Raw genomic sequence first — 72,089 nt, forward strand, 5'->3', positions numbered from 1 at the left:
GGACGCGGGTCGCACAACTGGTGGGTGGGTCGGCACGACAGGCAGATGGGTCTGCACGACAGGCGGACGGGTCTGCACGATAGGCGGACGGGTTTGCACGACAGGCGGGCGGGTCTGCACGGCAGGCGGGTCTGCACGACGGGCGGGTGAGCGCACACGGGCGGGTGAGCACACACGGAGATGCGACGAAAGTATGCACGACAAATGCGACGATAAGGGAAAATGCTTAAAATGACTAAGTGTTGAACCCCCACTTATATGCGATGAATAATGGAGCAAGTCTGACTTGTAAAAGGTTTACTTATGGGTGTGTGGCAATGAACTATGGGGTCGGCCATGGGGCTGGACACCCCTCTAAACTCACGCAGAGTTATGTATAAATAAGGGGAGCCTTGAGCTCATTTGGAACCAACGAACTTGGCATCTCTTCTACGCATTGGACAAGAGGTAAAAAGGGCGCAGAAAAGGTTGGAGTGCGCATAGCTCATGTGCTCCAAGGTGTAAGTGCGCAGATTTACCGGAGGTCATTCGTAGGTCGTTCATAGTGCGGTTTGAGTGTGGAATCGTGCAGAATCTAAGGGGAGTTTTAGGTGTCTCGCGTGAGCACCCTCCTACCGTGTAGGTTGGCATTGATGTTGTAAAAGGCTGTTCTAGGCCTTGATTGTAAAATTATTCTAAGTATAGACTTGGAGTTTTGCCAAGTATACTTGATGATGTACTATTGAAGAAACTGTTATAATATATTGTTGGGAAAACTGTTCAGGAGTTGCCCCTCCCTTTATACTTGTTTGCAATTGTTGATGTTCTTGGTTAATTGCATATGAATAATGAATGAGTATGGGCTTCATTAAGTATAAAGGATAAATGCATTTTACTTGGTTGTGAAAAACAAACTAAGTAAGGACAAGTGAATTAGGCATAGCCCACGAAGGTGAGTATTGGTGAAAAGAAAGTGTTCGGTGGTGCCGCACCTCGCTATAAGCGGTTGGAAGATCACCGCAGGTGTAGGGGCGTGACACTTAGGATATTCATTAGATATTTGTGAAGTTCCTTTTTGTATTTGATTTGTTTCTCCATGAATTTCATTTTAGGTATTGGTTTCTTGATTATTCGGATGGTTGCCTCAACCTTTAGAATTTGTTGATGCTAAAATAGTCTAAATGATGTTTTATACGTGGAAAATTACATTGGGATTCAATTTATTGATTAGTTAAATGACAATTTCAAAAAATATGTGTCAAAAAACCAATTGAAAGTGGATATATGCACAATGAAATATATTTATTTTGATTAATAAGCTAATCGTAAATTTAATAAAATATTATAATATTTTTTTAGAAATATTTATATTTTAATTTATTTATAAGTAAAAATGAATATGTTTATCGTAAATAATATTAATTAATATTATAGATGGCTCAGAGGGAGCCTGGTTATACGTTTATTATGATATCATTTGTAAATATTCATACATGCTTTTAAATTATCAGATGTATATATGACACTCATACACTCTCTATGCTAGAGTAAATATGTTTTCATTTTGCTGAACTTCATGAGAGATCTGTGCCTCCCTACGTGGATATAAGGCACCAACTTTGATACACTAGTTTATCTTTTTTCAACAAGCACTTTGCCTCTTTTAGAGCATATTCATTATACATATACAACATGTAATTTTCTCACATAATGGAAACTAAGGATTTTCCAAGGGGAAAAAATTAATTAATATCATAGAATATTATGATTATAGATATATTTTATATAGTTAAATATCAAAATATTAATAAAACATGGGTATATATATATATATATATAAGTTCTGATATAGATGACTGGCTATGATAAAATATTTTTGTATAGATAACTTGTTATAATAAAATAATATAACTTGTTTGAGGGAAATTGTGTTGTGATAAAGGAATTGTAAAAAGGTTATTATATATATATATATATATATATATATATATATATATATAGTTGTTATGACAATTGAAGTGAACTAATAATGAACTGGTTAGTTCAATTATATAGACCAAAATCTTTAAATGAACAATCCTCATCCTGTAAGTGAATTATACCCAATTATTAGTGTAGGGTGGATGGCTAGACCAAAGACACACAAGGTCTTTCCTTCCCTAGAATACTGGTAATAAATTCATATAAATATATGGGTAAGTGGAACTCAAAGGATAAAAAATGCACAAGATTGTATAGAAAAGCTAAAGGTCACAACTGATAATTTATAAAAGTAATAACAGTGGTTACAGGCTAGGATTGTGTCTAGTTAACATATTTTTAAACTTTTGATGGATTCAGCTTAGTTCCAACATCAAGCGAGTTAGAACCGGAACCCTTGATCATTTCCAGAACCATGTTGAAATTTGATATAGGGTAGGGAAGGCCACTTTAAAATTTTAAATAAGCACCAGTAATACAACCCATTTTAACAAGTCTTGTGAACAAAATGAATACATAAGTGTACATCTCAACTGATAAGGAAGCTAAACAAAAGACCAAAATTGCATTGTTGTGAATACAAAATTTATAATTACATATATAAAGAAATTAGGCTAAATAATAATTTGAGTGCATGACACTAGACAAATGAAAGAACCATGAAAACCATTAACAAACAACTGAAAAGAATTAAAAACTGGTCATTTCTAATTTAATACCAAACAACTACCCGTACTTTAGACAATATCAATCCTCCATGATCAAAAAACAACATAGTATAAATGAATAGAAATTCTTAAAATACTGAATAAAAATGCCAAGGGGTTAAGGGAATCATGAAGCAATTCTTGACCTATCACCCAAATACAGTAATGAGAAGGAAGAGATTTTTTTTTAAGAAAACAAATTTACAATTCCAGATAGAAACTATCTAGAGGGGGGGTGTACATTTGGAATAAAACCTTAATTAGTCTTGTCGAAGAAAGAGAAAACACATGAAAAAATTTATAGTTTCGATCCGACTCCAGACGAATTATAACCTCAAATATTTGAGTCATAGTTCAAAAATATATTTCCAATTTAGGGAAATCCACACAAAAAACTGGAGGAGAAGTAACAGTAAAAAAATAAAAAATTGTTTGAATGAGTAAACCCTAGAGTGGTAATAGAGTAATTGTAATCCCAATATTTGTCAACAGAGGGTTTCTGTAACCTCACATGAAAGAAAAATAGTGGGTGTTTTCTCGTGTTTTGGCTTAATAATCATCTTTTATATATATATAAATATAAACACAATAAAACACCCACCTTAGGGTTCCTCGGTGATATGTAGTCTTCACATTGCAGGTTAAAAGGGATTATAGGTTTAGATACGATAAACTGATTGAAGCTAGAAAAAATTAAATAGTATCAAAAAACCATCTTTCAAAACGAATCTTCAAACATTTTTTTACCCTGGCATGAGAAACTTTTGAAACACAACCTCAGTGGCTGTCGATAAGAAGCCCAAGCTCAGTCATTATTCCTACACCCTGGAAATCGTAAAAGAGCCATTGGTTCGAGCTAAATCTATTTGGAAGGGTTACAAGTCACAATAGAAATATATAAACTACACTTCATCCTTTAGTACCGTAATGACGAAGCACCAGGGTTCTAATCTGAATTTTCTGTTCAAGAAAACATATGAGTAAACAAGGGTTGCCAGCTCTGCAAATCAAATAAATTCTTAGATTTCAGGCAAACCCTATACCAAAACAAAGTCAAAGAGTACATAAGAAACCAATCTTCGTTAGTGTTTGAAATACCAACATGCAGGGTTCGATGGAGCAAGCATGTGAAGCGCGAATGAGGCAACATTGCAATGGAGGGGAAGGGGGTAACTTCCCTCGACTGCCCACCCGAAATCTGAGTCATTTGATTTAACCTTTGGGCATCGATGACAATCACAATGATAAGTTTCTCACGTCTAATCAGGTCAGTATGACTATATCCTTGAGAGTTAAACTATCTTGAAACTTCCCGTTGTATACTCAAAGATTATCACAAGTTGAGATGAAACGTAAAAGTTAAGACCATCTTGAGAACAGTAGGCTTAGAAATCATGCATTATATAGTTTTTAAGGGGATGTAACCAATTATATTTACTCAGACAACATATATAGTATGCTTACTTGAGAAGTATTAGTTCACATGAGCTACGGTAAGAGTTTAATATAATCAAAAATTTATATTCCAGTGGGCATGATTCCAATCACGGTACAAAACAATACATAATGGTTTCAAGACAATGTGCAGCTAAGTCAAAAATAATCATACATAGTAAATTTTTTATGCTGTGTTGGGTGATGCTACATACTATTTACATCAGCACTCAATTTACCTCAGCATTTGATAGAAAAGAGTAGATAAAAATTCAACCTACGGACAAAGAAGATTATTGGAACTGATTCTTCATCATTGGTACAAGGGACAACCCACAACCACTAGCCAAACCCTCAAGATAACTGAATGAATCTACTTAGAGCTTAAGAGTTAATCCATGTTTTGTTGTTCAAATTAGTTACACTTGATAGTCCATGTAATGTTTTTTTATATAGTCTTTCCTTACTATTTTATGTTAACTAATTATTAGACAATAGAGCCAATATAAAAGTTTTGAGTTTATGCTACTAGTTGAGTTTATGCTACTAGTTTGGTTACCCTAGTACAGGTGGCTTCAGTGGGGAGAAATACCATACCACGTGGGTTCATATTGGGGGATATATATTGAGGAAAAAATAACATAATATATTAGGGGTTATATATGGGTTAAATGATTTTTATATTGATATGTATAAAAAATGGACCTCAAAATTAATCAAAAAAATATAAAAGGTTATAAAAAATGTTAATGAAAAAATGGATGCCTACAATATCGAGTGAAAGTAGGGGTTTTTTAAATTGGGAAGGTGTATTGGGTTCATATTGCTAAGAGGTTAAATAATGTGATTTTTAGAGGTATTTTCCAATATGTAGTCAAATTAAGGGTATTGTTTAATATGACACGAATGTACGCGATATGTTAGAGTTTCATTGAATGAAGCCCTCTTTCCTTAATGGGACCAGTAGAGAACATCTATATTGTACCTTGGTGTTTTTCTTTAGTACTTTTAGTATAGTTTTTTCCCTCTTCTACATTGTGGTATATGTAGTTGATATTTATCAAGTTTTCGTAGTGGCCAATATTGACATCTTGCATGGAGATAGTAGTATACATGATTAAGGGGAAGTCACAAAAAGAAGAGAAACATATTTTATTTTTTATGAGACTAAGTGTTGATGTGGATGATCACCAAGGTCATGTATGAGTGTTCCACATCTTAGAAGAGGTGCAAAACTTATTTGTCTAAACTTATTTCCTCTAAACGTTTAGTCATTAAATTATTGAAAATAATTGTTTTGACAATGAGGCCCGGCCTAAATCCAAACAAGACCCTCATTTCCAATCCCTCTCCTCTTGTCGTCGAGATGCCTTCATCATTTTTCCGTTATGAAGCAAACACATGCGCTTGACATGTTCGCATACTAGCTTAGAACACGCCTCTTAGTTTTCTAGGATCTATTAGGGTCCTATGATTCATAGGATCAAATAATGATTGGCTATTATATTTCAATTGATGCAATTGTAAATAACATTGTATTCTGCAAATTATTTCCAAGAAAAAAAATAGAAAAATAAAAAAGGGCTTGCAAATCAAAATGCGCCTTTAGAATAAATTAATCATGCTTAGGATAAATTAATTAGGTTTAAAATAATTAATCGTGTCATTTAATCACGATTAACCATTTGTAATAAGGCATCTAGCACTAATGTTTGGTTTTATGATAAAGCGAAAAAAAGGTTTGTCAGCATGTGATTACCAAAGGTGCAAGACTCAACGTTGAGATCTCCCTTGCCCAAATCAATGGTGGGGGAGTGCTTTCATGCTCTCCCAGTCTCCATCCCACTTTACACATGTTTGGGGGGGTGGGGATCCAGAAGGCCCTGCTACATGTCACCCTACAACGTTTTGCACCCCCCATTTCCTTTCACTCATCCCACCCATTCCCCCCCTGAAAATTCATTTGACGTTCACCACCAGCACCCATGACAACGATCACCCGCCACCTCAGCTAACTTTCCCTCCACTCATCATCTGCCACCTCACACCAGCGAACCCCACTTCGTTTCCACCAACCATGTGCCTCCACATCATATATTCATTCCATCCCACTCCTGCTAGATGAATAGTGAATGTTGGCAAATTAAAGTGAGCAACGAGTTGAAACAATAATCAGTTAAAACTAAGTTTTTTTCCTATACAATACCATTATTTTGAGCATGGTTTCCAAACAAATAAGAACACATTTCTCAAAAATTAAAGAGGTTTTTGCCCAGAATGGACCCATTTACAAAAGTTTGTCTCAAGTTTCTAAGATGTATAATGGTTTAGGAGATTTGCATGAATCTTTGAAGGTATATTTTTCATCTGAAAATGAGATCTTAGATTAATATTAGGGTATTACAGACTCATGTGCAGGGTTTTCCTATATTACTTAGAGCAATAGATCGAAAAGATTGCGAATAATATAGACAATGAGGAGTTAGAGAAACATAACAGACACACACACATAACACAACAAGTAATCAAGGAATTCACCCAAAAGTCTTGGGCTACGTCTCCTGGTCCGGCTTTCCATGGTGACCTCTTTATTATGTCTTCAAGAGCAGAGTTTTAACAAATGTGAGCTCAAATTGAGTCTCAACACAACAAGAACAAACAACAGGGTTTTGCTTGAATCCCTCAAGTATTTTTGAGTACACAGACTCTCCCTCTCGCTCTCTGTCTCTGTTTTCTCTTTCTCTCAGCACTGCATGTATTTGTTTCTGTAACTGAGTGGCTTTTAAACCTATCGGTGTTTGTCTGTTCGTTTTCCCTTTCAGGCTCTCTGGCTCCCAGCCTCTGTTTGATAAAATCCCCTCTGAGAATTAACCAATCATGGGGTAACATCTTCAAGTATGGGGGGCACCTGTTATGAAACGGAAAGGACCACTAGCACGTTGAAATCCCCAAAAATATCATTTCTCTGTTTACACAGAGAAATACAAAGAAACGCTGCAAAATCTGCAAAATTTTCATTTATCGGACTTCAAATATTATCAATTCCATCCTAGACTCCATTAAGTCCACCTTTGTATCGCTATCACAAGTCGCCGGTCATGGGTTCCTTTGTATTTGGGTTTATAATGAAAAACCCCAAATACACAAGAAAACTCGTCAAAACGTTGCATATCGGACTTCAAATATTATGTGTTTGCATCTATAAATCCCATCGGGTTCGGTTATATCGTGTATCGCATCTCGTTCTGGGTCTTCGATCACTGATTATGCCGATCGGCATTATCAACTATTGGCGCATCATTATCACATGATCACTTTCCTCTTCACATCACCCCTTATACCGTTGCAATGCAATACATCGCAATCGCATATTACCGAACCTTCGGGCCGCGGGTTAAGTCCTTCCCTATGTTATATTAGCGATGCGATATTGCGTGAGTAGATCTGGACCATTGATCTGCGCGCTTGATCGACGGTCCTCATTTAATCGCGCTTGATCGTCATCATGATTTCCATAAGACTGCTTCCAATTTACTTCGCCTACTACATCTGATTGCGATATGCCAATTAGATCTGGACTGTTGATCAGCCAGATCCGACGGCTCCTGTGCATTGTTGTTTTAGCCTTCGATACGCTTTGTTTTCTCCTTTTCTGTGTGTTTTTCCTATCCGATAGTGTTTTCCACCATTCTTGAAGGTTTATCCTTGGTGATAGTTCTTAGGTATTGAAGAATTAGAGGGTATTTAGGATCCATTTTGGATCATACCTTCCCACTTAAAAGCTTTTGGACCACCAAAAGTTGTTTTTTAAGCATCGATCAAGTGACAATATAGCTTCCTCACTTGTCCAATCTATATCCATCGTGCACTACTTGGTTTTGAACCTTTGAGTTTGATTCTCAGGTACTCAACATCCCCTCTGCGCGTAGTTCTCACCTTCCTATCCAAAACTGTGTCTTCCTACAACTCATTGAGATATTCAGGCAACAGATAATCAATAAAAGGAAACTGACTTTGCTCTTCGGGATCTTCAATCAATGAAGGTTCATACAGTCTCAAGTTCTTTACATTAATGACTAAATAGATATGCATCTAAGCTGGCAAATCAAGGCGAAAAGCGTTTTCACCAAGTTTCTCAAGTATATTGAATGGCCCATACCTTATTGGTTTTAGGTTCTTACCTTCACCTTACATTCTGTCTTTGTTGATGTACAACTAGACTTGATCACCAACTTGGAAGCTATGCTCAATTCGATGCTTGTCATGCCTTGCTTTGTACTTGGCATGGCTTCTTTCCAGCATTCCTATACTGCCCGGTGAATTTCTTGGATATGTTCAATGAACTTGGTTGCTTTTTCCACATTACTATGTCCATCAACTCATATGTCTTTACTAAAGACAAAATCCAAGGGAGGCATTGCTATAAAACCAAAACAAGTCTCAAAAGAAGATCTATGAGTAGAAGAGTGCCTGGCACGGTTGTAAGCATGTTCTGCACATAACACAAATGTTCATCCCAAAGCTTGGGATGCTTACTGCAATAGCCTCTGAGTAACTAGATCACTATCCTGTTGACCACCTTTGTTTGACCATCTATTTGTGGATGAAATTTTGTGCTCTTCTTCAATCCGGTGTCCATCAATTCCCACAGACTTCACCAAAACTTTCCAACAAATCGGGAATCTCGATCAGATACAATAAAAGTGGGTAACCCAAAATGAACCCATACATGCTGAAAGAACAACTTCGTTGTTTGTTCAGTTGTAACCTACTTGTTACAAGGTATCCAAAATACACATTTTGCTGAAGCTATCCACAATAACATATAAATAATCATGACATTTTCTAGATTTTGGAAATCCCCCAACAAAGTCCATGGAAAAGATTCCTCAAGGACGAGAAGGAACTAGAAGTGTAGTGTACAAGCCTATTTCTCTATTGTTGGGCTTGCTCTTAGCACAAATGGTACACCCTTTAATATATCTAGAATTTGTTTCATGCATTCTTGGCCAATGACAAAACCTTTGTAACTATGCAACTGTTTTACTTACACCAAAATGACCTGATAGAAGAGAAGTATGTGCTTCTCAGATTATGTTAACTCTTTCAGTTTGTGGAATGCATAACTTTCCAAAATGACACAAGATTTGGTCCTTAACATAATAATCCAATTCTTCTACTTGTTTGCCATGATTTAAATTTGCATATACATCTTGAGCATATTGTTCAATGTAGCTTTCATGCATTACTGAGTTATGCTTAAGTATAGTAGATGCATTTATGATTGGTCTTGATATCATATCTGCAACCTTATTGTGTATGCCTTCCTTATATCTGATGACAAGATGAAATTGCTATAGGAAACCCATCCACCTATAATGTCTTGATTGCTGCAATTTAGTTTGTGAGTGAAAATATTGAAGTGGTTGATGATCTGTATGTATAATTGTTTCTTTGCCCATTAGGTAATGTTTCCACCTTTTCACACTCTACACTAATGCATACAATTCTTTATCATATGTGGGATAGTTAACTACTGCATAATTAAATCTCTCAGAATGATAGCATATGGGTTTACCGTGTTGCATCAACACTGCTCCCATGGCATAGTCACTGGAATTTGTTTCAATCTCGAATTGATGTTGAAGATCTAGTAGTGCTAGTACTAGTGCTATACTAATTTTTTCTTTTAAGGTGTCGAAGGCTTTCTGCTGTTTTCCTCCCCACTGAAACACCTTGTTTAATCCTGTTAAAGCATGTAAGGGAGCTGCAGTCAAGGAAAAGTTAGCAATAAAGTTTCTCCAATATTGTGCTGCTCCTACGAAACTCCTAACTTCTTTAGTAGATTTCGTTTTAGCCCAGTTCACAATCACTTCAACCTTAGAGGGATCTATCTTCATTTCACCACCCCCTACAATATGACCAAAATAATTTAAAGATGTTTTTCCAAATTCACATTTTGATAACTTCACATAGATATTTTCTCTTTTCAAAACATCTAAAGTCTGCTTTACATGCTTCAAATGTTCTTCCCATGTTTTATTGAAAACAAGAATGTCATCTAAATATACAATTACAAAATCATCAATAAAAGGTCTAAGTACATCACTCATAACTCTCATGAAAGTGGCAGGAGCAATAGTTAAGCCAAAAGGCATAACCAACCATTCGTATAGCCCTTTCTTTGTTTTGAAAGCAGTCTTCCATGCATCTTGTTCTTCTACCCTGACCTGATGATAGCGACTACGCAGGTCTAACTTGGAGAAGTAAACTGCTCCTTTCAGCTAATCTAATAGATCATCAATATGAGGAAGAGGATAACGATTCTTGATCGTTATTTTATTCAGTGCTCTATAATCAATGCACATCCTCCATGAACCATCTTTATTTCTCACCAGTACGATTGGAGATCCACATGGTGATGTGCTTGGTCTTATGAACCCTTTATTAAGCAGCTCCTATACCTGCATCTTGATCTCTACATTCTCTAAAGTGGATAACCTATACATTCCGATGTTAGGTAATGGAGCATCTTGCTGCAAATGAATATCATGTACTATTTCCCTTTTGGGTGGTAGACCTTTAGGTTCTTGAAATATGATATCATATTCGGAAACAACTTTAACTAAATTAGCTTTCTAATTAGCATCACAGCCTTCAAATACATTGGTTTTATCAGGGTTCTTTTCCTTTACAACCATTAGTAAAATTGCTTGCATGAATTTACAATTCTTTTCATCTTCCCAAAGGTTATGAGAGAATAGTTATTTTTGAGTTTATGAGCTCTTACAATATATTCTATTCCATCTTTAGTGAGTTGATACTTATTTTCAGCTCTATAGAAAATGGCTTTTCTATCATACAAGTAAGGACTTCCTAAAACAATACCACATATATCCAAGGGAACTATATCTAACTCAACCTCATCTACAAACATTGACCCAATAGAAAACCTAAGTTTACATTGTCTAGTCACTTGTAGCTTTGCTTTATCACATACTCAACCTAATTGATATGGCTTCTTGTGAGGTGTTGTTAGTAAGCCCAACTTCTTTACAATTGTTTCAGAAATCAAGTTTACTTGTGATCCACTATCAAATAAAGTATCAATCTTTTGGTGCTTGGAAATAACTCTAATATGAAAAAGCTCATGTCTTTTCCTCTCATTATCTTCATTATCAATAGATTCTGTAGAATTACTTGTATATGCTTCAGAATTTTTACCTTTTATACCTGTGGTTGTGACTGTTGTTTCATCACCTGATTCTGACCCCAAGTTTTTTTGAATAGCAACAATAGTCTTCTTCTTCTTACCACCGAACTTCTTAAGTTTCAGCTCCGGATGCAAAGACTAGCAGTGTTCATCATTGTGTCCATCCTTCTTGCAGTGAGTGCATGAAGGTTTGTCCTTCTGTACATCATTTTTCTTCCTCTCCTCCCATTTCAGCTTCTTCTTTTCCTTGTTCCTACTTGCAAAGGGTTTTTATGATCCCCCAATCTCTGGGTTCACATTCTTGCCTCTAGCTTCTAGATGTGTAGCCTAAATTGATACATCATCTAGGCTAGTGGGATTAAACATGAGAATGGTGTGCTTCAAATAGCTATGCAGACCACCTATATACTTCAACAAAGTTTCAGGTGAGTCTAGAGATATGCCTAGAGTTAAAGCTCTTTTTCCAAATTCTTGGGCATAACTTTGTACACTTTGGCCCTTTAATTGGTGGAGAGTTTACCAACTCAACATTGCTTGCTGCATATAAGCTAGAGGATAGAATTTTTTTTTTATGGTAGAAACAAATTCATTCCAGGTAGAAATAATTTTACCATGTCTATTCAGATCAGCTTGTGTCTTGCCTTCCCACCACACTAGTGCAGTTCCTCCAAGGCGAAGGCTAGCTAGCTAAATATTTCTCACTTATGAATCAATGTTCTGCACCCTACAATATACATCAATCTATCTAATCTAGTTATATATATTTTCTGCATTTAATTCTCCATCATAAATTGGAAAATCAAACTTTACATCTAATTTAGTCAAAGAAGTTTTCTTCTTTTTCTTTTCGGGGCTAGGAGATGAGGGTGATGAAGGAGATGGGGGAGGAGATGATGGAGGAGGCTTTTCCCCTTTCCCTTTGCCCTCTGGAAGGGCATCTAGAGAAGGTTCCTATGCTTCTTTGTCTTGTTTGGGTGTTGAAGTGCTTTCACCTCGACCCTTCTTAAATTCCCGATACATTTCTTCCACTAGGGTTCGCATGGCCATAAAACTATCCATGAACTGAGATTCTGATTCCAATGGAGTTCCTTCTACCATTCTCCTCTGAGGATAGACTCTCCCAATTTCTTGATTGGCCTCAACAAGTTCTCATTCTCCTAGTTTGAGCTTTGACCTAGTTAGCATTCACAAATCCAGCACAAGCTTGTCTAACCTTAACAAAACCAAAACCTAAAGATTTGATACCACTTGATCTGAAAATGATATCTTAGATTAATATTAAGGTTTTACAGACTCATGTGCAGGGTTTTCATGTATTACTTAGTGCAACGGATCAGAAAGATTGTGAATAATATAGACAATGAGCAGTTAGAGAAACATAGCAGACACACACACATAACACAAAAAATAATCAATAAGTTCACCCAAAACTCTTGGGCTACGTCTCTTGGTCCAACTTTCAGTGGTGACCTCTCTATTATGTCTTCAAGAGTGGAGTTTTTACAAATGCGAGCTCAAATTGAGTCTCAGCACAACAGGAACAAACAACAGGGTTTTGCTTGAATCCCTCAAGTCTTTCTGAGTACACAAACTCTCCCTCTCGCTCTCTGTCTCTGTTTTCTCTCTCTCTCTCTCTCTCAGCACTACCTATCTCTGTTTCTGTCACTGAGTGGCTTTTAAGCCTATCGGCATTTGTCTATATGTTTTCCCTTTCAGGCTTTCAAGCTCTCTAGTTCTCGGCCTCTGGCCGCTCAAATCCCCTCTGAGCATTAACTAATCATGGTGTAACATATTCTGGTATGATGGCCACCTGTTATGAAATGGAAAGGACCACTGGCACGTTGAAATCCCCAAAATTATCGTTTCTCTGTTTACACAGAGAAATACACAAAAACGCTGTAAAATCTACCAAACCTTCATTTATCAGACTTCAAATATTATCAATTCCACCCTAGACTCCATCGGGTCCGCCTTTGTATCGCTATCGCAAGTCGCGGGTTCCTTTGTATTTGGGTTTATAATGAAAAACCCCAAATACACAGGAAAACTCATCAAATGGCTACATATCGGACTTCAAATATTATGTGTTTGCATCTATAAATCCCATCGGGTCTGGTTATATCATGTATCGCATCTCCTTCCGGGTCTCCGATCATCGATTGCACTGATCGACTTTATCAGATATCAGCACATCGCTATCGCATGATCGCTGGCATCTTGGTATCACCCCTTATACCATTGCGATGTGATATTGTGATGCGAAACATCATAATCGCATATTGTTGAACCTTCAGGCCACAGGTTAAGTCCTTCCCTGTGTTATATTAACGATGCGATATTGCGCGAGTAGATTTGGACCATTGGTCTGCGTGCTTAATCAACGGTCCTTGTTTAATTGCGCTTGATCACCATTACGATTTCCATAAGACCGCTTCCGATTTACTCTGTCTGCTGCGTCCGATTGCGATATGCTGATTAGATCTGGACCATTGATTGGCCAGATCCAAGAGCTCCTATGCATTGTTGTTTTAGCCTCCGATAGGCTCCGTTTTCAGCATTTCTGCGTGTTTGTCCTGTCCGATAATGTTTTTCGCCATTCTTGAAGGTTTATCCTTGGCACTAATTCTTAGGTATTGGAGACTTAGAGGGTTTTTAGGATCCATTTTTGATCAATTTTCCATAAATTTCACGTTTTAAGTCACTGTTTCCAAATGTGGTTTCCAAATAGATGGAAATTAATTTTTACAAACAGAAAATTTTTTGTTGATAACATCCTCATCCACATAAAACTCTCTCAGTTTTTGTACTACTCTCATGGGTTGATATATTCAAAGGGATCACTGGACCCTATTTTTCAGTCTTTCATGAGAAAAAGCTCATGGGCAGTTAGTGACTTGGATGTCACCTCATCAAAAAAGACTTGCTATCAAATTTGAATTGTTGTTCCTTATCACCAACAATCCTCAAAGATAGTGCCAAGAAGATTAATTAGTTTCAAATGTCCTATATTTTAGTCATATTTTTGTAACACAGTGTTCAAATATTTGTAATAAATATTGATATTTTTCTATCAAGATATTTTGTGGAGAATTTGTATCAATACTTCATCAATTGAAGTAATAGGTGTTGGGACTTGTTTGAAGAAAAATACTTGTATTGTAAAGCAGCTCACAGAGCCACCATTGATGAGATCTTTAGTAATACAGTGCAATCATTACAGGATTCTTGTGTCATTTTTATTGGTCAAGTGCATCTTTCTTTGTCAATTTGTTTTCCTTTTATTCTCATATATGATTCTAAAATCTGAATTGTTTTAAGAAGATAAAGAACATAATTTGTTTGAATGTAGACTCTGTCTCTAGCTTAAGAATAATTTTTATGTTTTCCCCTGAAGATTAAAATCAAAATTCTTAACTGCTTTGTTTTTAATTAGATCTCTAAATATTTTCCTCTCATTCACACCATATATCATAAAGGATCGAGTGAATTTGCCTAACCTACTGTCTAAGTTTAACCTGTAAACTCTGTATTTGATCACCACAAACCTATGACTCCATTTGCCCAATGGCCTTTCTTCCCAGTTTCAACCCAACAACACAAAAAACCCAAACCTTAACTTAATAGATAGCCTAATACCTTCATTCAAATAAATCTAAATCATAAATAAAGACCCCCTTCTGAAACTCGAAGGGCTAGATTCCCAGTTTCCAAAGTGGTTATGTGGTTACATGTGTGATTTTTTCTCCAACCTCAAATATTATGGAGTACTAATAGGATCCAGATTTTTTTCCTCCACCTGATTGGATCAAGAGGAAAGAACGTAAAAATTTATGTGCTACAAGAATGTACAATCCAAAATATTTTTTAACATTCATTCATATTTTAATTTGATATATGCAAGGCATAAGGGAAATCTTAAGAGAATAACTTTGAATATAGGATGTCCTACGGGAAAGTACAATCCAAAATATTTTTTAACATTCATTGATATTTTAATTTGATAAATGCAAGGCATAAGGGAGAGCATAAGAACATAACTTTGAATATAGGAGGAAGGAGTGGAGTGGTCACAGTGGCATTGACATTATTAAAGCAGTCAATTTGATTTCTAGCTAGTTTTAGTAATATGACATACTCTGCTTTTTAGAATTTAAAATGGTAACCTTTTATCAAGAAAGAAAGACACAATGAAAGTGTACCTTCTTGGAATTTGAAACGGTGACTTATAATTCTTAAGATAGAAACTGTGACCTATAATTAACATAGGTGTTGAATGTGAAATCACTTGGGAAAGTTGGGATTATCAATATTATTATTGCTTGTTAATGGCTGCAAGACCTTTTTGTTAATTTACATAAAATATCATACATAATTTATAAGATTGATATTCATAAGAACTATTTTCATAAAGATTTTTTCTAAAAGGGATTTAAAGGTACTACTAACATAAGTAACATTTAATTATAACATAGGTGTTGCATGTGAAATCACTTCTAAAATATGGGATCATCTATATGATTATTGCATGTTAATGGCTGCAAAATGTTTTTGTTAATTTACATAAATATCATTTTGATACATAATTTATAAGATTGATATTCACAAGAACTATATTCATAAAGACTTTTTTCTGAAAGGGAGTTAAAGGTACTACTAACATAAGTAACATTTAATTGTAACATAAGTTATATTGGGACAATACTTTTGAAATGGTATATATTTTATGTGTTATAGAGTAGGTTGATCTATTAATTTGAAATATATATTAAAAATAAAATTAAAAAACACATTTTGTTAACCATTAAACTTATTTAAATTATAATATAAAATTTATTTGTTAAATAAATAAGATGCCATTAATATTAATAAACTTTTAAAAATAATCTAAATATCTAAAATTTTAAATCCATGAAATGCGTGCATGAATGGGTTTTGAATCTTCATACATAGTCTACTCCAGGAGACTGTAAATGAGAACCATATGGATGATCAATGGGTTTTGAATATTCATACTCCAGGAGAGGAGAGTGTAAATCAGATTATCCATCAAGTCGGCATCAAGAGGTGGAAATCGAGGTAAGAGAGTGCCAATGTGCTTATTCTTAGTCTTTGAAACAAATTATTCCTGAGACGAGAGGGATTGGGTTGTGTTGGGTTGCTGGCTAGTGGTTTTGAATGCCATGTGTCAATATGAGGTGGTTTTCAACTATGACATCCTCCCTCCCCTCCTCTTGTCAAATTTGGAGGTTCTTGATAGTCAATATGTGGTGCTTTTCAACTATCACGTCCTCCCTCCCCTCCTCTTGTCAAATTTGGATTTTCTCGACAGAGATCACTTAAGATCTCCTGATCTAAGTTATTTACAATTTATTCAGAGTGTAAAAGGAATAAATATATTCAAACTTTGAATTTAATTAAAAAGTTATGCAGGTATGTTTAAAATATTTTTTTACATTCACTCATTTTTTTATTTATTTAGTCTAGTTATGAATTTTATTAATTAAAAATAAAAAATTTCACATAAAATTTATAACTATAGCAAATTGAAGACATAAAAAGTTAGGTTGGTGCGGATTAAAAATAATTTTTTACATTCACTTATCTTTTATTTTGGGTAGTTATGAATTTTATTAACTAAAAATTAAAAATTTCATTTAAAATTTGGAACTATAGAAAACCGAAGACCGTAAAAATTTATGATAGTACATTCAAAATAATTTTTTACATTCACTCATCTTTTATCTTGGGTACTTATGAATTTTATTAACTAAAAATCTAAAATTTCACTTAAAATTTGAAACCATAGAAAACAAAAGACTATAAAAAGTTATGCTGATACATTAGGACTTCAAATATGTTTAACTAAAAATTTTCACCTAAGAGTTGGAACCATAGCAAATGGAGGTATGTAAAAAAGTTATGTTCTACGAGAAAGTACATTGCAGAATATTTCAAACATTCAGTTGTCTCTGTATTTGAAGGAAGGACTCCAATAGGAGAGAATAAGAAACTATTTTTCAATAGGGGAGGAAGGAAGGAGCGATCATAGTGGCATTAGTATTTTATAGTCAATTTGATATGAAGCTAATAGCCGTTAATTTGATATTCAATTATTTTTGTTTATTTTTGGTTGATTGCTAAAATTTATAAAGATGTACCTTTCAGAATTTGAATTTGAAACTATATCTCTCGGAATTTGAATTTAAAACTGTAATCTTTTATTAAGAATGATACAGTGAAACTCATGCACCTCTTGGAATTTGAAACTACTATTAGAAACACTCTATCTTGGTCACATTTATTCTCTTGGAGTAAAGAGTAAAAATGGATAGTTGCAGAAACTACTCAAATTTATTTATTCTAAAGCTTAGATGTTACGATTGAAAGTTTAGTTGTTAAATTATTGAAGAGGAATTCTCTTGAGAATGACTATTTTGATGGTGAGGCTCAACCCAAATCCAAAAATAAGTCCCATTTCCAATCCCTCTCCACTGGTTGAACATCCATTTTGTAGAGACGCCTTCCTCGTCTCATCCAATATGAAGTGGACGCACACACTGGACATGTTTCCATACTTGCTCATAATGTTCCTGGTGGATATCAGTTTTTTGGGATCCAGATTGAGCTTGGCCTCCACGCGATCAAGGATGGCATGTCCTCTGGGATGAGAAACCCAGAACAACTTGTTCCAGTCGGATATTTTGAACTGACTGAACGGCTCCACCAGAGAGTCTTCAATGTTGGCAGAGATAGGATTTGGAACTGTGCCTTTGAGTTGGAAGGTAAATCCGACCTCTCTCACCTTCCCACCGATGGCTCTATCACTGTTGGGAATAATTGTCTACACTATCTAAACAATTTCAAAATAGGCCTTCTCCACTTGAGGGATGGGATCAGCTCCCACAATGAGGGCAGACGCACCGTCACTGAATAGAGCTTGCTCCACCAGGTTGTCCAAGTGAGTCTCGGAGGGTCCACGGAAGGTAACAACGGTGTTTTCATTGCAGATGACCAGCACCCAAGCTCCTCGATTATTTTCAGCAAGGTCTTTCGCTAGTCCAATATCTTATACACTTTAATATGAAATAAATATGATTATTATAGAATGCACCAATATAATATAATGCATCAATTAGTCCAATGCCATGGCTTCGATTTATTAATATCATAATCTAATATGATGACTTACCATAACAATGCTTGCATTGTTTGAATATCTTGAGTCAACACCAACTAACCATATAGCAATATCTTGGGTCAATACCATATCTTATTGTGGATGAATGGGTTATGAGTATTCATACATACTCCAGGAGAGTACACTGTAAATCAGAAATGTGTGGATGATTTTATCCATCAAGTCAGTGTCAAGAGGTCGAAATTAAGAGACACAACTCTGAAGTTGCCAATATATATGAGTGACTCAACTGTGAATCCAACAATGAGGAAAAGGAAGAAAATATAGTGAATGAGTGACGTATGGAACACAGTCACATATATAGCATCAAGATCATATACCCAAATGTTATTGGGAAAACTAGTGTCTATACAGAGCTGCTAGTCCCACTTAGGCTGGTAGCTACCTTGGAAACAAACACACTAAAAACTACTTTCGTTTTCTTTTATGAGAAATAGATAAGAGAAGAATAAGGAGACCATCCTCTGTCTTGTGCTTGGTTCCTTGCTCGATTCCTCTCTCTTCTGGTAGGTCTTTGCCACTCACTTCCTTGTCTACTCAGCTTCAAGGAGTACCTGTAGAATTAAAGCAGCATAACACTATCCAAGAAAATAGATCTATTATCATAAACAATATAGGATCAGATGTACATTGACCACACAAATGCATAAATCATCAATCATACAAAAATGTGGAGGAAAACTTGAATAGCTTTATTGATAATCAAGAAAGAGCAAAGAGGATTACAACCAATTGTTCTGACCCAGCATCATCCTCTCAACAAGAAAGCCCTTCTTCACCTCATGAAAAGCTTAGATCACCCAACACTATGATATTGCACCAAGAAATCAACAACACTTCCTTACAAGATACAAAATTCCAGCCTCCCCCCTCCAGATCTCTGGGATGAGAGATCTATATATAGATATTTGCAGAGGTGCGAGTCAGCTCTGGGTCTTTGATTAGTGTCTTCTCTTTGATAGTTCTTGATTCCACTTGGAGATATCATTGATCTCTTACTCATCCTTGGGCGATTCTGAGAGGCAAGTGTCCCAGGAGAAGTTTCTGGAAGATTCCAAGATCATCCACTTAGAAAACTGCTTCCGCCATTTGTCTACTCTTGTCCATCGCACCCCATAGAAGGGGTTCTCAACATGCATCCCACTTCCCATGTGTACAAGGTAAGATTCATTGCACCCTGGCCATGGAGCAAGTGAAATGATCCATTTTTTACCAGTTCTGAGTAGTTTTTCATGGAGAACTTCTGGGAGATGATGTAATCAGCTGACCTTGTTCCTTTAGGGTATGAAACAAAAATTTTAGGGACTTAGGAGCCCTTGGTTTATGGACATGTTTGATTGGGGTTGTAGTGCCCAAAAATGTCTATAATAGTTTCCCCCTAAAGCATGAGGTCGTTAACCTTTTGATGTCGGGTGAAATGCTTTATCATGAGGATCCGAAGTTTTTCCAAGATGGAAGGCGACCTATAATAAGATACAATACAATACATTATCTCCATAATATTTTCATGATCTAGCTGAGGCGGGCATTCACATGCTCAACTTTATAAATTCATTTTCATGTACATAGAACAGACAATCGTCTGAGTGTAGACTGATGATTCTGGTAGAGCTATCATCCCTTATATTGGATGATTATCTGTGCAGCAATGATGTACATTTGATGTCTTTATTTTCCTGAATATATATCATAGCTTAGGTGGATGAAACTAGATCTGGGGTCTTCAATCTCATTCGATCTTAACTCAAAGTACAAGTCGATCCACGTGAGAGATTTTTTGGAGTCGAACATGGAAAGACATCGCCTGATTACCAACCAATGTTGTAAGTTGTTAACAGACGCGAGAGGAATCACCGATAATGATAATGATCCTCAAGGTACTGTAGTACAATTCACGTAGTGTGAATAAGGGAATTGGCATCGAACACCACGAAAAATCTTTCGGTCGAAGGCCATTGATGTAAACCTGTCTACGGAAGTGAGAAACTTGGCATTGAGGCATGCAAGCTTCAAAGTACTGAAAGGGTTGTTCCTAGATCGACTTCTTGGATAATGAGCTGATGTTGACAAGAAGTGATCCATCATAGGAGGGCCTTAGTGAATCCCACATCAATGACACGGAATGGAGCAAATGATTTTAATGGAGGTGAAAACGATCTGGTGATATAAGGTTCAGGGTGGTGGTCATGAAAGAATGGAGCGTAAATGTATTGCAGTGGGTGAGACACAGGTGAATTCTCTAGGAAACTTCACTTGAACATATCGGCGACACTGACATGATGGATTGGTAGCACTAACCCCAAATGTGGATGGTGTGATGGAACCATGGTGATGTGACCAATGAATGGAACAACCCAACCTGACTCGGATGTGGAGTGAAAGTGTCATGTTCAAGAGCGACTTGCTACCAACAAAGTTTCTTCAAGTTTTCTTCCCAATTTTTCCCCAGTCATTGTTGACCAGTACCTCTTTATTTTTGTCAAGCTTGAGGAGAATAACATATGCTTGTTCTATAATTTTCCCTTCGGGCAAACCCATCGCTATGTTTTAACGAGCCTAGCGATAGTGAAACTCGTTCTTGTCTGTTATGGACAAGTTTGTCGCTATTAGGTTTTAACGAGTTTAACGACAAAGATAACTCGGTCCTTTCCAATTTTAGAGAGTCTGAAAAGGGATGTAAAGGAAACTCCAAAAATCCTTTTTCGTCATCTAACCCCTTAAGTCTGAAAAAGTATAAAATAATACAAAAGGGATGAATTTTCGGTAATTTTAACGAGCTGAACAAAACAAGCGTTCGATCTTTTTGTGTAATAATCCCTCAGGTCCAAAAAGATTAAAATCTAAAGGAGGGATGGCACTTCCGGTCACTTTAACGAGCTGGAGAGGCCAATGGCTCGACAATCTTTTCATATTTTACGAGTCAACTGAAAAGAGCTTAAAGGAGACTCGTTTTTGAGGAACGAATGATAGATTTGGGTAGCAGCTGATTCCAGGTAAGGTTTGGAATTTTCCAATCATGGCAGTGTCACAAGGATGGATAACAAGATCACTCTTCGCAGCTGTTCCTCAAAAGGGGTAAACAATCAAGTGGAGGTGAATGATCGGCCAATAAAGAGTGGAGGTGATGACAAGAACACGACCAAGGCTTCAAAGGCTGAAGTAATACATTCACGATGGTTATTTACATGAAATTGGTTCATTTTTTAATGACCTTAAACGCTGGGGGAAACACTTGCTCATTGCTCATGTTTATTTTTTAACGAGCTTGAATTACACGTTAAAACTACTCGATGGGGGTTTATTTTTAATGAGCTTGAACCCTACGGTAACACTGCTCATGATAAGTTTGCATGCCCCTATCATAATAACGCAAATCGAGGTGCATGCCCCCCAAGCTTCATTGCATTCATCTCGGTGGTTAGAATGAAGGTTTACCTTTGAGATCGTTGAAAGACTCGAATTTGATTTTATGAGATCGTAATCAAAGACTCGATTTGGAAAGGGAGTCATTTCATTTTTTAATGAGGTTGACACAGTAAAAGAACTATCCTCATGACTCCTTGTTTCATTTTTTAACGAGGTCGACACGAGATAAGAACCGTCCTTGGAATCTACCGTATTTATAGTATTTGATAGAAAATAAAAAATTGAAGGATGATTAAGGTCATTGGAATAATCTTCATTGTAATCCGGGAGATGGGAACGATGGTGGTAATCTTCCCATGGTGCCTCCCCTAACATCATTGACTGAATGATTCCTTTTCTTATAGAATGTACATGCGACCAAGGATCTAAAGAGCTACCATATTCCTTAGACCTATCTATCCAAACACTCGATGAGCATTGATTTGGGTTTGCCCCCTAGGCCAAGAAAATTGATTGCTACAATATTTCTAAAATGGTGATGATCCATGCTGACAAAATGTTTAGGAATCTTCCGAATCGATTAGATACAGAAGATTTCATATTGCATGTTTCCATTGTGGCCACTTCCGCCAGATTACTCGGAGGCTGTAGGGAAAAAGTACCCATTAAGGCATGGTCTTTTAGGAGACCTACTCCAATATTTTGAAGCGAATGATCGCTTTCATGGATCATTGGAAATCTTCCCGTAACTTGTGAACTCTTGGGGAGAAATGTTTGTTGGTCAATGATTGTAATTCCTCCTTGAAAGGGAAATGCAATCTTCCTGAAGTAGGTCGACACAACTGCGGCCATGGCATATATCCAGGGCCTTCTCAGTAGGATGTTGTAATCGAGGTTTCCGTCAATTACTTCAACATCAATTTCTACTATTTTGCCCCCTAGTTCAATTTGCAAGTTACTTAAAATCCCGTATGGAGTGTATGATCGTCCATCAAATGCTTTTAACATTGTTGATGATCGTGACAAGGGTGGTGAACCTAAATCTTTTCAGTAACTCATCGACATAATACATGTAGATGCTCCCTCACCAATAATTGTTCGATGAACAGTTTTGTTCAGGGCTTTCACTTGAATAAGGAAAGCTAGTTGAGCTGGTAACTGAGGGTCATATCCTTTGTGATTAAAGGATACAATATTGGAATCCGTTGGGTCAATCCCACCTATTACTGATAATAGATCCTACTTTTGGGAGAGTCAATTTTGCAGTACCTCAAGTGTTGACATAGCGGACGGTGATTGGGCCAGGTCCTCTACTATATTATAATTTTGTGCTACTTTTGCACGAGGATTAAATGTCGATTTGTGTACTACTCCCTTTGGCGACTTTATTATTGGTTCAGGAATGATGGGTGGCACAACTTTGGTCAAAGTTGTTGTCGAGCTACTAGGTTGTTCATTAGCCTTGTTATTCGACAGCTGTGGATTCCCGTAATCTTTATTCCTTGTCAAACCATCATTTTGCTGCTTTGAGATAGACAACATAAGCACTTGGGATCGGGAAGCATTTTGATTAGCAACCAGTTTGGTTCCCGGGTTTTGAAATGGATCAATCAATACTACTGATGTTTTTGAACTCTTAAAGAGTTTCTTAGCTTTAGCTTTATGTGGAAAATCTCTCGTCCGATGATCCTCATTGCATATCTGACACCCTGCAGGGGGTTTCCTTTGCCGAGAAGGGTTTGCAGAAGGTTTTTCAGGAGATGACTCATCCTGCTTCTTTTTTCTCCCTTTCTTTTTCTTCTTGCCCCCTGGTTGCTTCAGTTGCTTGCCCTTGTCAGTCGACACAGAATTTACCTCCGAGGCAAGAAGTTCTTCATTTGCATTTTGATTAGAAATCTTACGGGCTTTCTTAGATGTAGCCTTTGTCGATTTCGTGCTTGTCGTACCTATCACTCCATCACTGGCATGAGAGTCTTTGTTTGATTTAGGAGGGGGAGGAACGAAAAATTACGGTCTATGAGCATCAGGTATTTTATCGTAGAGCGTGACAGACTGAGTATAGATCAAGTCTATATATTGTGCACGAGCAATAACTTGCTCTTCAGTGACGACTCCTCCCTTTGCCACATATTTTGTGATAGAAGGTAATAATGACTTAATAAATCATTCAGCTAGCAGTTGATTAGGAACATATGTTTTTACCATTCTGCAACGACGTCGCCACTCATGAATATGATCAGATATGTGAGTGGTCATTGTCTATTTGAAATTGGTAAGAAGCTCTGTTCCTGTTTCGTACCTTATTGGTAACTAAAAATGGGTTAAAAAGGTTGTGGCTAGGGTGCTGAAGTTATTGAATGAAGCTCTAGGCAATTCGATATACCATTTTGCTGGTGGACCAGTTAACATTCGCTGAAAAAGGCAAAGCCTAATTGAATCATCGTTTAGAGTGTTAGATGAACACCATAGATGAAAGGTCATCACATGATTCGATGGGTCTTTACTCAGATTTCCATTAAATTTAGAAATATCCGACGAAAGTTTATGTGGAATCGCTGGCCACCAAGGGGCGTAAGAAATTGGATCGTTTGTTAACCTATTTAGATCCGGTAACTCCAAAGTTGCCACGAAGGGTAACTGTTGATTCAGGTTTGGTGAAGCATACCCATGATAAGATGGTATTTCTTGAGGAGTTGTTCTTTGCATACCAGCATAATGCATTTGATGCTGGTAACTTTGGTAAGGTTGATGGGCGTAACCATTGTAGAATGGTTGATTTTGACTGTTTTGAATGTACAACTGCCCACTATTTTCAAATATTTGTTGTTCATATCCTTGGTATACTTGTTGGAATTGTGGTTGTTGGTATTGCACCAGCCATGGTTGCAAAGCCATGTGTTTTTGTCCAATACAGGCCTTTTGACCAAGATGAGGGGTAATTTTACCTGTTTGGGCTTGTGTCATTCCACTAGTTGGTGATTGTGGTTGAGTCACAGGGACAAGAGGTTGTTACATTACAACCTAAGAAACCTGAGGTTGGTATACAACAGGCAGCGCTTGTACTTGTGACACTGCCACAATAGCTGGCGTAGTTGGTATATTTGACATAGGTAAACATTGTTGCATTGAATACAAAAATATTGGTTGTTGAGGTAGTATCGACACCCAACCACTAGATGTAATTCCAACATAACCTGAATTTTGTTGTGAACTCCCGTATGGTTGTCCTCCCGGAGGAGACAATGAAAGGGTATATTTCCCCCCATACGGTGGTAATCCGGTACTTAAAGGAATTGTTTGTGCTTGAGGACCAGATTGCCCAAATTAACACCCTGAAGGATCAATTTGCTGAGACTCAACATAAGTGTTTCCGGATACTATTCCGGATGAACTAACAGGAACGGACCATACTCTCGAAATAGCCCCTGAGTGGGCCCCGTCTAGCGATTGAGAGCTAGTTAGGACAAATAGTATGACAACGAACATTGTTGGAGTGACAACAGCCAGTTCTGCCATCGCTGTGTCGGATGACACAGTCCTAGATGTCAACGGTTGGTCAGACATTTCTAGTCTATCCAAAATATTTCCTAGTTATTCTACAGGAGCTTTCGATGGCAGTAGACTAATTTCTGAAAAAAGAAGGATATAGAGTGATCCCGACTCCAAATCGCAATGGAGTACTAGATGGAGGATCCTCCACAATATCTTCTATAGAAATCAGACCAGGTGGAAGAGGTAGACCATCAGATTCGTAAAATATTTCTGGTGCCGAAGAAGATATAGAATCTGCTGCGACAGATGTTTGGGGAATAACACCTTCCGAATCGGCTATAGATGGAGCTGGCTTGGTAACACAAGTGTTTACCTTCACACTAGGATCAATTATACTATCCTTTGGTGGCTGCTGAACTTCTTCATTAAAGGCAGGGATACCAGAAATGTTTGGAGTAACTGCAGTCTCCGATGGTGTCGGAACACTTGTTCCAACTTTACCAGTGGATTTGGAACTGGTTAAACGAGTTCACTTTGTCCGTAACAGTTCTGACTCTGGAGACAAAGACGGTTGACTCGTAAGCCTCCGCGAACGATGGAGTTTCAATTGAATTTTTTCCATGATTGCGGATTACTCGATTAACTAAAAATCAAGGGGAAGTATGTTTCTGAATTAGATTAATTTTAGACGCTTTGACACAACTTGTTTTTTCAATTTTTAAGAGTCGAAAAAAAGTAAAAGAGGACTCTAGTCGCCTTCAATTTTTAATGAGCTTGAAGTGACAAGTGCTCAGATGGACCTTTTCCGTTAAGGAGTCTGAAAAGGAACGAAAGGGACTGCTCTGGAAATCTAGACAGAGGGATTACCAAACCAATCACAAAACGGTAGATTACTTTTTACGGTACGGCAGTCAATATTCTCGAATGTTGTGTTCAGTGTATTGCAATCGATAGGGTGGCAGACATGGCTTCCTATGGATAAAGGATAAAGCATATTTTGGTCTCCCAAAATATACTTGACGGTATGTGGGAGCACAAGTCCGTACTGGCACTTATCGTCTCAAAGTGGAGGAATCACCCAAACAACAGTGAAAACAACAGTTACCAGGCTTTACGATGTCGGAATATGTCTCTAGCCTAGACTTCTAGATGTTGTGCGTTAGGTTCTAAAGTGTTTTTAGATTCATTAAATTTATTTTATGGTTTATCTTGCTTAAGAAATTTTCCTTTCAGGTTCACCATGTGATGTAGATGTACAATTCCTAAAATGCAATCTAAGATGATAAAAAATCGTTTAATCTTCTTTTTGCAATGAAAATCCTAGCTACTAAGGAAAGAGAGATGGCGTTCTTTCAACAAAGAGTAGAGAGCACACACTATATGCACTGTCCTAAATCAAACCAACAAATAGTCTAAATGCAAATGCATATGCATGTATTTATTTTTAGCCTTCTTAATGTGTGAATGATAAAAAGAAAGCTAAGCGCAAATCTGAATTTTTTTCCAAAGCGACAATTACTAACAAGTTTCTTTTCAAAAAAAAATGAGGACAATGACGACACTTTGTTATTTAGAATTTAAAACTTGCTTTCCACACTTGAAAAACTACTAACTCAAATCAAATACAAGAGTAACAGTGTAATCTACTATCAAGAACAATCAGATTCTCTTCTATGACTAAAAACGACACTTGCAACACTTTCAAATCAAGAAACGACAGTACAATTATGCTACTTCTTTGTAAAGGAGAACTTAAAATGACTCAAAAATACATAAAAATATTTACAGTTCTTTGCACAATGGAGGCGGAATAACAGCGAGGAAAGGGGTTTCAAACAGAGGTGTACTGACTACAGGCAGCAAAACTCCTGAATAGAGCTGAAAAGAGTGAACACAGAAACCAAAATTTAGGAACAGGGCCTTGTCTGATCAACGCACCTGTAACACAGTGAAACTAAAATGCAACGCACCTACTACACTCGGGAAGTGCGATGCATTTGAAGTTGCCAGGACAGATAGTGCGCTAGACCAGGGACGAGACTTTGATTGGGTTCCGGGCCACAGTTTGTAGTTCAGTTCACGGATTTAGGCCGTGCAAGTGGTAATCAGTAAATCAATCACAGGGGTAGATCTAAGGAGGTTACTAGAGCCACCACGAGGGCAATTAGAGAGCTTGTAAATCAATTGTTTAATTCATAAACAAAACCCGGAGATAGACTGAAGCAGTGTTGGTCTACTTTGCACTTTCATAGCAAATGCAGTTCGAAGGCTAGCTGGCTTGACTTCAGGCTCTGTCTATAAGTTTATAAAGTAAACAAATGTAGATGAACAAACAATCTACTCGCTCCCCAGCAGAGTCTCCATATTGTTATCGGGAAAACTAGTGTCTATACAGAGCTACTAGGCCCACTAAGGCTGGTAGCTACCTTAGAAACAAACACACTAAAAACTACTTTCGTTTTCCTTTATGAGAAATAGATAAGAGAAGAATAAGGAGACCAAACTCTGTCTTGCGCTTGGTTCCTTGCTCAATTCCTCTCTCTTCTGGTAGGTCTTTGCCACTCGCTTCCTTGTCTACCCAGCTTCAAGGAGTACTTGTAGAATTAAAGCAGCATAACACTATCCAAGAACATAGATCTATTATCATAAACAATAAAGGATCATATTTACATTGACCACACAAATGCATAAATCATCAATCATACAAAAATGTGGAGGAAAACTTGAATAGCTTTATTGATAATCAAGAAAGAGAAAAGAGGATTACAACCAATTGTTCTGACCCAGCATCATCCTCTCAGCAAGAAAGACCTTCTTCACTTCATGAGAGGCTTATATCACCCAACACTATGATATTGCACCAAGAAACCAACAAGACTTCCTTACAAGACACAAAATTCCAGCCTCCCCCCTCCGGATCTCTCGGATGAGAGATCTATATATAGATATTTGCAGAGGTGTGAGTCAACTCTGGGTTTTTTATTAGTTTCTTCTCTCTGATAGTTCTTGATTCCACTTGGAGATCTCATTGATCTTTTACTCATCCTTGGGCGATTCTGAGAGGCAACTGTCCGAGGAGAAGTTTCTAGAAGATTCCAAGACCATGCACTTAGCAAACTGCTTCGGCCATTTGTCTACTATCATCCATCGCACCCCATAGAAGGGGTTTTCAACATGCATCACACTTCCCATGTGTACAAGGTGAGATGCATCACACCCTGGCCATGGAGCAAGTGAAATGATCCAGTTTTGACTAGTTCTGAGTAGTTTTTCATGGAGAACTTCTGGGAGATGATGTAATCAGCTGACCTTGTTCCTTTAGGGTATGAAACAACACCTTTAGTGACTTAGGAGCCCTTGGTTTATGGACATGTTTGATTGGGGTTGCAGTGCCCAAAAATGTCTATAACACCAATGGTTTATGATCTTGGTTATGATCACAGTAGCACCCATAGTAGCTTTATTGGGAGCCAGTTCGATTGCTAGAACCAAAGCCAATCCTAAAAGAAGCAGATGTAGGAAAGCCAGTAGCTAGCCATATATATCGAGTTTAGGGAACCAATTAACCATGGAATATATAATTATAGTGATTCCTTACATTAATCTAACCTCACCAACCTTCCTTCTGGTGCACTGCGAACTAATTACAACAAATCCTCCCTCCTCTTGTCAAATTTCAAGGATTGCTTAAGATCTCCTGATCTAAGCTATCGAATATTTAGTCAGAGTGAAAAATGAGTAAATATATTCAAACTTTGAAATTTTATGAACTAAAAACAAAAAAAATCACCTTAAATTTGGAACTATGGCAAACCGTTGATGACCGTACATTTTTTCTCTTATACATTGTGGTGTATGTAGTTGATATTTATCAAGTTCTAACAGTGCCAAATATTAGCATCCAGCATGGACATGGTCTCGTACATGATTTAGGACAGGTATCAAAAAGAAGAGTCTTCCACAAAGAAGAAAAGGTGCAAAATCCATTTAACTAAACTAAGATATATATATATATATATATATATATATATATATATATATATATATATATATATATATATATATATATATATATATATATATATATATATATATACATATGCATATACATATGCATATACATATACATATGAATTTTCCTTCTATGTTTTATAAGAGAAACAATAACCATATCACTTAAAATGGATCTCTCTCATGTTTTCTCATATTTTCACTTGAGACACTTCACTTATTCCTTTATCTTATAAATTATATCACAATAGAATTGTTGTAAATCAAAATGGTCGATTTCAAAAGAACAGAAACTAATTTAATTTTTTGAAATAAAAATAATTTTGGCAAGAGCTAAATCCTACCCCTTTATGGAGTACTAATAAGTTATTCTAAGTGGCATTGTTTTACTTGAATTAATTTACATAAATGTTATATTGTAAGTATGAAATTATAATTATATATATTAAAAATAATAAAAACTCATTTGGGTAACTATCAAATCTATTTAAATTATAATATATAACATATTTGTTAAATAAATAAGATATTATTAATATTATTTAATTTTTAAAATTAATGTAAATATCTGAATGAAACGTTTTAGAAAAATACCAATCAATGGGTTTTGAATATTTATACCTCAAGGGACTATAAATAAGATTTTCCATCAAGTTGGGCTCAAGAGGTTGTGTAACATGTTCTCACATACACCATAAAATAAAATCTATACACAACAATTACATGGCAACATAGCAGTGATATTTTATAGTTTATTTTATGTTGCCAAAGGCTTTTAATAGCTTAGAGTCTATTACAATCTGTCATTTCTCCCATTCATACTGTTAAGATATAATTGGGAAGTATGAAAACATTGTTAATCTTTAGTGGTAGATGTTTGTATCATTAATATTTCTCTGATCCTAAGGTTAAGATAGTGGTTTTCCCCACACCCTAGGTCATATGTTACGATGTTTCTCCATGGCATGCGACATTCCTTCGATGTGACTTGATACCTCCACTCTGGATGACACTTGGGTTACGGAAGACTATGGATCTGTCACCGCCTCATCCAATGGTGGAGATAGATGGTTCAACTTCTTGGGTAACTACCTGCCTCGCACCCTCTTGTCTTGTTTGGTAATTTCGTCGCTCAGTGGTAAGGGTTTTGTTGGTGTGAAACTTGATTCTGGCATCTAGGGTTTCTTCCTTTGGGCGATTTGCAAGTAAAGTCCACCACCCCTTATTCAATTACCCTTGGATCTGCTACAAGCTTACACATTTGTTTATTGCAATATTATAATGATAGATCTTCTTTGTTAGATGTATGCTACGGTCAGTCACGGTTTATTCAAGGCCATGGAATGGGATCTACTCGGTTGCCAGGCCAGTTAGAGACTTCCCCCTGGATTCTCTTGATTAATATCTCTCCTTTGTTGTTGGCTAATAGGGTGACTTGTTCTATCTCAAGCTTGAAATGAGTAGAGGCCTGGTTCTTCCCTCTTCTACGGTAAGGAACCTTTGGCCTTCCTAAGAGTATATCTTGTCAAGAGAATTTGCGTATCACTAGAAGTGATGAAGATGGAATACTCCCAAGACCCGTGGAATATTCCATGGAGACAAAATGGGTTTAAATATTTGTGGTGGCTCAGCCTAGCCCCTCTCGTTTTTGTAACAAGAATAAAAAAAAAATTCTTCACATGATTGATTCATGAATCGCGTGCCATGCCTGAATGAAGAAGAAACTCAAACTTACATATTCGATTGAACTTATCCTTGAGCTCTGTGTTATGCTCGTTATCGATGATTTGGAAGTAGTAATCTAGATATGTGCTCTAATCCACAGCATTGGGTTGATTGGCATTGCTAATAGCAAGGATTGAAGCGAAGCCCTCTGCCCTCTGCAACTTCCTGAAACCTTCCAAATCAGTGCCCCCCATCTCTTCTATGCTATGCTATGAGGAGGTTAAGCGTAGTACTAAACCTTGGACAACAAATCTCAAAATTTACTTTACTTTGTTGGTCAAATAGCTATAAGAATCTCTAAATCTATAGCTATTTTATACACTTCGATATGAAATGAATATGATTATAAATCATTATTATATTGTTATAATATAATGCGTCAATAATACAATAGACAAATTAGTCCAATACCATGGCTTCTATAGTCTAATATGATGGCTTATCATAACAATGCTTTGTTTGAATATCTTGGGTCAACACCAACCATACCATTTAAAATGGATGTCTCTCATGTTTTCTCTTCTTTTCACTTGAGACACTTCACTTATTCCTTTATCTTATAAAATATTTCACAATAGAATTGTTATAAATCAAAATGTTTAAAGGATATAAATTACCTTTTATTTTTTGAAATAAAAATCATTTTTGCAAGAGCTAAATCCTACCCCTTTATGGAGTACTAATAATTTATTCTAAGTGGCATTGTTTTACTTGAATAATGGTGATGACTTGATATACATTTACTTATAGTAGCCCATAATAATTGTCCTGGCTATTGATTCGACAAGTAAATTATGATAAAACTTTTCATTGTTGTATGAAATACAATAAAACAATTATCTTATTATCTATTTTAATTAATTTATCTTTATTGTTTTTAAATTATTTTAGCATTTCTTAAATTTAATTATTTTTTAAATCAATTAAATAAAATAGATAATACATTTAAATTTATAAAAATAATGATATATGACAATAAAATTATATAATTAAATCTACTTATTTCTTTTAATATTCTATTAATGGTTTTCAAGCATGGGTGGGAGAACATGAAATAGGTGAAAAAGCCTTTAGGATATTCATTATACCTCTATGAAGTTCTTTTCTTTTCTGTATTTAGTTTGTTTATCCATGAAGTTCATTTTGGGCATTGGTCTCTTGAGTATTGGAATGATTGTCTCTACTTTTAGAAATTGTTGATGTTAAAATAGTTTAAATGATGTTTATATGTGAAAAATTACAATGCTATTCAATTACTGATTAGTTGAGTGACAATTTTAAAAAACAAGTATGTCAAACTACTCATTGAAAGTGGAAATATGCACCATGAAATATATTTATTTTGAATAATAAACTAATCTTAAATTTTATAAAAAATTATAATATTATTGAACAATATTTATATTTTAATTTATTGATAAGTAAAAATGAATATGTTTATCATAAAGCGTATTTATTAATATTATAAAATATCATGATTATATATATGTTTTATATAGTCAAAATATTAATAAAAAGTTGGTATTTTTATTATTGTTATTTTCTAAGGTTTATAAAAATATTCTAAATATCATGTTTTATGGTTGTTTATATTTCCGAATCATTTTCTATTCATACATTTTATTTTTAAATATATAAACTAAATAAAAGTATTTTTAATATTATATGTTATGGTATTTATATATACATATTTTCAAAATGGATAAAATTATATATTTAATTATAATAATAGAATTGAAGAATTTAATAAAAAAATATTAATTTACCATGCATCCATAAAGGCTAGGAGGACCTATTTTATTTGGTGAGCTTCTCACACAAAAAAGCTTGATATCATCTACGAATTGTTGGTGGGTGATAGGGAGTTCATGGCCCCATAGTCTCAGGCCAATGAGCTGAAAGGTTCAGGCTTCCGTCTTTAGATAATGGCCTAAACCTTCCGCAATAGCGATGAAGAGGAACAGAGAGATTGAATAACTTTGGCGGAGGCCATGTGATCGGTTAAAGGTTCAGGTGGGGGAGAAATTAAGGAGAATGGAGTACACAGGGAAGGACACCATAATACATATCCAATTAATTCATCTCTGATCAAACCTAAAGGACTTGAGAACATTGTTGAGATAATCCCAATTTAATTGGTCATAGGCTTTAGAGAGGTCCAATTTTGTCATCATGCCTTTGGAGTTTGTGATGCTTCAAGGAATGCACAATCTCCTGAGAGGTGACAAATCTATATAGGATCTGTCGACTTTCCCCAAAACCATAAGAAGTAGGCCACCTTCGGCCAACTTTTCTCCTTTCCAAATCTTTTTCCAAATGAGATTGTGATGCCCCTATTCGCGACATGTCCTATGATCATATGCCTCCTTAATAATACAAGTGCCTTTCATAGTATATCCCCACCTTAGGATGTCTAGTCCATTTAGGATAGAGACCTTCCTGGATTCTATTTCCCAATCTAGTTGGTTCCATTGTTCCGGCTCAGGGACCTGGCCCAATCCATGCATTCCTTCCATTTCCTCCATTCTTTGCTAGATGATTATTCTTCCCAATACTAATCTATCGTATGGAAGTTCCTTCTATTTGTGTATAGAAATAGATCACTTAAGTCCTATCTCCCAAGAAATTTATCTCATTGCTGCCATGAGTCTTGCCAAAACAAGGCCTTTTTCCCATTTCTGATCTCCTAGAAGACATGTTGTTGTATGAAATATTTGTTTTGGACTTACATATTCCAAATTTCTAAGGCTTTAGATGGGTCACAATATTTGATGATATGTTCTTTTCAAGTTGGCATGTTGTGTTTTCGTGTCTAGAATTGTTTCCACAGGTCGGGTCTTCCGTATATCCAACACCACCATAGTTTGGCTCCCATTACTTGATTCAGAGTATAAGGGTCCCAGAGACCCAGACCTCCTTCCATCTTGGTCTTAGTTAGGTTGGGCCATGATACCAAATCCCACTTCTTTACTTGTTGGGCTCCTCCCAATAATATTTTTTTAAAATTTTCCACCATCTTTGTGCAAGAGGTTTTTGGGGCTGCCATCTGTTAGAGATGGTAGATCAGTATATGATTATAAATCATTATTATATAATGCATCAATATAATACAATTGACCAATTAGTCCAATATCATGGCTTCTATAGTCTAATACCATGGTTTATTAATATCATAGTCTAATATGATTGCTTATCATAACAATGCTTTGTTTGAATATCTTGGGTCAACACCAACCATACCACTTAAAATGGATCTCTCTCATGTTTTCTCCTCTTTTCACTAGACACACTTCACTTATTCCTTTATTTTATAAATGATTTCACAATAGATTTTTTATAAATTGAAATGTTCAATTTCAAGAGGATATAAATTACTTTTATTTTTTGAAATAAAAATCATTTCTGCAAGAGCTAAATCCTACCCATTTATGGAGTACTAATAAGTTAATCTATCTCACATTTTTTCACTTGAATAATAGTGGTGATGTTATATACATTTTCTTATAGTAGCCAATGATAATTTTCCTCGTTATGATAAAACTTTTCATTGTTTTAAGAAAAACAATAAAACAATAATCTTATTATCTATTTTAATTAATTTATATTTATTTTTTAAAATTATTTTAGCACTTCTTAAATTTAATTATCTTTTTAAATCAATTAAATAAATAATACATTTAAATTTATAAAATTAATGATATATGACAATAAAATTATATAATTAAATCTACTTATTTCTTTTAACATTCTATTAATGGTTTTCAAGCATGGGTGGGAGAAAATGAAACAGGGGAAAAAGTCTTTAGGATATTCATTATATCTCTATGAAGTTCCTTTCTTTTGGGCATTGTTCTCTTGAGTATTGCAATGATTGTCTCTACTTTTAGAAATTGTTGATATTAAAATAGTTTAAATGATGTTTATATGTGAAAAATTACAATGAGATTGAATAATTGATTAGAGTTATTGATTAGTTGAGTGACAATTTTAAAAAACAAGTATGTCAGACTACTCATTGAAGTGGAGATATGCACCATGAAATATATTTATTTTGAATAATAAACTAATCTTAGGTTTTGTAAAAAATAATAATATTATTGAAGAATATTTATATTTTAATTTATCGACGAGTAAAAATGAATATGTTTATCATAAAGCATATTTATTAATATTATAAAAATTTATGATTATAAATATGTTTTATATAGTCAAAATATTAATAAAAAATGTGTATTTTTATTATATATATTTTCTAAGGTTTATAAAAATATTCTAAATTTCATGTTTTATGGTTTTTTATATTTTAGAATCATTTTCCATTGTTACATTTTATTTTTAAATAGATAAACTAAATAAAAGTAGTTTAAATATTATATGTTATGGTATTTATATTTTGCAACCATTTATTATTGATACATATATATATATATATATATATATATATATATATATATATCTATATATATATATTTTGTAAGCTAGCATGGGGCCATTCATATTCTATTAGTTTGAGTTGAAACATGTACATGTACATGGTTGCCTCAACCCGCCCTGAAGGGAAACTGGGTCTGTTGGCCACCTTAAGTTTTTAACAGCCATCCAAAAACAAAAAATGCTAAGTCTTCTTGTCCAAGCTAAGTATACTAAACATTCAAAGAGATTACTACTAATTCTTATATGCATCATGTACTTATAACAAAAATTAGAGCTAGCTCTTTGCATCCTAACTATGAAAATTTATACATATCTCCAAGTATCAGTCTGCCATGGCTTCCGGCTGGTTTCCTTCTTCCTTTATTCCAGAGTTGATTTTCCTTATCTATTGCTGTATCTCTTCCAATTTTCTATCCTGCATAAGAAGGGTTACCTGAATGTTCTGCATCTCTTTTTTCAAGTTAGGAATTCCCTGGGCCAATTCAGCCATGTCCCTTTTGCCAGTAGCCTCTTCATTACCCAGTACACATGTAGAGCCTATTTGTACAGGGACATGCACCCTCTGGTATTCCCTGGATCCAACAACAAGTATTCCCAGTCATCCATTTCAGATCCTGACTGTCTCTGTGTAGCTTCTTCCTCCATTTTCTGGATTATTTTCCAGATGTCCTCGTCGGTGTTTTCGTTGTAAGCCCTCTCTGCATATTGGACCCTCCGCTTCAGCATTTTCCTGTCCCTTCTTTTACTCACCGATGATGGTTCGCTTCTCTCCTGATTTCTAGTCGGCCTTCCTCTCCCTCTACCTCTTCAGCTCCGTCCCCGTCCTATGCTCTCTTTGTTATCATCCTTTACCCTGCTACCCTGATCCGTTATGCTGGAAGGGCCACCAAGGTCACCTTCCTCTCTTCGCCCTCTACCTCTCTTCTCTCTATTCTTAGTTTCTTCCTAATGCCTATCCTTAAGGGCCTTCCCTTTCCCCATTACCGTCCTCCTTGGTTGCTCTTGACCGTCCTGATCCGAGTTATACATCTCCTCTTCTTCTTCCATCCCGTCCATACCTGTCTGGTACTGTTCCATTGCTTCCCAAGCATCAACCATATTTCCCTCCTTGCCCGTCCCTGATCCGAATGGAAAATGGCATCAACCCATGGTACTCATCCACCCATATTATTCATCAACCCATGGAATTTACCCATGGTATTGTAATTGGCATCCGCCTGTGGTATTGTAAAATCCACCCATGGTATTCACCCATGGAATTTACCCATGGTATTGTAAATGGCATCTGCCCGTGGTATTGTAAAATCCACCCATGGTATTCATTCACCCATGGAATTGACCCGTGGTATTGTAACTGAAAAATACTATAAGTAACAAGTCACATTTTGTAAAAGGACAGATTGTCCGCCACAATGTAGCCTTTACAGTTCAGAGGCATGTAGCCACAAATATCTTCTCAGAGATAAGCTATCATTGCCCTAGCTAGTTTATTTCCACTTGGGTTTTAATAAAAAGTCTCTTTGTGGTTTTTGTTTATTGGGCATTCTCCTATTTTTCTTTTGGCAATTTCAATTTTTCAGATCTTGGGGGTCTCTCCCCAAGATCCGGATCAGTGGTATCAGAGCAGGTTATGATTCCATGGGAATGAGGGTTTGATGCATATTTCAGTTTCAAATTTTGCAGCAATATTCAACAAACTTCAGGCATGTGCTACAACCTCCACAGAGCACTTTCTTGGGTCTAGCAGGAAGAATTTTTCTCTTCTCAATTTTTTGCAGGAATTTTTTTCGGTGGCACGTTTTCAGATCAGTTCTGAAACATTTGGTACAAAATTTACAAAAACAAATACCAGATCTGGATTCCTCTCGAAAAATCACCCAATTTCAAAAAACAAATGGGTCGAATCGGAGTTCGGATGTGGAAGATATCGCTGATTTAAAATCAGCTATTTTATCAGAATTTTTGTGACGGCGGAACTGTTGCAGCGCGAATCTGAGATCTTAGAGTGTCCAGATAAGGATTTCCAACTCATGGGAAGATGCAAAATGATCCTTCTGCTTCTAAAAACAGGTTATAATAAATATAATGAGTTATATTGGCCGAGTTATGTCCATTTTAATTCCGGAGCAGCATTCGGAGTGGGTTCCCATTGGAGACGTGCCCTCCCACCCCACTTTAGTAGGCACCTGCTTCACATTCATCACTTTCAACATAGCAGCAATCGGCTTGGGTTATTTGGAGATGTGCCCTCCCACCCCAGGCTATGTAGGCACCTGCTACTTCATCAGGAACCAACATCATGGTTGTGGGTCATCCACAAACCCACACTTCATCGAAGTCCATTTTCTAGGCCACACACTGTCAGAATCACAGTTGGTCACAAGCATTACAGGGTATCTCTATCCTCGGATCTTCGTTTATCAGGGTTTTGGGTTAACCGCGTAAAACCCTTATCTTCAGTGGCTCTTCATATTCAACAAAGGCTTTGCAGGAGGGAACTTTACGCAATGGGGACCATTGCTTCTTAAGGAGGGAGGAATGATCCGAATGGAAAATGGCATCAACCCATGGTACTCATCCACCCATATTATTCATCGACCCATGGAATTTACCCATGGTATTGTAAATGGCATCCGCTCGTGGTATTGTGAAATCCACCCATGGTATTCACCCATGGAATTGACCCGTGGTATTGTAACTGAAAAATACTATAAGTAAGAAGTCACATTTTGTAAAAGGACATATTGTCCGCCACAATGTAGCCTTTACAGTTCAGAGGCATGTAGCCACACATCTCTTCTCAGAGATAAGCTATCATTGCCCTAGCTAGTTTATTTCCACTTGGGTTTCAATAAAAAGTCTCTTTGTGGTTTTTGTTTATTGGGCATTCTCCTATTTTTCTTTTGGCAATTTCAATTTTTCAGATCTTGGGGGTCTCTCCCCAAGATCCGGATCAGTCCCCTTTCCACCCCTGCTCGCCTCAGTCACTTCCTTCCTCATTCTTCTCAATGTTGCCTTTCGTCCAATCCTGTTGGGGATGGGTGGTCTGTCTGTCTACCTTCTCCGTCCTGCTTTAATCCTTGCTTTGGCCTCCACCACCCTACTTCTTTGCACTCTCCCTCCGGTTGCATTTACCAAATTCCTTCCCTCGTACCTCCTCCCTTCTTCATATTCTTTTCCTTGCCGCCCATCCTCGTTCCTCTTCCCCACTTCCCTCTGCCACCTGCATTTTCCATAATCGCCCACTCCTCCTCGTCTTACTTCTCTTCCATCATACCCACATCCCATCCCTAAATCATTTCTACCACCACCTCTGACTTTCATTACTCCGTCTCTGCTCCTCCTTGGGATTATATCCCCTCTGTGGATCTTCCTGTTGGCCGACATCATTACCCATATACCATATGGCTTATCATGGCCTTTCACCAACATCATATTAATCACCCTCATCGCCGTCATTTTCACCCCGATTGGGGGCATTATTGATACATATTTTCAAAATGGGCAGCCGTAGTTACAGTGACTATCACGGCTTCTCCCACAAAGGCGGATAAAGAAAGTAGAGGCGGTGGAACTTAACACCATCTCCCAAGGATAAAATTATATATTTAATAATAATAGAATTGAAGAATTTAATAAAAAAATATTAATTTACATAAATGTTATATGGTAGGTGGATCTATTAATTTTCAATTATAATTATATATATTAAAAATAAGAAAAATACATATTTTTAACCATTAAATGTATTTAAATTATAATATATAACTTATTCATTAAACAGATAAGATACGATTAATATTATATAATTTTTAAAATTAATGTAAATGTTTAAAATTAAAAATCTATGAAACATTTTAGAAAAATAAGGATGAATGGGTTTCAAATATTCATACTTCAGGAGAGATTCTCCATCGAGTCGGTCTCACATGTAACATGTTCTCACATACACCATAAATAAATAAAAAATTATACACAACAATTACATGGTAACACAAGAGTGATATTTTATAGTTTATTTTATGCGGCCAAAGGATTTTAATAGTTTAGAGTCTATTATAATCTACCGTCACTTTCATTCATATTGTTAAGATATAATTGGGTTGTATGAAAACATTGTTGATCTTTAGTGGTACATGTTTGTATGGCTAATATTTCTCTGGTCCTAAGGTTAAGATATGGGTTCTCCCCACACTCTAGGTCATATGTTACGAATCTTCTCGATGGTCCGTGGAATTCATTCGATGTGACTTGATACCTCCACTCTGGATGACACCTCGGTTACAAGAGACCATGGATTTACCAGCGCCTCATCCAACTATAGATATAATATTGTAGATGATATTGCAGAGTGAAATGAGCTAAAACCCTAGGGATCTTCAGATTTGGAAGATTTAGGAATTAAAGCAATGAATGTGGCATTTAAGCTTCGACATACCTTTTGGTGGCGGCGTGATTCTTCAACCACTTCCAGGATATCATTCCCTATAACACTGCATGTGGCCTAAAAAATTTCCATCGTAAAGTCGTCTAGTCCCAGGGCCTTGTTTTTTGCCATTCCTTTGACCACCTCCTCAACTCCTTCAAATGTTACTGCTCTCATGAGGGCTAGGTTTAGGTCCCTTAAGATAAGATGAGGAATGTTTCTTGTAATCCTTTGGATGGCCTCTATTTGGTCGTGGGATGGTTCAAAAAGGAGGGTTTTGAAGCGATTCACAACTAGGTACTCCACTTCCTCATGTTGGACCACTCAATTCCCAACTTCGTTCTTTAAAGAGTAGATCCGGTTATGTCGTCGATGTTGAATCATGGCTTTATGGAAGAACTGAGTGTTTCGTTCTCCTTCACACAGCCATTTGACCCTTGATTTTTGCTTCCATAATATATCTTCCTTCTTTCTTCGTTCTTCTAATAGATTGATTAATCGCCCCTCCTCTTCCACAAGATTGTCAGATCTGCCCTGCTGGATGATTTGTTGTTGGAGATCTTTCATTTTATTGGTTAGCTAGTGTTGGTCTTTCATGATGTGGCCAAACTCTTCCTAGTTCAATTTCTCAATATTTTGTTTGAGCTCCTTTAACTTCAGCTAACAGGTATGCATGTGGTTCCTTCCTTGCTCTTCACTGTTATTCCACCACCCTTCTATTTTCTTCATGAAGTTGGGGTTCCTTAGATAGAAGGCTTCAAATCTGAAGGGGCATTTCTTAGGACCTATTTTTAAAGTGATCTCCATGTGGATTGGCCAGTGATCATATCCCATGAAAGGTAGGATCGAGGCATCAAAGAAGATATACCTAGTGATGACATGCTCCGAGGTCAAGAACCAGTTCATACATCATGTGATTTGGTGGACTCCTCTGCTTCTATTGTTCCAGGTGTAGACTCCATTATTCATCGACATATCCACAAGGTGCAGATCTGTAATGAGATCCCCAAATGCTTCCATGTCTGCCTTTGTTTGACAGATTCCTCCCTTCTTCTCTTCCAATGATTATATTATGTTGAAGTCACCCCTACTATCTAGAGATCATCTGGATACACTTGTCATAGTTTTGTGAGTTTCTAGAGGAAAACCCCTTTTTCTCCTAAAATTTGAGGCCCATAAACTCCTGTCAATAGGACCCAATCTCTCGATCCAATATGGAAAAATTTTCCTGTGAGTATTCTCAGGAGGCTAAACCAATCCTCGAATAATATTTCAGCAGGGCTCCATTAGATAACTAGGCCTCCAGCACTACCTCTGGCATCTTGAGCCATTGCTTCATAATGGGGTTTGTAACTCTTCAATATTTCCTTTAGATTTTTTTATGCAACCTTGGTTTCTTGAATCATCATAATACTTAGCTTATCCATTTTGATCATGTCCTTCAAATACATTTGTTTTCCCCTGTTGTGAGGCCTATTATAATCTAGGATGTAATTATCATTTCAGGGGTTTTCTAAGTTGGTGGAAGACTGGCGACAATGGCACCACCCTTCCAGAGTTCACTAGCATTTCTCCTACCATTTGTATGGATTCATTTAGATTTTTCCTTCCTCACCTATTCCCTTCGTTCCATTGAGATCCTTGTTCCAGAGCTTGGCTTACTTGGGATCCAAAATGCTTTGGTTGGTATATAGTTGTCATTCTCTACTTGGCCTTGTATTGTTGAAAGGTGTATTTGTAGAGTTGTTTCTGGTCCTCTGGGATGAATCTCTCATCTAGATGCTCCCACTCATTCAATAACCTTCTCATTACTTCATCTTCTATGCTGAGATCCTCCTTGTGGTTGTCGATCGCCATGTTGGCCTGATCAAATGTTTGTGTGCTAGCTTCTTTGTCTTGGGGTTCATCTTGTGCTTTTCTATTTGTAGCGTTCCCTCCCTTTTGTGGGCTTGGTTGGTTTTAGAGGCCCGTATTTTCATTTAGGACTTTTATACTCTCCTCCTCCTCCCATGGGATGTCATATCGATTGTTATTTCACAAGCCTTTACTACTTAGAGGTTGGTTGGGAGTTTGTTGATTCCTCTAGTTCAGTTTCTTCCTTTGACCTTCCTAAAAACCCTCCACATCCTATTCTATTTTGGCCTAGCTATTTGTGTTGGGTGCTTCTTGAGGTTCAAACTAGTTGAGAGGGCATTCACGAAACAGGTGTGCATACTCATGGCATCTAAGACATGTGAAGGGTATATGCTTGTAGTCCAGGGGTTGTTGCCAAACATCATCATGGTATTCAAGCTCAATGAATTAAGGGAGGCTCAATTATATTCATGTAGATGTAGATCTGGGCATAATAGGTATATCTTCCCCGCCACGTGGAATCTGCAACCTTAACAAAGTTTCAAATGGAGTTTCCAATTCGTGTTAAGATATCTGGATCCTAAAAGTCTAACGGTAAGGAAAATAATCTGACCCAGACTAGTGTTGCTATGAGATTTTCCTCATGAGGATTATAGCATTCTTTCTAATACCTCATAAAGAGACCTCCATTGTTAAAAAAGTATGGTCCATTTTCGAAAACCCTTTTTTTGTCCTCCATATTGGTGAAAATCATGGTAAAGAAGCCTTTAGCCCCCACCTTGAGCTCAATATGACCTTTTGGATGCGATTTTTGTTGGACCATTTCACCAAGTACCTTTCCGTTGGCCAAGCCCTGATAAATTTACATATAAGTGCATGGTCTTTCATGTACTTCCTGTATGTGTCTAGCTTGTTGTTGGGTATGACAAATTGCAGTTTTTTGGCAACCCATGGAAGACACTGGCCACACAAGCATGTTTGCCACTGGACACTAAGGATAGGAGGGCCTTTTTCATTTCCACCATGATTTCTTGCCACCACTTCTCCTTGATTTTTTTTTTTCTCCAGCTGCTATGTTTTGGTAGGATGGTATCTCTACCCCCTGCCCAAGCAGGTGTACTCATGACTCTGTGAGAAGTCCAAAGTGAGGTAGGTGCAGGTGAATGGATTGCCACAACCGTAGGTCTGTTGCAGGGGAGTCAGGGTTTTCATACTGAAACTCTAGCTGAGATCACATGTCCAAGGATATCCAAAACAATTTGAAATATATTTATTTTGAATAATAAACTAGTTTTAAATTTTATAAAATATTATAATTTATGGGGGGAAATATTTATATTTTAATCTATTTATAGATAAAAATGAATATGTTTATCATAAAACATATTTATTAATATTAGAGAATGATTATGAATATTATGATTATAATATGTTTTATATAGTTAAACATCAAAATATTAATAAAAATTGGATATTCATATCATATTTATGAAAATTGTGTATGTATGGGGATCAATTCTAAGCTCTATAAAATATTTGAATATCATGTTTTATGGTATTTATAATTTTGAATCATTCAATATTAATGCATTTTCTTAAACTATTGGATAAATTTTAGATTAAATAAAAATATTTTAAATATTTTATTTTATGGTATTTATTATTCATACATATTTTCCAAATAGTTAAATTTATGTATTTAATTAGGAGCTGTGTACTTTGTCTCTCTCCACAAACTTTAATTTTTAGTTAACATCGGCCAAAATAAATATCTAAATAACCATACAAAACATATAAATAATGTCTCAAATACAATTAACTCATGTTTTTTTATATCTATGTTGAATATGGATAGATCATAAATTTACCTTCAACAAAAAAATTAACCACATTAAAATTATAAATTAGGTAAAACTTTAAACATCTTTACTCTTTACTAAATTCAATATGATTTCTTAAATCAAAGTAAAAAGGTAAATCCAAGACAAAGAATATAAAATCTTTCTCCAAAATCTTTTAATATTTCTTTTAATGAAATGTTTGTAAAATGAATCTTTAAAACGAAAGCCATATCGTATTTATATATTAAAATATTTAAATCCATAAATATTTTCACGTCATAGTTGTAATCTTTGAAACCATTAATTTGATGTAGTTTATTATAAATTTTGTTATCATGCCATGTAAAAAAATATCATTAAATCTAATATTAATATTGAAATATTAATATTCATATCAATATTATTACTAAATCTAATATTAGTATTAATATATTATAATATTAATATTATTAAATTTAATATAATTTAAAAATTGTTATATTACAATATATATTAATATATCATGATATATATTAACTCTAGATAGATATGGGAGGGAAGAACAAAGACATAGAGAAATAGAGGTGGAGAGATAGAGGGAGTGAGAGAAAGGGAGAGAGAGGGAGGTAGGAGAGAAAGGGATAGAGAGTACTTGAGAGGGAGGGAGAGGAAGAAGCAGAGAGGGAGGGACAGAGAGATTGAGTTTGAAGGGGAGAGTGGGAGGAGAGAAAGAATACATAGAGAGAGAAAGTAGAGAGAGGGTGTGTATGTTTTTGGTTTATATAGAGATACAAAGAAGTATAGATGGAGATAATGGGGGTAGAATGAGAGATAAGAAGAGAGGCATGGAGATATATAGAATTGGAGGGCAAAGAGAGAGAGAGAGAGAGAGAGAGAGAGAGAGGTGGGAGAGAAAGGGAGATAGAGGAAGGAAGAGAGTGAGGATGTGAGAGAGAGAAGGAGAGAGGGAGGAAGAGAGAGAGGGAGGTAAGAATAAAGACACAAAGAGCGAAAGGTGGAGAGAGAGAGAGAGAGGGAGTGATAAGGGAGATGGCAAGAGAGGGAGGGAAGAGAGATAGAAGGGGGGAGAGAGGGGGAGAAGGGGAAGAGAGAGGGAGATGGAGAGGGAGGGAGAGATAGATAGATAAGGAGAAAGAGTGTGTATGTTTTTGGGGTGATATAGAGATAAAAAAGAGAGAAAAATGGATATAGAGATATAGATGGAAGGTGAAGAGAGGGAAGAAGAGAGAGATAGATAGATATGGAGGGAGAGAACATGTGTGTTTGGGGGGAGGTGAGATAGAGAGACAAAGAAGTAGAGATAGAGGGAGATATAGATATAGATGGAGGGGGGAGAGAAGGAATAAGACTTCTTGCACTAGATGCATTGATTTCAGTGTAGATGGTGATTTCTAATCCTATTTGATTTCTTGCGTTGAAGGAGTTAAACTAAAGGAGAGGGGAGGGGAATGAATAAAGAAAGGAGGAGATGAGTGAGAGTGGGAGAGAAAGGTAATATATAAAAGGTGAGACACAAATATGGAGGGGTGAGAAAGGGGGAGAGAGAAAATTAGAGAGGGAGGGAGATAGTGACATGGTTGGAGGGTAGAGCGAGAGAGAGAGAGAGAGAGAGAGAGAGAGAGAGAGAGAGAAGATGGGGGTCGAGAAAGGGAGAGAGAGGAAGGACAAGAGAAAGGACTTTAGAGAGAGGAGGAGAGAGGGGGGAGAGAGGGGGCAGAGAGAGGAGGACAGAGTGAGGGACATAGAGTTTGAGTTGCAAGGGGAGTGGGCAAGAGAAGAAGAATGACATAGAGAGAGAAAAGTAGAGAGAGAGAGATGGAGTGACTTGGGAGAGATGGAGAGAATGTGTATATGTTTGGATTTGATATAGAGAGATAAAGCATGAGAGATAGAAGGAGAAATAAATATTGATGGAGGGGGAGAGAGGGAAGAACATTTCTTGCACTATATGCATTGATTTTAGTGTAGATGGTGATTTCTAATCCTATAATATTGCTTGCACTAGGTGACTTGATTTCAGTGTAGATGTTGATTTCTAATGATATATGATTTCTTGCACTCGATGCATTAATTTCAGTGTAGATGTTGATTTATAGTCATATTTGATTGCTTGTACTAGATGCATTGATTTCAATCTAGATGCTTTCTAATTCTATATGATTGCTCGCACTAGATGCATTGATTTTAGTGTAGATGTTGATTTATAATTCTATTTGATTGCTTGCACTAGATGCATTGATTTCAGTGTAGATGTGTATTTCTAATTATATTTGATTTCTTTCACTAGATGCATTTATTTTAGAGTAGATGTTGATTTATAGTGCTATTTTATTGCTTGCATTAGATGCATTTCTTTTCAGTGTAGATGTTGTTTGCTAATCCTATTTGATATCTTGTATTAGATTCATTGATTTCATTGTAGAATTTTTCTTCTAATCATATCTGATTGCTTGCATTGAATGCATTGATTTCAGTGTATATGCTTATTTTTAATTTGATGTAATTGGATGTATGATGGTACATTAAGTTTAAAGTGATTGGATTAACAATGTGCATTGATTTTAGTGTAAGTATAAAAAAATTCTTGACTTGAATGTGCATTGATTTGTGTGTTATAGTAATTCAACCTATTAATATTGGAGAGAAAGAGAGAGAAGATATGATGTTTACTACAATATCTTGAATTAAATATTTGAATGGTTTACGATTTCAACTACCCCTTTCATATAATCGATATGGAAAGATGATGCAGGAGCATTCAACTCAACATCATTATTGTATTCTAGTAGACATAGGGGGTCTTGTGTTTCAAGGAAGTTGGTTTCCTAAGTATTGAATTAATGTAATTATTTAATGTTTTGAGTGATTTTAATGAGAATAGGAATTAATTTAATATTGTGAGGCATAATTGTAAATATTCTCGAATGTAGGATAACATGAGAGATTTAGGATAGTTGAGTGATAAGAGAATATATGTGGTATTACCATGGTAAACTTCATTCAGCGATTGCGATAAACGTAATTCTTGGGAAATGTGCAAAGGCTGAGGAAAGGCAGAAAAAGGTATGTTATGCATGTTTTTACATGTATTCTCTCATAGGAGAATATTAATGGATTAAAGCGCCGATAGAAGGGTTTTAATGGTTTTCCAATTATAACCCAAAGTTATAAAGTGGGGTTTGGATATATGTGTAGCCATAAAAATTAATAAAGGTTTATGAGGATGTATTAAGTCCTGATGTAAAGGATTGGAAGGGCTAAACTATGTGGTTAATAAATAAATAATTCCACATGAATTCTAATTAATGGGGCCTTAACCCATTGTTCAGTTATAATGTCCTGATGTAAAGGATTGGAAGGGCTAAACTATGTGGTTAATAAATAAATAATTCTACATGAATTCTAATTAATGGGGCCTTAACCCATTGTTCAGTTATAACGAATCTTTGACCGGATGGTCATATAAATTCCTAGGGAAAATGGTTCATGCATAGGTCTATATGCATACTGTGGCTAAAGCAGGGGTAACCCTGTGTCATTTGGTATCAGAGCAGAACAAAGAAATTATGTGTGAAAGTTTCTTTGAAAGACTTTAGAACACTGATATGTGGAAAGAAGCGTATGCAAGCAAGGGAGATCAAATTCTAATCTGACAGTTAAGCGACCAAGGTAAGCTGGGAGATTGGTAAGAGGAATACTAATCTTGATATTCCTGCATTTTGATAGAACATTCAGATTTTGAGAAAAGTAGGGCAAGTGATTTATGGCCAATGAATCTGTATAATTGGAATTATGAAATGTTTGAAATTGAAATTGGAGAAGAACAGTTAAGTTCTTAGAGGCAGGTGAGTAAGATTAAGAAGAGATTGTAGGAACATAAAGAATCCACAATGATGTTTTGGAGAATGGAGATTCATTCGAATCTGAATAGTGGATGGAGACTTCTTGTAGAAACCATGCAGGTATTGTTTTATTTAACTCTAATTTTGGTTTTGCTAGATAGAGATAAAGAGTGAAGATTGATAGTTGCAGCTAATGAAGTATCTTAGCAAAAGAATATCAAGTCTTAAGAAGCAATAACGGAAGAAACTGGTAAGGATTCTGAGTGGAAGAAAACTCAGCAAAGGAGAAATTGTTGTTGATATTTAAGCTTTACCAAGATAAATCTGGAAGATTAGAAGAAAGAATTAGATTCTAAATCTGATTGGCAGTAGCTGAATATTGAGAATTTGTGCAGTGGGAGCATGAAGATCTGCTAAAACCGATTTGCGGAAATGGCAAGATCCTGAAGGTCGCTGAAGGTATGAAAAATTGTCTAATGATTAGAAGATATTGAATGAATGATATTTAGAGGAGGATTACAGTAGTTAAACTATAGGAAGGACTTTGTAAGATGTTGAAGTAACAGATTTTGAAGATACAGCTGAAGGCTAGTGGAAAGAACAGTCCATTCAAAAGTGCAGGTGAATGGGAGGACAAGATCAGTTAGAGATATTGAAGGCAATTCCACATAGGATGTGGGTAGAATTGCTAAGAGATAAAGTAAGCTGGTAAGAGCTTCTAAGTGAAACCAAAAATGTAGCAGAACCTTGAGGAATTCCAACAGAGATTGGATAAAGAGGATAGTTGTGTTCTTGGAAAGTACAGATGACTTAAAGCCTAGAAGGAGCAAATAGAATTGCTTAAAGGAGGGTCAGAGATAGAGAACCGATTTCTCACCAAAAGATCGAGTACAGAGGAGAGCTTGGTGAAGTAGGTGGTTGTAGGGTAGAATTTCTGTTGTAGAGGCTTTAGTTCAGCTCATAGTGAGTGAGTGAGGATCTCATAGAGATGGAGAGGATGATGACTAGTGACAGTCATAACAGAAGTTTTGAAAGAAACCTCAACCAAGGACAGAAGAAAGGAGATGCCAAGGAAAATGGCATACAAAGACAGTTAAGTAAAGAATAATATGAGAGGGAGAAGCCTAAGATAGCAATTCAGCTTGACGTATTAATGAAAATGTTGCAGAGGAAAGATACGAACCAGAAATATGGTTATGTCATGACAAAGAAAAAGAAGTGGCAAAGGCTACAAGAGAAGAGGAATCAGCAGGTGAATATGCAGTTAATAAAGGAGCTAAGGGAAATTGAATAGATTATAGATGCCAAATTCAAGACAGAGAAGCTCGAAAGAGTTTAGCTATAACAAAAGGAAAATGCTAAAGAAGATGTTGAAGTTTCGATATGTGAACCAGAACGTGGACCATTACTTTTTGAAAACGATGAAGAGATAGAGGAGTTGAATCATATGGATGATTCAAAGCAGCTAGAAGACTTGATGACTGAAGCATCAAATGAGACCGAAAGGTCTTGTATTTTTAAAATTAATGATTTGTGTATGATTGCAGGTTTGGAAGAGGATATGCAATCTTTTAAAGCTTTCAAAAGCATGAAGAATACCTTCCAGAAAATGAAAGTTTTGAAGCATAATATGACAAGGAGACTGGAAAATAATCAGTTCGCTACAGTGGACAAGTGTTGAAAGACATCATTGAAACGGATGATGAGAAGGAGAGACTAGCTAACAGTCTCAAGAGTTCTTTTAGTTTGAATCAGCATATTGATATGCTGAAAGAAGAAGAGAGATCCGAGTAGCATACTAAAGTGTTTCCAAAGGAAGGAGGTATAGAAGCCTTATATTTTTTATTATAATGATTGTCTTATAATTGAAGATTTTGTTGTAGAAACTGGAACATATTTGGCATAGGTGGACAGTCAAATGAAAGAATAAGAGGAAGAACATCTACTGAAGGATGTTAATAAAGATTTAGCAGAGGAAGAAGGACCATGTGATGATGGGTCAATAGCAAATGAAGAAATAGAAGATTGTGTAAAATTTCCAAAGTTTACTCCAAGTAAAATCATTGAGTTATATAGGGAACTAGACTTTCAAAGGAGGAAGTTACAAGAGAAGAGGATAAATGTTCAGGATAAATTGTTGAAGAAGGATGAAAAAGAAGTTGTCATAAATAATAATCGAGCAGAAGTTGACAGGTACAGAAAATAGAAGCAGGAAATTGTTCTAAAAGCCAATATAGCAGCAGCTAAAAAGGTGCAAAATAAAGAAGGTAAGGATGAAAAGAAGGCGATCAAGATAAGTGAATAACAAGAAAAAAGGAGAGTTCATCAATCAAGAGATGAAAGCAATCAACAAACTAAGGATATACTGGACAGAGAAATTGAATTGATAAGAAGGTTAATGATGAAAGTTTCTTAGAAGAAGACGACAACAAGAAAGGAGAGGAGTAACAACAAGAGGAAGACAGTAGCAGAATATGAAAGCAGGGCAAGTGGAGTATTGCAGCATATGGTATGGAGACCTGGAGAATAGCAGCAGACAACAGCAGTAACAGAACAATGGACAAGCAAGGACAGGTTACAAAATAAAGTCTGGGATCCAGGAGGAATCAATTATCTAGAATTATGACTAGGAGGTCATAAATTTTCTTACTTGGGGAGTCTGATGCAGGAGGATTCAGCTCAACATCATTATTGTATTCTAGTAGACATAGGGGGTCTTGTGTTTCAAGGAAGTTGGTTTCCTACGTATTTAATTAATTTAATTATTTAATGTTTTGAGTGATTTTAATGAGAATAGGAATTAATTGAATATTGTGAGGCATAGTTGTAAATGTTCTCGAATGTTGTAGAACATGAAATATTTAGGATAGTTGAGTGATAAGAGCATATATGTGTTATGACCATGATAAACTGCGATGAGCGATTGCAATAAAGACAATTCTTGGGAAATGTGCAAAAGCTGAGGAAAGGCGGAAAAAGGTATGTTACGCATGTTTTTACGTGTAATCTCTTATAGGAGAATTATAATGGATTAAAGCGTCGATAGAATGGTTTTAATGGTTTTCCAATTATAACCCAAAGTTATAAAGTGGGGTTTGGATATATGTGCAGCCATAGGAATTAATAAAGGTTTATGAGGATGTATTAAGTCTCGATAGAAAGGATTGGAAGGGCTAGATTCTATGGTTAATAAATAAATCATTCCACATGAATTCTAATTAAGGGGGCCTTAACCCATTGTTCAGTTATAATGAATCTTTGACCGGATGGTCATATAAATTCCTCGGGAAAGTGGTTCACGCATAGGTCTATATGCATACTGTGGGTAAAGTAGGGGTAACCTTGTGTCAAAAGATGGCTAAACTAATAGTAGTGACAATAATAATAGTAGAAGAAAATAGTTTGATATTGACCAAAATGAAGACTATTGAACACAATGAAGATTATTGATCACACTGAAGATTATAATTATAAAAAACGGATAATTTTACTTCATAAGACAAAGTCTATTCTGGACATCGAGCTCATTGTTTATAACGTTTTCTTGATCCACGTAATATTTACAGTAAATTTCCCCAAATAAAACAGGCAACGCGCATAAGGAGCATTATATGGATGACCCTCTACTTTCAAGAGTGGTTCTTGTGTTGGGCCACTTTTCTTGAATGAAAGTTGGGGATGGAGGATCAAATGCAAGGTGAGCCCAATTTAGAAAGGAAAAGTGAGGAACCCTTACATGGTTTTCTTCTTCTTTTCTTTAAAATTGATAGAGATTAAAAATAATTTAGTGAAAAATGAATCCCACTGTGGGATGAATTATTTCCCAAAATTTCTAACCAATGACAATTTCAATTGATCATCTATCTCTATCTTTATCAGTTTGGTAAATGGTTGAGAAATGATTTTTAATAGAATCCATTAATTAAAATATCATTTCCATTTTTAGAAGCTCGAGGTTTCAAAGTTAGAGAATCCGGGGATTTCAATATTCCTATCTAAAATTTACTTGAGAATACCTAAAGAAATAAGTGTGTAGAGTTTCAATCTTGATTCGCCCAAAAATTAGGAGGCTAGTTTCTACTTCTTGCAGTGGAGTTCATAGATCCAACATAGAACCATCTAAATCTTGGCTTGATATGTGCTTGAGAAAGGGTTTTTAAAGATACATTTCCATGTTTAAAAGCTCAAGGTATCAAGGTTGAAAATCTAGGGATTTGAATATTTGAATATTCTATGAAATTGTACATACCCAGACTCACCTTTTAGCCTTTAAGATCATATGGTTGTGTTACTATCCACATTCAATGCACCCAATGCACAAACAAAAACATGTGAATCACCGAAACTTCTAAATTGTATCAATGCGGAATTTTCATGTGTTAACATACAATGAATTTTATTTCTAGGTAGTTACCAGCTTGGAGACCCAATCTAGGATTAAAGTCTTGGAGACAAACAATCCACTACTTTTTCCAATGATAGATGCAAGGACCCCTTCAAAAATGATCTTGTTCTCTGTCACTATTGTGTCCTTATCAGGAATCGAAAAATCTTTAGAGAATGAAATCTACCAACACAAACTAGTTAATCAACATTCTTCCATAAATAGACTAAAAAAAGAAATTATGAATTTTGTAGAATGAGATATTGATCATACATACTTCTATCCTGGTAGGAGAAATATTAAACAGAATGGAGGAATCGCGGGGGGAATTATGGTCCTTAAAAAGCTCCTTAAACTACTTTATTTCCTAGGCTTCAGCTTCACCATATATGCTTGTAGTTTCCCAAGCTTCCTTGCCACCTCCACACACTTTTTTAGAGTACTAAGCAATTGAGAGCATTAAGATGACTGTTACTCTCATAAATTTCTCATATTGACCTGCAAGTTACTGATTCCCACAACCACCTCATTTCATACTTTTAAGAGAAGCAATATGCTTTCATAGTTCTAAGAGAAGAAAAAATTAGGACTTCACAGGATGTAGACAATATTAATGCAGCATAATATGGCACAAAATCAAATCAAACTCCACATTCGGGAAAATAAACTGTAGAAATTAAGGAAGGGGCCTTTTGAGACAGAGCTTATAGATATTATGATATCTGTAATAGATATCGAACATCTCTTTACCATTATTAAACCAAAGTTTGAAACTACAGGGTCACACATATCCATTTTCAGATGAAATTATGGTGGTAGCAGGGTTGAGGAGAAACTGATGCGCACAGATGTCAAGCAGAGAGGAGAAGAATGCAACAACTAGAAACGACATGTGTATTGGTGATTTCACTTTTTGATTGGGTTATGTGTGTTTTTCACTTATTTATTTGGTTATGGTTTAGATCATGTGCTTGATGTTTTATCTACTCATTAACTCTCGATTTTCCCTTTCTGGTCAAGTAATAAAAAATAGCAATTTTAACTAGAATTATCTTTTTTATGAAAATACAAAAACCTAAAATAATCAGACTTCCCTATTTTAAAGGTGGCTAGGTTAAAATGTCTACCAACGTTTTTCATACAATTGAATATGAAAAAGCTTTTGTATATTACTTCTATATAGCATCATTTCAAAATGATGCTTCCATGAAGAAAATTAAACATATTGAATAACAAATATTGGAAAATAATGTTACCTATCTTCTTGCGTCATAGAGGAACTTGTTGTCTCCATTGCATATTCAATAACAAGGCCATTCCATTCACAAGTTTGATGGAAAAGTTGAAATAAGGATGTATTCCGACAACATGGTCATCTTGACAAGATGGGAGGATGAGAAAATATTGAAGTTGAAAGTGACATCTAGATAGGTACATATTCCTACGTATTTTTCACACCTTGTTGAAGGTACAATGTCCTCTAATCTCTTGTGGTATACTATATTTGTACACATCAATTATGACAATCTTCATGTGGTGAATAAAAACAGTGCTTTTGGCTTTCCCACCATTGGACCAAGGAACATGAAGCAATGTGAGGCTTCTATCCTTAGAAAACATGACAAGCAAGCCTTTTATAATTCCACTTCAACATTTAAAGGACATTATAACAAATTATAGTTTAAAATAAAAATTGGTTTAGATTCATATTAGTTCTAGATCCATCAAGTGTTGAAGTGGATCAAATCAATATCAAATATCAATAGATGCAAACCTTTCCTCAAATTTTATACTTGGAAGAATTTTTCATCTAAATAATTTCAATCCCTCTAAATTCCATCAACATAAATATATATTAATAATAAATAAACACAAATAAATAAATATAAACTAATAATAATTAAACACAAATATTATATCTCTATGATTAATCCATAATCTTATTTTAAACTATCAAGTCATTAAATTATATAAAATTAAATGATAATTTTTATTGAATCATTATATTATATAAAATAAAATAAAAATTATCAGAAGCATTACCCCTTTATATGAATATAATTAACTTTAAATTTATATTTAAAATAATATAATTAATTTGATTTTTTTATCGAAATATTACCATCATCATAGATATCAATGCAATTTCAATTAATGTGTTGCTAAAGAATACGCTATGAAACATCAAAACCCATACCTTCCTCTTTTGGGTAAATTTTCCTTTGGATCCCTCTGGGAAAAGTCCCATAAATAAAGGTATCAAGTTGGAGGATAAGACTAAAAGGGTGGGATACCATTCCTTGCGAGGTGAGAAGAGCTAACATGCAAGTGGGGATGACGTGTTGTAATCGATTTTGTTACATTATTGGAAAGACCAACATATATGTAATTTAACTGTTGGATAACAAGGTGATGTGGCATAGTTGATTTCATTATAATTATTGGGATGTGTGTAGCATGAGTGTAATTTACCAATTGGATGAAAGTAAAGAGATAGCAAGCACTTTCATAAAATCATAATGTAATTGTAAGCTTAAGTTTAGTTGAATATTCCAAAGGGTGGCACAAGAGTGGTATAATGATATACCAGTTTTTGCATTGTTTTTTCAAATCTCTCTACCAAGAAAGATTTGTGTCTTGGTCTGTTTGGTTTCTAAGTGGTCAATTTCTGTCTATATAATTTTGTTGTTCTTCGAGCTTACTATTTTGAAATCTCTTCCGCTTTGAAAATTTTTGGCCTAGGTTTTCTTTTGAGTGAATTTTATGATTTGTATTTTGGCACACAAGACTTCGTACAGAGGTTCTTGATTGTTCTAGTCCTCCAGAACAACAGATTGTTTTCAATCTTAGTGTCAAGCTCGGTTATTGGTCTACTTGCTTTGCTTTCCATCATTTTGTGGCCTTATACCTTTTCTTACTTTTTGAAAATTTATTTTTCACAAATTTGAAAGTGTTTCTTTCCTGACTTTTTGGTCAGTTTGTCAAGCTCTTTGCTGCTATTTGGGTCATTTAGTAAAAGTTGAAGCCTTTTTGTTCAAGTTTTTATTCATTGTCGAATTTGTAACTTGCAAAGTTTCCTTGTGCTCTTGTTTCGGTCTTTGATTCTTAAGTGGCATTTAGAGTGCTTTCGAAAGGTTGTTTTCATTGTTTCTTGAAAAAAAAAGATCTTAAAAAACATTGTTTTTGTCTTCTATTTCTAGGTTTGATTTTGGTTTCTTTTGATTTTTTGAAAGTGAGTTGTGATCTTTTAGGATTTGTCCTTCTTGTTTGGAGAGGATTTTTTGTATTCAAAATTTGTATTCTTTTCAAACACTTAAGTTTGCTTATTAATAATTTATAAACAATTGCTTTTGTTCTTTTTAGAGTAATCTAGGATCTTGCATCTTCATTTACACCTTGAATTAGGGTAGTTTTTCATTATTAAAGCATCAATAGTCTTTTTAGTTTTTGTATGTGTGAAGTGTGATTTACGAAAAGAAAAGAAGAAGTTTTTTGCTTTATAGAAGTTTCGTAGAACCCACGTAGAAATCTCTTTTCATCGAATAACAAACGATTGCATTCATATAAGTTAGTTTTTCATTGATTTCTTTTGCATCATACAAACACCATTGATTTCATTTCCATTTATCCCTTTGACTTAAAAGAACAACCATTAAAAATCAAGCGCTTAATAAAATAAACTAGAACTTTTGTATTGTCATCACAATACACCAACAAGTTTAGGTTTATTTAGGGCCTTGGATTGGGTGGGAGGAGAGTTAACTCTCCAAGTCCGCTCTAAATTTTAAAACATAGAAGTTTGATTAAAGAGTTAAATCCAATAGCTATAGGGAGACCGAGAAAGCTCCATGACTGGGAGTAAAGCACAAGGGTTAGTGAAGATAAGGACGAGAGATACCCCCTCTCTTACTTGTCAGATCCCACCTCATGACTGTTCTGCCCGGCTTCTGATATGAGTTGGTGACCATCATTGCCTATCCTAGGGATCCACACAGGTGGCTGCAGAGGGGAATCTCATGGCACCTGAGGTTGACGTTGTATCACATTCAGTATTACTTCTGGAGGGCACCCTTGCAAAGCTTGGGGGTTTGTACCGGCAAAGGCTGTTGTCTGGAGGTCAGCATAACTACCTCCGATACATTCACTAGTAGGCATGGGGCGCAATTACCCCAGTCTATTTTCGGAAGGCCCTTATTATTAACTTTCTTCAATTTTGGTGTCTAATCCTAATCACCTGGAGAGGAAATACTTGGAAGTTGTTTGATTGCTAATATCTTTAGGGACATTTTAGTGAGTGTTTTGTGCTCCTAGTCGACCTAGCTTTTCATTTTCTTGAGTCTTTAAGTAGATTTTATAAAATTAATTCAAAGTGGCTGACCGACCGTCACAACGGTCTCGGAGACTTCATGGGCTTTCACCTACAAGTCCAAAGCCTTCTCCTAGAAGCCATAGGAGTGATTCTGCCAGTGGTTTCCAACAAGTGGCAGCAGGTGCATCAGAGGTTTATCCTTTGCTTGGGGGCATTAGTTCACAAGATAGACCTGGTACTACTACAGAGTTAGAGAGGAACACACTAGTTCTTTCTCGAGCACTCTTCCAGTCGGAAGATAGTATTGAACTAGAAGATATTTAAGAGTTGGTTGCGGCTCCAAATTATCCTCTCCCTCCTGATCATCCAAACGTTTTGTTATTCGTTGGGAATCCGACTCATAGGTCTTCGAGCCAAGGTCCACATACATCTATTGCTTCGATGACCACTGTTGGAAGCATGGCATCCACGATGAGTGTTGCGAGGATGCAGACTCCCATATCTGTGCAAGGGGGAGGAACTATTTCCATCCCTTCTAACACTCCCAACACATCTATATTTGGGTCTACTTCCATTCCGTCAACGAGTGGAATTTCTCAAGCTAATGCATCCAGTTTTGGATTTTTCCCTTTTGGAATGCCCTCTCAAGGTATTCCTTTGGTTCCTTTGAATATACCATCAACTGCCTCTACATCCATGATGAGTGGATCGGCTTCTTTTCAGGGTTTCCCATTTGGAAGTGGTCATATACCACATTCCAATCCAACAGTAGGGTCAATGCCTTTTCCTTTTACAAGTCAAGGTAGTAACTCATTTCAGAGTTGGACAAACCTTGTGGTTAGTGGGATGGGAGCTAGGAATCAATTTTTCGGCGTCCTCGATTAATTAATTTCAAAGTTTTTCACCCTTTGCTAACACATGGAACCCTTATCAGGGGCTGTCAGCTCCTTTCAATACTTCGTCAGGGGGTAACTTCACCAGTTACAGAGGATTTTTGGCAAGAGTTATTCAAACTCCAAATTTTGTTGGACCACAAGGATCACCCTTTGGTTCAGTAGGCTCTACGAGTTACTTCAGGAAACCTGGTGCCTTTCAAAATCTAGGTCATTCTTTTCAGACCTACGGGAACCCCGCCCATTCCGGATGGAATTCCCAAGGTCCTCCACGACTTTCTTTTCTGGCCATGCTTAATTTTCCAGACTTGACTAAACTGACGAATGATCTAATTAGGTAAAATCTGGCTCGGCCTCTGGTCCCAACTAAACTTACATCGGATAATCCAAAATTCGAAGGGAAGAATTGTGAAGACTTGGGAGACCATGTGACCACATTCCACTTATGGTGCTCATCCAACACCCTGATAGATGATTCAATCAAGTTGATGTTATTTCAGCACAACCTAACCAGAAATGTGGCCAAATGGTATATAGAGTTTCCAGGGGGAACCTTTACTTCTTCCACTGATTTCGCTAATATGTTATTGAACCATTTATAGTTTCCTGTCCGCTAAGAAGCCAGAACTGAGCTTCTAGCCAGTTTTCATCAAGACACGGCAACTCACATTTCAGATTATATCCAGGAATGGAGACGAAGAAAGAGTCTTATCAAAGACGAGATTCCACCAGAGTTTCATATCGAATGGTTTCTCAAATCTTTACAACCTGAGATCGCCAAGGATGTTTCTCTTGCCGGTGTTTATTTGGAAGAGCAGGCTATTTTTTGAGCCCAACAATTAGAATTGATATATTCTCAGTCTGGGAATCTTTAAAAAATCCTTCTTGACGCTCCTAGATCAAAGGTTGATTTAGCCAAACTGAATCCAAGCCCTCACGCCGATGGTATAGTTGGATCAATTGACGCAAATACGGTGAACCTTTTGAACCAATTGCAGTAGTTGTCTTTACAAACTACTTCTTCTAACCAGGCAGCACCATCCACACCTTTGGCCTCCCAACCTACCTCCATAAACGTCATCTAGGCTTATAACCCCAAAGGAAATCAAGAATCCAATGGGAAGAAGAAGCGACGAGGTAAGAAGAAGAACCAGGAAGGGAAGGGTAATGTGAACAAGACCAGCAACAGGGTAGAAAAGAGTCTAAGAAAAAGGTTAAATTTCCATGCAAGTTATGCAATGGAGATCATTTGACTCACCTCTGCCCCAACATTCAAGATGCTCAGCGCTTGTTGATGAGCCCCAAATTGGGTAACTTATTGGGATCATTTTGCCTAATTGTCCTTGTTCAATCCTCCATTTTTCATAGATTATGAATGTTTTTCTAGTATGTTTATGTTATTTGAACAAATAAGGGTAGTCACTCTACCAAGGAGGCTAATACGTGGTCATTTCAGGTTTTTTGGAAAAATTTTGGAGCAAAACCAAGCAATTATGGCCCAGGTGATAGCCAATCTTGAGGTGAGGATTCGTAGGGAGGTTGTCTGTGGCATTAAATGTCCATTACTCAAAAACTCCACCATCAACTCCGAGATCAACAGGCCACCAAAACGAGCATCTTTGGAAAGAGTGATTGTTTACTAGCAGTTGGAACAGCCGAGTCCCTTGAATTTAGGAGGGTTGCTAGCCCCCTCGTATTGTATAAATAGGAAGGCCTCAGCCTTCATAGTTTACTTTTGGAACTATTGGTATTTGCACTATAGTGCTGTCCTTTTTTTGCTCGTTTTTCTTAGCTACTGCTGTACAACTTTCTTGTGATGATTATTTTTGAGTAATGAGAAGCAACTTTACTTGCCATCACATCTGAGTTCTTTATAGGAGCATGCAGCTCTTGGGGTCGGGCCCAACCAGAGTGCTAAGGCCTCCTTCATGTATTGCTATTTGTTATTTATGTATTTGCAAAATCATTTTTGTTAAGTAGATTAAATCTTTCTGATTAACTAGGTCACTATTAATGGTTAGAAAGACTTTTGATGTTCAGATTGATTTGATAGGTTGTTAACAGGGAAAAGCTTAAAAAAAGGGGCATCAAACACCTCTGATTTCACCTCTCCCTCAGTGGGATCCAGAGTTGGGATTAGGGTGACCTTGCTGCCCACAAAAACACTGACTTTGCTTTGCCATGCAGTCACTATTGTTTGATTTTCATTTGTAGAAGTTGGTTACATGTTCAGATTTTTGCTTGCTTAGTTGCATAAGCTAGTATACGTGGTTTCATTGTAGTTCTGTTAAACTGGCAACTAGGGCCAAACTCCATGTGGGTTAGCTTATTTCTGGCAGCCGATATTTTTATTGGATCCCTCCCGTTGAGAGGTGTAGGATTGATCCAAAGATCATCCGATTCTGATAAGTATTTATGGAGATATGAATTTATTTTGTTTATGTAATTATTATCAAGCTGACGAGCACTTATGTAGGCTCTAGAAGCCCAACCGACGTGTCTATTCAACCTCTACATTTTTAGTATAAATAAGAGAGGATTTGCTGTCATTTAGAACACATTCTCCATGGGAACTCCTCCTCTCCACGCCTTGGGTTTTTGGAGAAGGAGGAGAACCAAAATGATACGCTGGTCTAGAAGAAGCCCTAGCTGCAGATAAAGCCCTAATCACAGTCAACGTGTTTCCCTCAAAGTGATGCCCTAAATTCGTGTCTATGGAAACATCTATATGCTGGCTATGATACAACGCAGCAAGAAGATATGTTCTCGTGGAAAATGAAAGTGATGTCAAGGTATGAAGTCGCAGTCATGTATTAAGGCATGAAGACGCAGTCATGGTAGCCATGTGAAGCATAGTTGGTCGCAGCATGAAGTGAAGCCGCATGCATTAGAATCACAGTTGTTCTTGCAGTCAAAGAAGAAAATGAATCCACGTGAATCTTGTGTATAGGTATACGCAGATCATGGAGAATATACGCAGGCAATATGCAGCTGCAATAGATATATACACACGTTGTAATAAGTCTTGTTACACACAGTTCTAAGTGAAGGTTATACTCTGTCTTGTACGCTGTTCATAATGGGTGATACATGCTGTTCAAGAAGCCCTAAACGTTGTCGTTGTAATATATATATACCTAGCTGCAACACACTATAATGATATGCATCATATGCTATAATGAGACATTGTATAACGCACAACATGGAGAATATGTTGTCTTCATGAAGACAGTCAGCGTGATGCCTTAACCCTGGATCCGTTGCCATCACTACACGCAGTTCATATATATATATATATATATACACATTGTTCAACTCTGTTCATAATATGAGATATCTACTTCTATTATAACTACTGTCCAACATGATTATGAAGATCGCTGGCCTAAGGAGGCCCTAACCATAGATAAGAGAGGACTAATACACACATCTAGAGAAGTGTCCTATTTTGTTTGAAGGATTGTTTCAATAGTGGTTGGTACCCTAATCATCATCATGATGACAGCAACAAAGTATGTACAACATAATGATGGAGGGCAGTAAAGTTGTGTACAACAACTCAGCAATAGAACAGTGTAATACAGCACAGACAGCATGAAGCTTGGTGAGATCATGGACAGCATGGGCAGCATGAAGCGTGATGATGCATGAGCAGATGAACAAAATGGATAGCTGAAGTCGTCACCTAGGAGATTAAGTTGAAGCAGAATGTCTTCAACTGATCTCATCATAATAGGAAATGATCTATGCTCAGATCCGGATAAGTCAAAGTGTTGACTTCTGTTGTAAATGTATTATCTCTCTCTCTCTCTCTCTCTCTTTCTCTGCTGAACTTTGAAGATAAAAGAAGATTCGATCAAAGGGTTTCCCCACACATTGTGGGGTTTTCCCCTGGCTTGTGCCACATCTTGTGTCCTGTTGTCTTGGCTTGTCTTCTGCATTTTATATTTATGTTCTATCTGTAGTTTATCATAATGCTGATATTATTGCTAACTGTGAAAATTTAAATAAATTTCTCTAGCATATAACATACCTAATCTTAACATGGTATCAAAGCTGAGGTGAAGACAATGCCCAAGCAAGAGTGAAATAGCAATCACCGAAGACAGTTGGGACAAGACAGAAGGATAAACGGGTTCCTCATAATTCACCTAGGGTGAATTCAAAGAAAAGAATGTTATCAGAATGGCACAGCAGAATATTTCGATGGTCAATCTTAAGATCACTTCATTGGGAAGTTCAGATCTAAGGGTGGAAGGAAAGGCGGATGCCTTGTTGAAATAAGTTCGGTCGTTATTCAAAGGTGTGTCTGAATGGTAGAGACACATCTCTTGATGAAGATAATAATCATTCCTGGGACATATTCAATGGTCAAAATAATGACTGGTAATGCAGGTCATTAAGGAAATGGTCGACTCTTCCACGAAAGCAAGGAACCCCAAAATCTATTTTATGTACCTGATCGAACCTGATTTCCATCTCGGAAATGGAAGTCAAAGGTTACACGGTGGCACTTATCGATGGAAAGGTACGTGTTTGAAAATAGATCATTTAAATATGTTATTGAGTTCAGGGTTGTATCAAGTTGCAGGAAGTCCATTGGGGACCATGTCCATTGACTCAGCTCTAGAGGTCTGTGAGTCAGATGGTGACTAGGATGCCTGAATTCAAAAGGAAGCATGAAGGTACATGTTTGAAATGCACCGAAGGAAAATATCATAAGGGTACCATTCCCCTCATGCAGCAGGTTCACAGGTTTGGAACAACCCGAGGAGTTTGAGAAGCATGATCAAGGAATCTCATGTATACGGGTGGAAGAAAGCCCTCTATGGCTTGAAGAAAAACACCTGGGGCATAATATGAGAGGATTGATAGCTATCTAATGCAGTTGAGATTCACTAGGAGTGAAACTGATCCAAACCATTACTCGAAGGTTTTGGATGATAAACCTCTCGTACCGGCACCTATGTCTGACAGGTGTAGACCCTCTCATTTATAGGAGACAAAGGGAGTTGGATTCTGAATGTGGGAAGATAAGATTCAATCTTGTGACTTCCTTGAGGATCTTAACTTTTAGGAGTTATCTGGTAATGATGTCGGAGCAGATTTGGGAAATTCCTTTGAGTTTCATAAACTCATTCGCGTTGATGTTCTTGGAGAACCTTCGTTCGGACATCTATGTTGCAGTTAGCATGGTGAGATCATATTTGGTTGAGCCTCACTATATTGGTGCCAAGAATCTTCTAAGATATCTTCAGGGCACAATCTCTCATGAATTGAGATACACTGTCAGAAATATGAAACCACATGATTATTCGAATGATGAGTGGGCAGGAAGTATGGAGAATCACTAGAGCACTTCTCAGTGTTGTTTCTCTTTGGAATCTGCCTCGATATCCTGGATGAGTAGGAAGCAGAAGTCGGTGACTCTGAGCACCACCAAGGCAGAATACATTGCTAATAGTATGGCCTTTTATGAGGCAGTCTAGTTGTTGAAGCTCTTCAGTGAGCGGTTTGTACACATGATGAATACCACTGTGATTCTCTGTGACAACTAGAGATGGGATTCGATTATTGAGGAATATCGTATTTGACAATTGCTCCAGCAGATAGACATCAATTACTGCCTTATCTAGGATGTGGTAAGTCGATGATCAAGGAGGCTCCATAACACTAAGATGATGTACAGGACAGAGCCCTGAGGAAAGATCAAATTTGTGATTTTCCGGAATGACTTGGAGTTGTCGAGAGACCTTTGTAAAAGGGTCCTACATGCTGCATACATTGAGCTCTAGGAGCTTTTGGGGGCTTGCGGTTCTACTGGAGCAACATACGACCACAGGGTGACTCACCCTCCCCTGGTGGTTCGCACTGAAACAAGATGATTCACTCTCTTGTGGGACAAGATGATTCGCTCTCTTGTGTAGCAGGATGATTAGTTCTCCTATGAGGCCTGGATTGATGTGTTCTCCATGGCGATTGTAATAGGATTGGTGCGTTCCCTGTGATGCCTGGATTGATGTGTTCTCCATGGAAACCTAGATTGATGTGTTCTCCATGGCGATTGTAGCAGGATTGATGTTTTCTCCTATGAGGACAGGATTGATTAAGTTCTCCTGTCGAGGCATCCTACCCATGCAGTCTGGGACTCATGGGAAGTACCTCTCATCTGATCAATGAGCAGGGAAATGAAGTTAGGGACCATAGTAGTACCTATGGATGTGTCGTTGTATCTACCACACTCCCTACCCTAGGATGACCTCCATTGATCTGGGATCAATAATACTGGTCTGGGACCAGTGGTAGGATTTGTACATACTATGAGGTTGACTTTGGGTCAGCTCAGACTTGCCTGGGACCAGTGGTACATACTCCGAGACTGACTTTGTGTTAGTGCAGGACTGGTCTGGGACCAGTGAGAGTCATACATACTATGACGCTGACTTCGGGTCAGTTGAGACTGGTCTGGGACCAGTAGTACACTCTCTGAGCCTGCGATACTGGTCTAGGACCAGTGGTAGGAGTTGTACATACTATGACGCTGATTTCGGGTCGGCTGAGACTGGTCTGGGACCAGTGGTACATACTCCGAGACTGACTTCGTTTCAGTGCAGGACTTGTCTGGGACCAGTGAGAGTTGTACATACTATGACGCTGACTTCAGGTTAGTTGAGACTGGTCTAGGACCAGTAGTACACTCTCTAAGCCTGCGATACTGGTCTGGGACCAGTGGTAGGAGTTGTACATACTATGACGCTGACTTCGGGTCAGCAGAGACTGGTCTGGTACCAGTGGTACATCCTCCGAGACTGACTTCGTGTCAGTGTAGGACTGCTTTGGGACCAGTGAGAGTCGTACATACTATGACGCTGACTTTGGGTCGGTTGAGACTGGTCTGGGATGAGTAGTACACTCTCTGAGCCTGTGATACTGGTCTGGGACCAGTGATAGGAGTTGTACATACTATGACGCTGACTTCGGGTCAGTTGAGACTGGTCTGGGACCAGTGGTACATACTCCAAGACTAACTTCATGTCAGTGTAGTACTGGTCTGGGACCAGTGAGAGTGGTACATATTATGACGCTGACTTCGGGTCGGTTGAGACTGGTCTAGGACCAGTGGTACACTCTCTGAGACTGTGATACTGGTCTGGGACCAGTGGTAGGAGTGGTACTTACTATGAAGCTGACTTTGGGTCAGTTGAGACTAGTCTGGGACCAGTGGTATGCACTTTGAGACTGACTTCAAGTCACTGGAGAATGATATGACTCATTCTCGATCAATTCTTCTTCTTCATAGTTCAGCGGAGATGAGCAGAGCAGAGCCAACAGAGCTGAGTAGATCAGAGCCAGTAGAGCTGAGAAGAGCAGAGCTAGCAGAGCCAGCAGCGTTGAGCAGAGCAGAGCAGAGCTGAGCAGAGCAGAGCAAAGCCAGCAGAGTTGAGCAGAGCCAGCAGAGCTAGGCAGAGTAGGGCAAGGCACTAATGGCAGAGATAGTACAGTCGTACATATGGATCAGCGGATGGAGTTCTCCCTAGTTGAGAGGGAGTGTTAAATTGGCAACTAGGTCTAATATCCATGTGGGTTAGCTTATTTCTGGGAGCGGATATTTTTATTGGATCCCTCTCGTCGAGAGGTGTAGGATTGATCCAAAGATCATCTGATTCCAATAAGTATTTATGGAGATATGAATTTATTTTGTTTATGTAATTATTATCAAGCCGACCAGCACTTATGTAGGCTCTAGAAGCCCAACCGATGTGTCTATTCAACCTCTACATTTTTAGTATAAATAGGAGAGGATTTGATGTCATTTAGAACACATTCTCCATGGGAACTCCTCCTCTCCATGTCTTGGGTTTTTGGAGAAGGAGGAGAACCAAAAGGATACGCTGGTCTAGAAGAAGCCCTAGCTGCAGATAAAGCCCTAATCACAGTCAACGTTGCCCTCAAAGTGATGCCCTAAATTCTTGTCTATGGAAACATCTATATGCTGGCTATGATACAACGCAACAATATATCCTAATACGCAGCAAGAAGATATGTTCTTGCAGCAAATGAAAGTGTTGTCAAGGTATGAAGTCGCAGTCATGTATTAAGGCATGAAGACGCAGTCATGGTAGGCACGCGAAGCATAGTTGGTCGCAGCATGAAGTGAAGCCACAGGTATTAGAATCACAGTTGTTCTTGCAGTCAAAGAAGAAACTGAATCCATGTGAATCTTGTGTGCAAGTATACGCAGATCATGGAGAATACGCGCAGGCAATATGCAGATGCAATAGATATATACACATGCTATAATAAGTCTTGTTACACACAGTTCTAAGTGAAGGTTATACACTATCTTATACGTTGTTCATAATGGGTGAGACATGCTGTTCAAGAAGCCCTAAACGCTGTCGCTGTAATATATATACCTAGTTGCAGTGCGTTGTAATGATATGCATCATACGCTATAATGAGACATAGTATAGCACATAGCATGGAGAATATGTTGTCTTCATGAAGACAGACAGCATGATGCCTTAACCCTGGATCCGTTGCCATCACTACACACAGTTCAGATATATATATATATATATATATATATATATATATATATATATATATATATATATATATATATATATATATATATATATATATATATATATATACACACACACACACATTGTTCATAATATGAGATATCTACTTCTGTTATAACTGCTATCCAACATGATTATGAAGATCGCTGGCCTAAGGAGGCCCTAACCATAGATAAGAGAGGACTAATATGCACATCTAGAGAAGTGTCCTAGTTTGTTTGAAGGATTGTTTCAATAGTGCTTGGTACCCTAATCGTCATCATGATGACAGCAGCAAAGTATGTACAACATAATGATGGAGGGCAGTAAAGTTGTGTACAACAACTCAGCAATAGAACAGTGTGATGCAGCATGGGCAGCATGAAGCTTGGTGAGATCATGGGCAGCATGAAGCATGATGATGCATGAGCAGCTGAAGTATGAAGTCATGGACAACTTGATGTATGGGCAGCAGTGATCATGAGCAACATGAATATGCAGGATGCATAATGATGATGCTACACTTTAAGGTGTAGCAGATGAACAAAATGGATAGGTGAAGTCGTCACCTAGGAGATTCAGTTGAAGCATAATGTCTTCAACTGATCTCATCATAATAGGAAGTGATCTATGCTCAGATCCGGATAAGTCAAAGTGTTGAATTCTATTTTAAATGTATTATCTCTCTGTCTCTCTCTCTCTCTTTCTCTGTTGAACTTTGAAGATAAGAGAAGATTTGATCAAAGGGTTTCCCCACACATTGTGGGGTTTGTCCTTGGCTTGCGCCACATCTTGTGTCCTCTTGTCTTGGCTTGTCTTCTGCATTTTATATTTATGTTCTATCTGCAGTTTATCATAATGCTGATGTGATTGCTAACTGTGAAAATTTAAATAAATTTCTCTAGCATAGAACATACCTAATCTTAACAAGTTCAAACTTGTGTTCATTCTCTTCCCTGACAACTAGATCAGATTAGGTCAACGTAACTAGGTCTTTGATTTTACAAGTCTTCGTCGGTTCAGTTGGAAAAATGACTTGCAGAGCACCTGTACCACTTCTCTACCTACCCATACTCCATCAACCCATCTGCTCCATCCCTCAACTCAGCTTCTTGCCTTACATTTGCCATTTGCTCATATAACCCTAGTTTTTGTGCAACATTGCTTCAATCCTCCTTGAACAAATTCAGCCATCTACATCTGTCCTCAACTCCATCCACCAAGTCCTGGACCACCTCCAACCCTTGTCCTACCTCCATACCCACTCCATCTTTCTCCATCCATCCATCCTCCAAAATCCCATTTCTGAACATCCTATAGAAAAATTACAGACATCCTGTAGAAAATCACAGACATCCTGTAGAACCCCTGCAGACTTCCTGTAGAAGCTCACGAATGAGGTTTCTTAATAGCCAAACTATATGAAACTCTTTGGAAGGGTGTTAGGGACCCCTTAGGCCCTCTCTAAACCTTCCTTACCTCCTCCAAGAATTTCCTCTCGCCAATCCACCTCTGCACAGTCAAAACAGTCAAATCGCATGCATGATAATTCTGGCAACTTATTCAAAAATACAAAAAGATGTTTTTTTTCAAATGTTACTGTAGAAGTAGCTTAGATACATGTATTTACCTTCCTAGAAGTCAATGTCATTTCTTTCAATAGATCGCATCCTCTTTCTTGCATCGGTAGGGATAGCTGGAAAAATTAGGGTTTGCTAGGGTTTACGTTTCCTTTCAGCTTTCCAGTTTCTTTCTGCAATTAGATCAACCTTCTTTGAGTTAGCTTTCGTCCATCAGTTAAAAAGCTTCATCTCAGAGCTCATAGAAGTTGGCTTAAGCTCCTAGCGGACTTGTGCCATCTGACCAAGTGACAGCTTCGGCAAGAGCTAGTACTTGTGCATATAGCACTGTCGCTTCCAAGTTTGTTACGAACTACTGGGTTGATAAAAGTAAAGGGAGTCGTAGGAGTTGTTGCATTATTGTTGCATTATTGTTGCAATACTAGAGCTCACCACTCTCTTTGGCGTCGTTGCCGGGGAAGTGACAGAGTATTTGTGAATGCTGCTTTTTTTCTATTTTCCTACTCTAACCTTCTTCTAAGTAGTTTATTTCAGTTCCATTCTGCAATTTCATTTCTGCAAAAGTAAATTAGACATTTCCTGCTTTCATAGATTAGCCTTTCAATTGCGCAATTTCAATTCTGCAAGCGTATAATAGAATTTCAATTCTGCAAGCATAGTCTAGCATTTCATTCTCGCAATTTGATTGCAGCAAAATAGATTAGTCCTTTCCTGCTTTCATTTCAATTTCGCATTTTCATTTCTACAAGATAGATTTTATTTAGTTGCAATTCCATCTATTTTAGTTTTGCAGGTGCAAGCAGAGAAAAAATAAAGAGCAACCAAAAATCCTTTCATGCCTCATAGGAACAGAGATAATACCAGAAAATTCCTACGCAACACCCCCACCACTTCACTAAGTCACCCTTCTCTCTTCTTTGGGGGAAGTGACCCAGAAGAACCTATAGGTGAACCTCCTGAGATATATGAAGATCCTATAACAGAAGAAGAGCAAGAAAGCATTCCTTTTGAGACCATGGCTGACAACAGAAATGGTAGAGGCGATGACGAGAGAATAGAAGGTACCTTCCCCATCCAAGAGACCAACGGGGACATGAAAATGAAGAACATAAGTCCCTCAGCCTTACCTCATTTCCATGGATTGACCACTGAAGACCCTGATACCTTCCTATTTTAGTTTTATGTCCTTTGTTGAACTTATGACTATACAAAAGATGAGAACAAGTTGAAACTCTTTCCCTCTACCCTCAAGGATGCAACATTACGCTGGTTCATGGGGTTACCTAGAAACAGTATCACTACTTGGGCTCAGATGTAGCAAGATTTTAACAAAAAATACCGGGATTATTGTAGGTCAAAGGAAACCAAGGGAGAAATCTTTCTGATGACCATCAGAAATGATGAGTCTTTAGAGGACTATGAGGAAAGGTTCCAACTCAGCTATAAATGGGCCAGGTGCACACTTGACCCTGAATCTCTAAAGCTGGTTCTGCTCCGATGAGTCCCTGAAGACCTTCTAGATACCATTCACATGCTAGCTGGAGGAGACATTTACCAACTACCTTATGAGGACATAAAGACTGTGTTTAGAAACCACTCTAGGGCAGCCCGGAAAAGAGGTAGGGGGAATCCACTTTCAGCGAGTAGTACCTTCTCCAAGCATGAGTTTTCTAATCAGATGGAAGACCTCAAAAGTGAGATGAGACAGACCATTGTCATGCAACTTGATACTTTCTGAATCCAACAAATGAAAGAGGAAGATGAGAGGGCTTTGGCCATTTTCTGTCCCAAATGTACGAGGAAGCACCCTAAGAACGAGTGTCCATTGTACTCAGTAGAGGTATGTTTCGTTTGTGAGGAGAACCACCCCACAAACCAATGCCCAACCTTGCTCGGATTCAAAGCCATGTACCAAGGGACTGAGGCACCCACTGAACCTCTCTACTTCCTCAACCAAAGGAGGCCGCATGGACCCAGACCTTACCAGTAAGGGATGCAAGGGACATCCCAAGCTTATTATAGCCCCAACCAATCTGCTCACATGCCTTCTTGGGGTCCCCCTGCTCATCCTTCCTAGTCTGCACCTCCTTCGTGGTCTTATCCACCTCAATACCATACTAAACCCACTGCTCATTCGTTTCACTCACATGTCCAGCCACCGCCTTAGTGGAATGCACCTCAACCGGGGTGGAGGACCCAATACAACTCTCCTCCTGCCATTCTGCCTCCACCACCGGCTCAGCCACAACCATTACCTCTTTCTCCTCCAAGACAACCCCAGATGCCTGCTCAACTGAACCCGAACCCCAACAACCGACAGGCCCAGCAGGTATACACTGGGGAGACAACATGTACTACCTATGCTGTGGAGATCTAAGAGATCAAGCTACCATCCAGGAAGACCCTTCCAGATCACCAACCTCCTGCCCCAGAGGATGAGGAAGAGAAACAGGAAATTGAACCCAAAGCCATTCCACCCTTTCCTAGGCGACTAACAGTAACCACGCAACCAAACCCAGAGGAGACTGAACTTCTGGGAAAACTGAAACATTTGTGTGTGAAAATACCACTTCTTCAGGCCATCAAAGATGTACCGATATACAAAAAATTGATTAAGGAGAAGTGTTTCAGGCACCCAGGCAGGCGAAAGAGAGATGCCTGACGGAATATCCCCTCACGGAATTACTTCTTGCTCCTTTAGCCAAAGGCAAAGCTCCCTGGATATCCCCTCATTTTGGGAAGGCCTTGGTTAGCCACTACGGATGCTTACATCAGTTGCCAAGCTGGAAGCATGACCATCAAGAATGGGCCTATGTCCAAGCAGCTAGTCTTATATCCTCCTGCCCAACCTCTGCTAGAACATGACTTACCACTCTAGTTGGAAGAAGGAGATGAGGATGAGGTCTACTCTGCACCATTATGCACAGTAGAAACCACTAGGGGAGGCCCTCAAACCAAGGATGATTTGATTGAGACTTTGATTCAAAATCCACCTCCCAGTGCACTGTCCTTAGAGGAATTGGTGGAAGATACCAAACCAGCACCTTAGTGGACCTTTGTGTGACTGATCCAACCTCTCCCAGAGTTAAGAATGTGGAGTTTGGTCCCGAAAGAACTTTAAAGATCAGTTCCTCCCTATCTCCCTCCCAGGAGAAGGAGTTGTGTAGCTTACTGAACAATCATTTAGATGCTTTCGCTTGGAGCTATAAGGAGATGAAAGGAGTCCATCCTTCAGTCTGTACCCATCACATCTACATTAAAGAAGATTGTAAACCGGTCAGGTAGCCTCAAAGGAGAATGAATCCAGCCCTTAAAGACATTGTCAAAGAATAATTTCAAAAATTATTGGATGCAGGATTCATCTACCCTATCTCTGCTAGTGAGTGGGTCTCGCCTCTAGTGCTTGTGCCCAAGAAGAACAGGAAGTGGAGAATCTGTGTAGATTACCGAGAACTTAACAAAGCTAGTAAGAAAGACCATTTCCCTTTGCCTTTCATAGATCAAGTGTTGGATGGACTGGCAGGGAGGAAGTTCTTCTCTTTCCTAGATGGGTTCAGTGGGTATAACCAGATCCAAATAAGCCTGGAAGACCAAGATAAAACCACCTTCACCTGTCCTTGGGGTACCTTTTCCTATCGAGTCCTTCCCTTTGGGCTATGCAACGCTCCTGCCACTTTCCAAATAGCAGTATTGAGCATCTTTTCTGAGTTGGTCCATGATTCGGTGGAAATCCATATGGATGACTTTACTCCTTCTGGGTCCAACTTCCAAGAAGCATTGACTAATCTGGGAAAAGTTCTAACCAAGTGCATTGAGATGAACTTGTCCCTCAGTCCCGAAAAATGTGAATTCTTGATGACTGAAGGGACCGTGCTAGGTCATACCATTTCTCGGCAAAGGTTACAGGTGGATCCTAATAAACTTGCTATCATCCAAAAGGTCCCTCCTCCTTAGAAGGTAAGAGATGTTCGTAGTTTCCTAGGCTTAACAGGATATTATCAAAGATTCATTAAAGACTTCAGTAAGCTAGCCTCGCCATTGTTTGGCCTCTTAAGGAAGGATGTCGAGTTTAAATGGACTAACAGCTGTCAAGGGGCACTGGATGAGTTGAAAGATAAGCTGGTGTCCGCCCCGATCTTAAGAGGTCCAAATTGGGCCCTACCTTTGTACATCTACACTGATGCCTCGAACAAAGCCATAGGGGTAGCCTTAGGACAAGTTGAGGAGAAACTCCCATATTCCATATACTTCGTCAGCAAAAACCTGTCCAAGGTAGAAATGAACTATATTGTAACCGAGAAAGAGTTCCTGGCTGCAGTCCATTCCCTAAACAAGTTCAGACACTACATCACTTATTATCAAACATTTGTACACACTGATCATGCTACGATTAGATATTTAATGAATAAGCCCGATGTCAATGTAGCAATTTGATTCGACGATTGTCGACAAGCCAGGTAAGGAAAATGTTGTTGCCGACTTCTTGTCTAGATTAGACTTGCCTGCAGGTGAGGAAGGGACAGTGGATGACCAGATTCCAGATGAACATCTGTTTGCTAACTCAGTGCTCTCTCCATGGTTCACTGATATAGAAAATTACTTGGTCTCAGCACAGTTCCCTCCACATCTATCCTCAAAGGAGAAGAGCAGAATTGTAAGGAAGAGTGCCATGTTCACTTGGATCGAGGGCAACCGGTTTAAACTTGGCCTAGATCAGATCTTGAGACGTTGTGTTAGGGAGGAGTAAGTCTTTGACATCTTCCTAACTTTTCATGGCGGACCTTGTGGAGGCCACTTTTCAGCCAAAAGGACTGCCTTCAAAATTCTACAGGCAGGCTACTATTGGCCTACTCT

General features: G+C 37.3%; 1 pseudogene; it reads right to left on the reverse strand.

Annotated features, from left to right (window-relative positions):
* Window positions 1-17,713: 17,713 nt before the first annotated feature.
* On the reverse strand, window positions 17,714-36,616 carry LOC149156319 (pinosylvin synthase pseudogene; annotated as a pseudogene).
* Between the last annotated feature and the right edge of the window lie 35,473 nt (window positions 36,617-72,089).

This window comes from Pinus tabuliformis, chromosome 9 (assembly GCF_031772625.1).
Source record: "Pinus tabuliformis cultivar Carrire ecotype Pingquan chromosome 9, CPIR1, whole genome shotgun sequence".
In the NCBI taxonomy this organism is placed as follows: domain Eukaryota; kingdom Viridiplantae; phylum Streptophyta; class Pinopsida; order Pinales; family Pinaceae; genus Pinus; species Pinus tabuliformis.